Source organism: Alosa pseudoharengus, unplaced genomic scaffold (assembly GCF_046254945.1).
Source record: "Alosa pseudoharengus isolate Yale_2024_CS ecotype anadromous, Long Island Sound unplaced genomic scaffold, YU_APseudo_1.1 YU_APseudo_1.1_scf_19, whole genome shotgun sequence".
In the NCBI taxonomy this organism is placed as follows: domain Eukaryota; kingdom Metazoa; phylum Chordata; class Actinopteri; order Clupeiformes; family Clupeidae; genus Alosa; species Alosa pseudoharengus.
In genome coordinates, this window is record NW_027468657.1 from 37137366 (window position 1) to 37199396 (window position 62031).

At 39.7% G+C, this 62031-nt stretch overlaps 2 protein-coding genes across 2 annotated transcripts; both read right to left on the bottom strand.

Moving 5' to 3' along the window:
• Window positions 1-3591: 3591 nt before the first annotated feature.
• Window positions 3592-4698, bottom strand: ora2 (olfactory receptor class A related 2). Its single transcript, XM_076293061.1, has one exon. The coding sequence runs from the start codon at window positions 4555-4557 to the stop codon at window positions 3592-3594; it is 966 nt and encodes a 321-aa protein (XP_076149176.1). The 5' UTR covers window positions 4558-4698.
• A 12100-nt stretch (window positions 4699-16798) lies between these two features.
• Window positions 16799-50602, bottom strand: psma5 (proteasome 20S subunit alpha 5). Its single transcript, XM_076292649.1, has 10 exons — window positions 50531-50602; window positions 40876-40919; window positions 40509-40575; window positions 36758-36884; window positions 35604-35671; window positions 32605-32712; window positions 29619-29677; window positions 29396-29498; window positions 27256-27342; window positions 16799-17258 (listed from the first exon to the last, which is right to left on the bottom strand). Exons 2-10 carry the CDS (start codon window positions 40902-40904, stop codon window positions 17181-17183), a joined length of 726 nt encoding a protein of 241 aa, XP_076148764.1. The 5' UTR covers window positions 40905-40919; window positions 50531-50602; the 3' UTR covers window positions 16799-17180.
• Window positions 50603-62031: the final 11429 nt, after the last annotated feature.

Consider the following 62031-nt stretch of genomic DNA (forward strand, 5'->3'; position numbering starts at 1 on the left):
GGTGGAGGCGTCATGGTGTGTGCTGTTTTTCATTTCATGGTACTGGCAGACTTCAGACAGTTAAACAATGATAAATGGAGTCATTTTTTTCCCGGGAGAATCTTGGCGTTCACCAGGATGATGAGGATGAGATGTGGGTAGACCTTCTAGCAGGTCAACAATCCAAAGCATACAGCAAAGAAAACTCACAAGAGGGACCCTTGGAATCTTCAAGATTTAAAGACTATCTGTTTAGATGAATGGGCCAAAATCACACCTGAATACTGTGACTGATAAGTTTAGTCATACAGGAAATATATTAACGTATAAAGGCTTTTCCACAAAGTATTTAGGAAATTTCAGTAGGCACGTTCAATCTTTTTTTCTGTCATTCCAATTTATTACTAGCCTGGGTGCCATTCCGAACTTAGTCCCGCTCACAACATTTGAGGTCGGGAAGTTTGGTCTGGCATTGCTCCATTGTGGAGCAAGTATGCTCGCCCTAGATCTGGCGGACCAATCAAATCGGGCTTTATGATGATGGACAGGTGAGCAACAGCGCCTGGTCTATCACGTCATCTGAGCACGCTTAGATTAGGCTTATGTTTGAAACAAAAGCTGTGTCTAGAAGGATACATGGCTTTTAAGACCCCATATGGAAAATGCATATTATTTAATGAGGTTTTATCACTAAAAACGATTATTTCTAAAAACTTTGGCCAAAGTTGAGATGTGGGAAAACTCGTGGTTTCACTTTCATCAAGGAAAAACAGCACTGTTGCATTGCGACATGTTCCCTCGTTCGTTTGAAATCTCTGATTGACCACCTGTTCGAAGGATTTGCGACAGCCTATCCAGTAGGGTTGGGCGATGTCGCCTAAATTGGCATTTGACGATGTGTACAGTAAAACATCGTGATGGACGATGATATCGTCGGGGGCGGGGGGGGTTTCGTGTAGTAAACAGCCTATAGGTATGTCTGTACAGAAATACATTTAAAAATAAAAAAAAATGCTATTATATAGGCTATACGGCCTGATGAAAGTGGACAGCTAAGAGAGACATACTGACCAGGCTACCGAAGTTGTGTGGAAGATCTAATCCAAGAAAATTGTTGTGAAAGACGGATAGACAATCAATCTGAACACTTGCGTGTGCACCAACCAGCGGAATATTACACATTGACAGACTTCGCTGGACCCAGCAAAAAAGCTACTTAAGACTACTATCGTGGTCACTCATTTAAAATATTAGTACTATGCAGCATCCCACGTTATCAGGCTACCGTCTATGCTGACTATAAGGGCGGCGGGAAGTGAAAGTAAAGGGCTGCAATCGCGCAGTCCAGGCTATAGGAGGGCGAAGTAAAAACACTTTTACAAATAACGAATCCCGATTACCACTCCGCTGCTGTCTGGGACTTTTGCTAAATGCATGAAATACAAGCCTTACAGTGAAAGACGGATAGGCTACCTTCTGATCCTATAATTAACGAAAGAAATGGTTTATTTTAACACAGAGAAGAAGGACGCATTTGGCGCTCGCTGTAGCCTCGCAAAAATATTTGAGCTCTAGAATGTCCTAGTCGTAGCCTAACAATAATAAATCTATATTTTCTGCTAAAACATTAGGCTACATATTACGTCCAATGTAGGCTATAGGCCTGCGAGACATGTAGGCTACTAAAGGACAATTGGCTACACATTCCCGTCACAGTCAGGAATTATTTGAATAAGAGGGTAAGTCTTTTATTTTACAAGACGGTAGACTAATACGTGATAACTGTTTAGCTGACAGCCTTTAAAGTAGGCTCAATTTCATTTTCAGGGAAAGGTTTTTTTTATGTTTTAGCCTGTTACAGCAAGAATTAGTGACTGGCATGTGGGGGCGTGGCATCACGATGGTTGCTTTCCATCGTGATGCCTGTCAACCATCACGATGGACGATGATCGGCACAACCCTACTATCCAGCTGTTTAACATGTTTGTAGCATATCAGTGTTCAACAGAATTATTTTTAAAAACGGAGGGGATATAGGCTATCAGTTTTTTTTATAATAGCCTACTCTACTACGTATCTCTTAGATTTCGCTAATGAGTGTTGTAGGCTAGGAGTTATTGACGGCACTAACTTAAAAGACCAGAAAACAATGTTAAGGCATTTGTGGAGAAGCTATTTTGCTATTTTGTTGCTCTGGTTGGTTAGGTCTATCCATAGGCATAGGCACTGTATCGGTTGAAACACGTATCGGTTGAAACACGCCCCATAATTACGTCCCAATGGAGCAGTATCAGACTCATATTCTGACTAATTTATTACACAAAACTTTTTTTTCAGATACTGATTTCATGAGCTATAAGTCGTAATCATCAAGATTAAAACAAAAAATGGCTTGACATATTTGACTTTATGTGTAAAGAATTTAGAATATATGAAAGATTCACTTTGAAATAACTTACAGTATGGGAATTTTTTTTTTTTTTTTTTTGAGATGCACCTGTACAGAATATTTAGGCAATATTTATTTTAGCACAGTGGACTGTCAACAAGGCATCCAAACTAATGGCAAACGACTCCCTTTAGCAGCTGGGGTGCCAATAAATGTACAGGACACTCTGTTTCTATTGTCTAGTGATGATATATGTAACATATTCTTGTTCATGTTTAAGATAAGATAAGATAATCATTTATTTTCATTGTTACAGTGTCCAAGACAGTAAAGGAAAAGAGACTTACAGACACCCCCCACCCCCTCCCCGCCCATACATCTTCAGTAAGTCATGCAACAAATACACATTCCTTGGGCATGCTTCCCTGCACCATACCTGATCGAGCCCATGTGGGGAAAGCACAACCACTGTGTACAGCCATTAATCACAGTAACAGACAGTCTTATCATCTTAGTACGCAATCATGCTAAATACATAAAATAAATAAATACAACAACAAGGATAACCTATTCTAGTGGGAACCCAGAGTTCTTAAGAATAGTTACATTGTCCTTGTGTAATGTATAAAAACTGTATAAAAAAGTACTCAGTAAAACATTTCTAGTGCCTTGTGCTCTATTGGGGTGGTGCTTATCGTACAATCTAACTGCAGCAGGTAGGAAGGACCAGTGTTGTCTCTCCTTTATACACATAGGGTGTAGCAGCCTGTCACTGAAACAGCTGTTCAGTGTTGTCAGAGTGACATGCATTGGGTGACGCTCATGAGCATAGATGTCAGTTTAGCTACCATCCTGCTCTCTCCCATTATCTCTATTGGGTCCAGCTTACATCCCTGAACAGCACTATTGTATATATTGTGCCTCACAGTTCAACATACTGTAACAAAATCAAATTCCACCAGCCTTGTTCGTGTGACTAATAAACAATCTATTTTTTCACAAGCTGACATCAAAACAAGACCGCTTTTCACATTTTCACAATTTTTTTATTTACATTAAATAAAATGACTAGTCACATAAACCTGAGTTTAATAAGTACAAGCATTTTAATGTCTTAAAATGATCTGTGTCTATCATATACAGTATGTAAATGTCAGTACAAAAAAATGACATGATCAATTTTCTAATTTAATCCTGCACTGATATTGAAGTGACGGATGATGTTATACAGAGGAAAGAGCTGTCTCTGTGTTTAGCAGAAGCTTCTCTTCATGCTCACATTTCAGAAGTTTCTTGACTTTCTTGTTAGAGACAATGATGACAAAGGGGCTAACGGCAGCATACAGTGATGAGAAGAAAACACGCAAGTCTGACACCAATGATGAACTCATAGTTTCCTTTACTGTGAGTGTGTACACCCACAAACCATTGTCCACACCATAGAATATCACATACAATGTCACCAAAGTTACCACTGTAATAGCTGCCCTTCGCTCTGAGGAAAGGCTTCCTCCCCTGCTGCATGTGCTCTTATGGACACTTTTGACTTGATGAGTATGATGGTAGAGGAAAACCAAAATAATTAAACTGGCTGTGGTCATGAGTGCCATGGGCAACACATCTCTGCTCACCTGGACTGCTCCGTTGGCATCACGTGAGAGCTTTGAAGGAAAGCGCACAAAGCAGAACTGCACATTAATGCCATGCTGCACAAGGCTTGAGTTGTTTCTTGAACTTAAAGAAAAAAGGACAGCTGCTGAGCTCATGGATGTGTTGATGAGCCACAGCACTAAAAAGATGCAACCCAGGTTCCTGGCAGCGAGGGCACGGACAGCAGCCCAGTGTGACCCTGGAGCAGCAGTGCTCAGGCACTGATAAGCACTGAGCACAAATGTCAGCCAAATGGAGAGTGAGCGAGATGTACGATAGAGAAATATTACCGCCTTACACCCAGTGTCGCTAAAGACGTAAGATAGCTGGAAGGTGGCAAGGCTTTCCAGAAGGCAACGTACCCCCACCACTATCAGGTTGGCAGAAGCTAGGTGCAACACGATGGCATCAGCTGGCAAGAGATGGCGCTCCTGGTAAGCCAGCCGTACAAATGCCCAGATAACTATGCTGTTACCAGGGACACCCAACAGTGTTAGAGATAGGTAGAGCAACCCACGGGTGAGTATCTCAGACTCCATTTCTGGTCATCCAGATCATTACTGTTCTTATGCAAAGCCAGGTTCCATACACAGTAGCTAGCTATTCAGGTTCCATAAAGCAATGTTAGTATGAATAAGAGCAGAGGTCTTTTTTCATAATATAGCTTACTGAAGTGCAGAGAATCTAACTTTTCTTTACATATAGCATTGCACTATATCTAAATGTATTGCAAATTATGTAGCATATCAGAGACATCTATTAATTCCTTATGGCAATGTCTTGAACTAAATGATGGCACAGCATTAAAATCACTTTGTATCTCCTTTGTATCTCCTATCTCTCCTTTTATACCCTTACAGAGAGGTACAGTGTAATGAAGTGGCATTAATTTCTTGTTTACATTTGACAGTGATAGCTGTAAACTATCTGACTGAATGCTTCATTAATTCATACACGACCAAATAGTCTCATTAGTCTCAATAACAAGACATGAGAGATGGTAAATAATCTGGGGTGTGTTTCACAGTTAGTGTCTCTTAGTGTTCTAAGATGACTCATAACTTAGACGTAGTGTTAATAAAAACTCTCTATGATAACACTTTAGTTAAAATTAGTATACTAATTAACCATTGTAAACACCTTAATGTTTTTGTTTTAGATAAGCAAGCATAGGCCATATTATATAGAGAGTGTTACCTTTACCTTCACTAGCTATCCACTGCGGTAGCCTACGTTAGGTCATCAGTGGTGGCTGACATATTCCCAAAGCAAATATACAATAAAATAAGGTATGTTATTAAAAATACAGTGTTATTTTATTCCATTCAAGAAAGTAATTGCAGAGAAAGTCAAACCTAAATGCGGCTTTAGCATACAACGTTACACTGAATGTTACCAACGTGTGAAGTGCTGTGAATCTGTGACGCTTCCGATATCATTAAACAGTGATATTGATTGGTTGTCAACGGTAAAAACGTCATTCTTTTCGACAATATTTTGATTTAGTAGCAACTAACTATGGTGTACCTTAAGTAGCAATGGTGCTACAGAAAAAGAATGCAGTGTTAGTTTAAAAATAGTTTGTTTCAACGTAAGGTTTAAGACACACTTTACACCTAAACTTACGACCGACCTAATGTTGTACTGGTGCAACCGGCTGCAGAGAGGTAGCTCACCCCTCCCTTCAGTATTCCCAGAGAAACTCCACACCGTGTTTTGTGCTTTTGTTTGGGGGACAGGCTGCCCCCAATTTGTTTGTTTTCCAGTTTTCAGAGCCTGGGCTGTCTACAGAGACAGTTTTTAAGGTGTACTCACTGGATGGACAGCTAGCAGATTGTGAGGAGATGTTTGCATTATTACATGGCTCTTCAAAATGCTGTAGAATGCTCTAGGGGTGTAACGGTTCATGTATTCGTATTGAACCGAAACGGTACGGGCGTCACGGTTCGGTGCATGAATTTACACGGAGAATACACGGTATAAAAATACATAAAACTCGTGTGCGGATTAATTAATGTCATGCGCAATTACTGTTAAGTAGCGAGAGTTACGGGAGTTCTTTAGCGACACCTAACGCTAATCTGTAGGTCGTCAGTCGAGTCCGTCAGTCATTAGCAGCACTAAGGTTAGACCCACAAGAGTTAGAGGATCCGCTGGTCTCTTTAAGATCGCAAGTTTGAGAACTTCAGTTACAGTAACGTTAGTACAGGCGAAAGAGTGGTGGATAAGATGAAACTGTGTGTCGGCGTTGTTCAGCAGTTGTTGGGTATGTGAGTGGAAAAAATGCTACACATATTCGAAGCCATCACCCAGATGATGTAGGCTACCAATCACTGAAACGAGGGGAAAAAAAACTTCCCCTGCGCTTCAGCAGCCTTTGGATACACATACAAATAGGGCCAAAACCTATGGCTTAAATTAAATGATTTCGTAATGACAGAAAGCTATGTAAATCGCGTGGTAATTACCTTTATGTTGGGGTAACTTGTAACTTCTCACATGAGGAGCTGGTAGTGTTAAGTGCATAGACAGTAAAATAAAGTGACAACGCTAACCAGGCTAATAAACAAACCATGCTACGGTGAGTTAACGTCAAAGGGCAAAGTCACGTGACTTCTAGTTGTAGTCTGTTTATGAAATGAAAGGAGCAATTCGTTTTTAAAAAAAAGGCAAAATAGTGTGATATTTTCACAGTTAGTAGGCTAGATTATTACTTTACACACAATGAAAAATATTGAGGCAAATTGTAGACCCTTCCATATACAACTAAACACAGATGTTGAAGGTCTTGCTTAAGTGGATTTTTAAAAATCATTTTTCTATGTAATTTGCACTTTCAGAAATAAGAGATACTGTAGGCCTATTTTCAGTTTTATAGCTGATTGTCTTATTTTGTTTACAAGTTACAGATGGAGTCTGGGTACTTATTGTACTGTTTAGCCTACATCTTACACACTTCAGGCTGTTGCAGATAGCTCAGGGAAGAGACTGTATGACACTAGATGGTACAGCCTGAGACATGCACAATAAAAAAAAAATGCTTTCTGCATTTTTGTTTTGCTTTTCCCTCCATTGTACCGAACTCGTACCGAACCGTGATGTCCGAACCGAGGTATGAACCGAACCGTGACTTCTGTGTACCGTTACACCCCTAGAATGCTCCATTCACTTGAATGGGCCTTCCCAATGTTCAGAGGTCTGATAATTTTGTATAACAGACCGTTGCTATGTATAACAGACTGCTGTCAAGAAAAGTGGGTTTTGTGATTCTTATATTCTTTGTGAAGTCTTTCATATCACTCAGCAAGTAGTCCGGTCACTTCTTGCAATGGAACTTGAGCTTAATCTCTCAAAAACTGAGTTTTTGGTGTTTCCAGCTAAAACAGCTATTCCCCAACAGATTAACATCCAGCTTGACTCAACTTCACTGACCCCAACTAGATTGGCACGTAATTGCCGTTGTAATTGATGGTCGACTTAACTTCTCTGAGCATGTAGCTTCTATTGCAAAATCATGTCGGTTTATGCTTTACAACATTAGGAAGATCAGACATTATCTGACACAAGATTCCACACAACTTCTTGTTCAAACCATGGTCATCTCCAAGCTGGACTATTGTAATTCACTATTAGCTGGCTTACCCGCTTGTGTAATAAGATCATTACAGCTGTTTCAGAATGCTGGAGCACGTCTGGTCTTCAATCAGCCAAAGAGGACACATGTAACTCCTCTCCTAGTTACTCTCCATTGGCTCCCTATAATAGGCAGAATTAAATTTAAATCTCTCACTTTGGCCTATAGGACACTGACTGGATCTGCTCCTAGTTACTTTAATTCAATAATCAAGGCGTACATCCCCAACCACCCACTGCGGTCTTCTGATGAGCGTCTGTTATGTCGACCAGTCATAAACACTAGGTCTAATTCAAGACTCTTTTCCTCAGTGGTTCCATGTTGGTAGAATGAGTTGCCCAGTGCTTTCCGTTCCTGTGGTAGTTTTGGGTCATTTAAGAGGGGTCTAAAGACATTCCTGTTCAACATGCACTTTTATCTTATGCGTTATGGTTTGTGTAATATGTTTTTTTATTTCCATTAGGCTGTTGATTAATTTGGCATTATTTTTTATTATTGATATTCTCCTTAATATAGTCTTACCATGTAATTGTTTTTTTATTATTGATTGAATGGACATTATTGTTTATTATTGCTTTTTCCCTCATTTTCATTGCTTATTTTATTAGGCTATTGATTTAATTGATATTGTTGTTTATTATTGCTATTCTCCTTATTATAGTTTGACCAACATTCTAATCCGTTCCCTGTTAAATTTTAAATATTATGTTGTTTTTGTATTTGTGTGTCGCTTTGGACGAAGGCGTCTGCAAAATCCCATAACCATAACCATAACTTCATTCAAAAGTGAAAGCAGACGGTTGATCAGCTGTGTTCTAAAGAATGTTTGATTCAACTTGCAAGAATGGTGTCACTTGCGCTCAAGCCTCTTTGGTGCTCACAGTCCAGGACCATAGGATCAGAGAGACAGGCTGGGCTACTTCTAGGAGACTAAACCCAGGGATTACAGGGCACACTGAATACTTTTAAACTTTTTTATTGTGGTGGAAACAAACGACTGACGTTTCAACGCACTGCGTCAAACCATACTGGTAACATTGCACAGATAATAAAGACCATAATGATTCTCCTCTCCTTCTCCCAAGACATTGGTTAATAGTAAGGGGTGGGTATTAACAGCAATTAACCAGTACGAGCACTCGTAGAAAGAAAAGTAAGCATCAAGTACATCTTTGGTCAGTGTGAATTAGAAATACAAGAGTCGAAATAAATCAAAATAAAAGATGACATTGTTGGACTGTGAGCACCGAAAAGGCCTGAGCACAAGTGACACCCATCTTACAGGTATAGTTGTGTATCATCTGCATAAGAATGGAAATTAATGCCATGGTTCCTAATTTCAGAGCCTAGGGGAAGCAAATAAAGAGAAAATAACAGGGGCCCCACTACTGAGCCTTGAGGCACTCCATATTTTACCACAGTCTGGGTAGATGGTTTATTATGGACCTGTACAAATTGTCAACGGTTAGAAAGGTATGATCTGATGTTATCTGATGTTATCAGTCTGGTTTCAGAGCTCACCACAGTACTGAATCAGCCTTAGTTAAAGTTTTTAATGACCTCCTCATCGCTGCCGATAATGGACATATATCAATATTGGTCCTCCTGGACCTCAGTGCTGCCTTTGACACCATAGACCACAACATACTACTCCACAGGCTTGAACATTTGATAGGCATTAAAGACTCAGCACTCGCTTGGTTTAGATCATACCTTTCCAACCGCAGACAATTTGTACAGGTTCACAATGAACCATCTACCCAGACTATGGTAAAATATGGGGTGCCTCAAGGCTCAGTACTAGGGCCCCTGTTATTTTCTCTCTATATGCTTCCTCTAGGCTCAGAAATTAGGAAACATGGCATTAAATTTCATTGTTATGCAGACAATACACAACTATACCTTTCCATAAAACCTGACGAATTGACTTCGTTAGCCAAACTTGACACATGTATACGAGACATAACGACATGGATGACAAACAATTTCCTGCTTTTGAACTCCGATAAAACAGAAGTCATGGTTTTAGGTCCTAAAAAGATGAGGGATATCCTATCCTCATCACAGGCTACATTTACTGATCTCCGACTATCCTCATCCACATGTGTTAAAAATCTAGGAGTTACAATTGACCAAGACCTATCACTAAGTAATCACATAAAACAGATTACCAAAGTTTCATTCTATCATTTAAGGAACATTTCAAAGATAAGGAAGTCTTTATCCCTACCAGACGCTGAGAAATTAATCCATGCTTTTGTCACCTCAAGGATTGATTATTGCAATGCTCTATACGCTGGCTGCAATAACACCTGTCTAAAGAGCTTACAGCTTATACAAAATGCAGCTGCTCGCACTCACTAGAACTAAAAAATATGAACATATTTCCCCTATCCTGGCATCTCTACACTGGCTGCCTGTTAGAAGTCGCATTGACTTCAAAATATTACTTCTAACATACAAAGCCATTAATGGCCAGGCACCAGAATATATTAAAGATCTCCTAGTTCCATATAACCCACCCAGACCGCTACGATCACAGAATACTGGCCTTTTTGTAATTCCAAGAATCTCAAAAACTACAGTAGGAGGCAGAGGTTTCAGCTATCGAGCACCCCTCCTCTGGAATAATCTTCCTACCTCAATTCGACTAGCAGACACCCTCCCTATTTTTAAGTCTAGACTTAAAACATACCTCTTTACTGCCTCCCATAGTTAGGTATGGTGCGTGGAAATTCACCCACCTCAGGGTTTTTTGGAATGGACCACCCTGCTGAGTCCTCGTGTGACTGGCACCCCAGTCGCACGTGCGATGGTGGTCACTGACCATACCTGCGCTGGTGTCGACTACCCCTCACCATGCCTTAGTTATGCTGCTATAGCATAGTGCTGTCATGGACTTTTCATGTGTCACGCCGTACAACCCCCCCCTCTCCTCTCCCCCCTTCTCTCTCTCTCTCTCTCAACTCTCCCTCTCTTGCCTATTCCCACCATGGTATACTGTAACAATATATAGTACTACTGATTACTTATTGACATTAACCATTTTGATTTTCAGTAATACTAACCCACTCTACATCTCTCTTTCTTCCCCCTTACTGTACCTCACTTGTGAGGTATATCATCACCAGTCATCAACCATCCGTGTGTTGGCCCTCCTCTCACCCATCTCACCTGAAGTCCCATCCTCGACTGCCCTATTACTGCCCCCTATCTGGACTCCTGGCCCGTACAGCCTAGCGACCCACCACCAGCCTATGACAACTCTGCCCGGATTACTGGCCAATCCACCAACCCACCACATGCCCCTCGAAAACTCCCTTCCCCTGGACAATCCCAACGCTGGACTATTGAACTTTCTGTCACTAAATCAGGAATAACGAATTACCATAACGGATACGTAATCATCCCACCTCTTGTAACTTTCAGCTCAAGTGCTTAACACCATGTCTTATTCTCTACACCCGACTATCATATGCATTTGTCATGTATACAGACCTTACTGTCATGTACTGACCCTAGGCAGATGGGTCAGGCCCTTGAGTCGTGGATCTGCTCGAGGTTTCTTCCTATATATATCTCCAATTCTAGGGAGTTTTTCCTCGCCCCTGTTACCCATGGGCCTCTCTCTTGCTTTCCTTTTCTTCCTTTCTTTCCTTCTTTCTCTGATTGCCTACATTCTGTAAAGCGCCATGATACATGTGTTATGTTTTGGCGCTCTATAAGCACAATAAATTGAATTGAATTGAATCTAAACCAAGTGAGTGCTGAGTCTTTGATGCCTATCAAATTTTCAAACCTATGAAGTAGTATGTCATGGTCTATGGTGTCAAAGGCAGCGCTGAGGTCCAGGAGGACCAGTATTGATTATTATCAGCAGCAATGAGGAGGTCATAAAAAACTTTAACTAAGGCTGATTCAGTACTGTGGTGAGCTCTGAAGCCAGACTGACATAATTCCTGGATTTTGTTCATATGTAAGAAGGCACCAATTTGTTTGGACACTATTTTTTCTAGTATTTTTGACATGAAAGGGAGATTAGATATAGGCCTATAGTTGGCCAGGTTGTTAGGGTCAAGGCTAGGTTTTTTGAGTGATGGCTTAATAACAGGGTCATTCTACGAAAACGTGCCATTTTATGTCCCTCAAACAAAAGTGTCTTGCAAAGCTGAATTAACAATGTTTTATACATAATTATTTTATATTTTAGGAAATACAATAATGGTAAAAATAAATTATTTACTTTTTAAGAATTCATCCTTTTTTTTAAAAGGATTTTAAGCACTTTTCGTATTAGGTTAGGGTCAGGTTAGGGTTAGGGTAAGTCAAATTATCATAAAAATAAATATACGTATAAAAAGCCTCAAGTGCAAAAAGCCTCAAATCAACATTTTACATGTGTCCCCATGTTGTCGTCAACCCTGTTACTTTTGGATAAAACCCCCCTTGGAGAAAATTAACTGTGCCAAAAGTTACATCATTTTCAGGAAGTGATATCACCTGCATTCCAGGAAGTTGATGGTGAAAAGACCAGAAAAGTGTCTGACAGAAGGGGACAAGCTAGTTTTGTCAACCCTGTTACCACAAAATCATGCATTAAAAAGTAATTTGATTGAAAATGTAAATGTAAATATTCAACAGCATGTTAACCTCTCTTGAATGCACACCATGTGGTGTCATGGTGTCCACCACATGGCTAGTAATGGCTGCCAATAACAATATTTAATCAACCCTGTTACTGTCAACCCTGTTACTGTCAATCCTAAAAACGAATAATTCATGTGTTCAACACCAGAATTATTTATGTAACACATAATTATTTGTATAATATTCATGAATAGTTACAAGAGCATTCATATTATTTTATAATAATATATGAATTTGTTGGTAATAGGGTTGAAATAGCACACATACCTCCATTGACTATTTGTTAAGTAAATAAATAAATAAATAAATAAATAAAAAAGATAGCCTGAGATGGCACCACATGTTTTTTTTGAGAGGTAAGAATCTACTTCATCCAAATAGGTGCTTCAAGATTTTAAAAACAGTACTTTGAAAATTAGATATTTTGAATGCAAAATGGCACGTTTTCGTAGGTTTTTTTAGGGATGGCTTAATAACAGATGTCTTAAACGACTGTGGTACATGCCATGATAGCATTGAATTATTTATAATCAATGGAGCAAAGCATTATCCAGGAAGGGGAGAGCAGTCTTAAGAAGGTGAGTAGGAATAGGTTCTAGTAGACTAGTTGTAGATTTTGATGAGGAAATTGTGGAGGTGAGGTCTAATATGTCGATAGGTGTAAATGAATTAAATGTTGTTCGAGGTCTGATCTGTGATTCTATTATGTTTTCGCTATCGTTCAGCAATGGAGTATGTGTATTTGGTTTAACTGATTGGTTATTGATCTTAACTCTAATTGTTTCAATTTTGTCATTGAAAAAGTTCATGAAATCATTACTGTTTAGGCTTATAGGAATAGATTGGGTTACTTCGTTATGGCTCTTCGTCAGGCGGTAGATTGTGTTAAAGAAGCCCTATGCAACAATTTTAGCAAAAATGACCTTAATTATGCAGGTTGAGAGTCCTTCTGATGGTTCTACAACACTTTTTGGGTCGTTTGGTTGGTGCCTCGTCTTCCCCTAGTGCTTCTCCGCGGAAAAAACGAATATGCAACTTTCTGGTCTCGTCCCGAACAAATCCGGATGACTCAGCGGAAGTATCCAATCGCGTCTCAAAAATATAGTCAGATTGTAGTTTCTAAGAAGACTGCAAAACGGACTCCGACTTGGCTTTGTTGCTGTTGAAATTGTAAGTAGTCTACCCTTGGGTGACCTTCATTTTTGTAATGTGGTTTGATAGTCTCTTGAACAATGTGTTTGCTCGACCGTTTTATTGTGAGCCCTGTATGTGTTTAGCTTGGTTTCTTGATGGCTAGCTCGCTAGCTAGTGGGGGTTTAGCGTAGCAGTCACTTTCTACCGAAGCTGCAGGGGGAGCTATGTCATGAAAAATGCGAGCCCAAATCAGGCGAAAACCCAGAAACAGCAAAGGAATAACCAGACCTGCATAGGGCTTCTTTAAAGAGAAATTTTGTATTATTTTTATTTTCTTCAACTAGCGAGGAATAGTAGGCTGACTTAGCCTTGTTGAGTGCTTTTTTGTAAGTGATCTCTCCATGCTTGGCAAAAGACTTCCATTTTAGTGGTGCGCCATTTTTGTTCTAGTTTACGTGCTTTTTGTTTGAGGGTTTTAGTCTGTGTGGTATACCATGGAGCACGTCTTACTTGTTTTCTTATTTTCTTTTTGAGCAGTGCTACAGAGTCTAGGGTTGAGCGTAATGCATTATCAGTTAACAGATCGACCTCGGCTGGGTTAAGGAAAGGGCCTTCTGATACCTCCCGAGTCAGGAATGTGGCAAGGAATTTTTTCTAAAAAGTCTGCATTAGTTTTTTCAGATAGGCCACGGCTGTAGTATTCAGCTGAATTAGGTACTGCATAGTGTAGTGTCATCTTAAAAGTAATTAGATGATGGTCAGTTAAGGTGGGGTGTTGTGGGGTGGATTGTTAACTGCTCTATGCTTATGCCGTATGACAAGACTAGATGGTTATCTCGGTGTGTGGGTGAATTAACATTTTGGCAAAAACAGACATGGTCAATTAGGGATTGAAATGCAATTGTGAGACAATCGTTCACACTATCTATATATGAATATTAAATATTGGGGGGGGGAGGGGGGGGGGGGTTGACCAACTACAACCTGGGCAAAGGTAGGACCGCCACTGACTGTAGCGATATCCTATTGCGTGCCAAGGGAATTTGAAAGACAACCGCTTATACCGCCCTTCGGATTGAGCCCTGCCAATGGTGTGTTCCCAGACCCAACATCTTGATATGGGTCTGGCTTGCTAGGCTATGTTTTTATAGCAATGTGTGTGCAGTCGATCACTCTGTTTACATAGGCTATAGCTACAAATTGTGCTTTGATGTTTGTCTGGTCACTGGCATCATATGGGAGGTACTGTATACCTGGCTGACATGCAAATTATCCCATTAAAAACAGCAGGCATGGCACGGCTGAAAGATGACCGGCACATTCCTGACCGTTCCGCCAGTTCCCTCTGAAAGGATCCTGTTTCCAGAAAACCAAGTGTTGTCAGCACTTGTAAGGGCAATGCGTGGCTCCTCGCCGTGTCTGTCTCCAAAACCGGACCCAACTCAGCAGAGTTCCAAGAGTCATCATCATGGACCAGAAAATCACAGTGATCTCCTGTTCCCTTCGAATTCGGCCTTTGGCTAGATCCTCTAATAAGGCCAAACCTGCCATTGTCAACCTATTAATCATTGTACCATTTTGTGCACGCTTTTATGCACTCAGCTAACTGCATGATGATAGCAGAGAGGGTTAAAGCGGAGCTAGTCAAGGATCTTTGATGATGGGTTATTCCCATGAGCTCAAAGTGGCAATAATATGTAAATGAATTTTGCATGTAGTGCGAAGGACCGTAAAAACAATTCCTAATGCAATTTCAATGCATTGCCTCTAAGTGTCGCCAACTGACAGAACTCCCTATAAATGTACGTACGCCAGAAATTAAATTGTTGTGGGGGAGTGCACACTCACGTTGATTTCACTCTTGATACATCCGACCATGAACATCAAAAATAGTGTACCCACAACTTTTGTGCATACACAAGCTTTGTACATTAGGTCCCAGGAACTTAGAAAGAAGTGCTTTCGATGTATACAACTGGTAAAATTTAGCACATACATCAGATGTGTGCATTTGACACACATCACCAGGTGGGAGTGCATTTATTGGGATGACAAAATGCAATGGGTCACAGAACCAAAGGTGGTTGTGCAGTGCTCATCATCGCCACTTGTGGATTTCTTTGTTCTTTAACAAAGTTATTACCATAAACCCAGTCTATTACTGGTAAAAGGAAAACATTTAAAAAATCTTGTTAAATGCAGAGCACATTTATTCAAGTTTGGATTAATTTCCATTTCCACTTGCTATGGAGAGACACTTGAGGATTAATCGTACACAATATTTATATTGTTCCAGTCTCCATTGAAGACATGACTCCGTTGTAAACATGTTTGTCATTTATTTTCCTTGCCTCCAGAGATGTGAAATCAATCCACAGAGGACATTAGAACTCATTAATTGCTAATGAGGCAAAAATAAATGAAAAACATGTTTAAAACCCACATGTTACATTAGGAGGGCTTTCAGGAACCTGGGACATTTTGACACACTGAGCTGAGCTGTAATATCAGATGTAACATACATACATTATATTGACTACATTTTCTAACATTATGTTGTATGTTGGCTTTGGACTTGGTAGACCAATGCAGTATGAACTGCACAAATGATGAGAGCAAACCTATGTCATGATCTTCATGCAGTCACATAATAGCACCTAGGTTTGCCATTTTTGGTCTATTCTCTACATTTGGAAATCTGAAACAGCTGATAAGCCAGTCATCATCAAGGACCAGAAAATCAGTGATCTCCTGTTCCCTTCGAATTCGGCCTTTGGCTAGGTCCTCTAATAAGGCCAGAACTGCCATTGTCAACCTATTAATCATTGTACCATTTTGTGCACGTTTTTATGCACTCAGCTAACTGCATGATAGGTTATTCCCATGAGCTCAAAGTGTCAATAATATGTAAATGAATTTAAATTGATTGATTTTAAATAGTAATGGCTTTTGCATGTAGTGCGAAGGATCGTAAAAACAATTCCTAATGCAATTTCAATGCATTACCTCTAAGTGTCGCCAACTGACAAAGCTCCCTATAAATGTACGTACACCAGAAATTAAATTGCTGTGGGGGAGTGCACACTCACGTTGATTTCACTCTTGATAAATCCGACCATGATCATCAAAGATAGCGTACCCATGACTTTTGTGCGTACACAAGCTTTGTTTTTTGTGTTTGTCTTTGCTTAGAAAGAAAGAAATTATGCATGTGGATTTTAAAAAAGCATGCTATTGTAGCTGACTGTTATAAATTGTGAAGTATTATTTTCCCCAGAAAGAAAAAATATTCATGGCTTATGGCCAGAAGTGTATAATTCAGTTTTCTTGTCTATGATCTAAATAAAAACATTTGTGACAAAATATGTAAGAAAGGTTGGTCTGAAATACATTTATTAGGACAGGATATCAAAATGCAGAAAAGCCCTTAGATGACCAAACAATACAGACCATCTTGGCACTTGGTCTAAAACGGCCACCCATGTTGCTTAGGAATACGAATACCATTTTTTGTGTTATACAGAATTCATACAACTGATTTATGGTCAGAGAATTATCTATATGGTGAGATGCAACTACACACATCTAAGAAAAGCATATGATTAACATCAATATCACTCATCAGTTTATTTGTACCAAGATATCCTCTTAAGCTTTACTGAACTTCCACAAAAAAGAGATTATTAGAGATGTTGGACAGCCAGATGTGAGTGCTTTGTGATCATCCAGTTGCATCAATTAAATCTCTCAAATGTCCTTGATGACATCTTCCAGCTCCTCTTTAGAGTACATGTGAAAAGTCTTTCCTGGCTCCACTGTAGCAAGCTAAGGTGTGGGGAAAGAAAAAAGTACAATTTAGGTATTAAAACTATGCACCCATTAACAAAAGCTTTGCTAAGCCCCATAGCACATTAAACGGTACTTTATCTTAAAATTCATGTTGCCAAGAGTTAATAATAATAATAATAATAATAATGATAATAATAATGATGATTTAAACTAAGCTTTGCCAGAGGTACTTCTCTGTTCGCTGTCAATAAATAGTCAATAAGAAATCAGACCTGATGCCAGTTATAGACAGACTTCATTTTTGTCCATCAAGCTGCACTTGCTGGTACAATACATTTTCAGTGAGACTGAGTTTATCATCACACCAGTTAGCGAGCAAGCTACTAGTTACCTAAGAGGGATGATCACTGATTGCAGTAGGAAGTTGTCAACAAAAGCAAGTTACTGATTTCAAAATTGTATAGTGTGAACTAAGGATGAGCCGATTCGATAGGCAGGATCGGTATAGGACAGATATTGACCAAAATCACTGGATCGGATATTGGAAAATAAACACATGTACTCAGATTAGATCCATTCAGCTAGGTTTTCGTAACTATAGAAGGAGACACCATAGAGAGAAATGTTGTCATACAGAAAACATGAGCAGTATATTTCACCTGAATAGTACATGAGTGTAGGGATGTCGCGGAAAACTGGTTTTACTATTAACCATGGTATGAAACGTCACGGCTAATAAATCGTGAAGGCTCTCCTACACCAGCTTTCCATTGTTGACACTCAAAAACATACAGCCGGTACCATAGACAGATTAGTGCAACTTGCACGGAACCAAAAGTGACACCAGTAGTGCACTCAACAGAAAGTGCTGCTTGTCTTGGAGGTAGAACAAGAATGAGACACAATTTTATTATCGATACTTTTAAGAATGACAGTGTTGTTTGACAGTAAGATGCGTGTTTGCAACAAGGCGTGTGATTCTAGTGCCTCGCCTCCCCTAGCCGGCGTCTTTTCTCCTCACACATACACAAAAGTGCAGCTTTCAAGCTGCAGCTGTCATGCCAAAAACAGCGATACAGTGGGCAGTGCTTCGACTTGGCCAGCTTCACTCGCGGTCCGCGCATGGGATCACGCGACTTTAATTTGTATTTTTCCAGTGACGCTGCAACAACCCAAACAACCGGTAGATGGCTCAAGTGAGCAGGGTGTCTCATAAAAAGAAATGGAGCCTGGAAAACCCTACACAGACTTCACTACAGACTTTAGCAGACTGGTTTAGAAATAATTTAATAGCCAGAAATATGCCTGCCCTGCCCTAATAAAGAAATATTTGGTTAACTGCGAGTGAATCCCGTTTGCAGCCGTAGAAGAAACGCAGGACAAATTAAACATTCTGGTTTTATCCGAGTGCAACGATGATAGACAGACATCAAAAAAATTTTTTTAGAGCATATTAACCTCCGTTGCTCAGCCAAATGCCTTCCTGTTACGTCCTGTTATCACGGTTACAGGCGATAAACGATTTTTGATGGTCACAAGTTTACTTCATTAGCGTTTATTTTTTTGATTATTAAAGAGTGTTTTTCATTGAAATGCTTGACTTCGTGCTTATTTAGAAGAGCATTTAGTGCTCTCCCCAATCCCAGACGTTCACATTGCATGTTTGTTTGTAATGGATGCAACCGCGAGATACGCTTGTAGGCGCCGATACCGTGGGTGCTCCGTCTCTCGGGCACCCACTGAAAACATCGAGCACCCACGTGTGCCAGCTTACAGTCCCGGCTAAATTTACATTAATTTAAAATCAAACATCGCAGTTTATGTTAAATTCAGCATCTCTCAATGTGATTGGATATGCTGTCAATTCCCTACTCCATATACTAACCACCAATGACAGCGTCTCTCGTATGAAAATTCCTGACACTTCCCACCTGAAGAATTAACGCAAGGCTTTGTCGGGTCTTCAGCCTCGAATGTTTAAAATGTATATAGCCCTGAATATCATTTTAAAAGTAGTTTGACAAAGCTTATTGTTTTGTGACACAGCTAAACACTGGTACCTCATAGAACGTCTATAACATAGCCTAGGTGGTCGCAACTCACAAAAGTAAAGCAGATAGAAAGAACTCACGCAAATCTAGCCTACAACACGCAGACGGCTTCATGCGCAGGGAAGAGAGCGCGCGCGTGCGCACTGTGCTTTACGATTGTTGGCTTCTCATGGTATCTTGCTAATTCACTGAACTGCATTAGGTGACACAAATGGTATTGCCTGTATCTTATAACTCCTTGTCTGAGCGACTACCAGGCCTATGGTTTTTAAAAGTTCCCTGACAAAGACATTCGAAAATTAAGAATGTTTATTGACTTGGAAAAATACACTATTTTTGCAAACTCCCTTCATTCAACCCTTTAAGACATCGCGGTCTGGTGCGCTATGTAGATCGTTTCTCTTACCATTTAATTTCTCAGAATGTAGGTCTACTAGGCCTACAATAACGTCATCACCAAATACATCTTTTATTTTTAGTTGATCAACCACAAAGAGTAGCAGCCCAAGGTAACCAGTTGTTGTAGATGAGGCAACCCCTTGTTTCAGATAGCCTGGACAACATGTTACCTGGGTGTTGCCTACGTTATTAATTAATGGTAGCCTACAATAGTTAATTGATTCGCGTAACATATTAGTTGGCTCAAAGAGTAGGGAATCAGGATGGAGAGAGTCACGCGTGTGTTGCTTTTGCGGGATCGAATCCAGTTTAATGCTAGTTTTCAAAACATATATTTTTGGGGGCCAAGCAGCGAAGGCACCCATTGTGTTTCTTAGTTTTCTTATTATTATAAATCCTCTCCCATTGAAGTCTATGGCAGCCCATAGAACCGTCTGGTGAAAAGTTGTGAAATTTGGCACACTAATTAGGCAGTGCCCCATGATTAATTTCACCAAGTTTCAAGTCCGCACCCCGAGCGCTCTAGCGCCACCAACAGGCCAAAGTTGGACGTGCGTTCACACACGTAACTTTTGACCCGTTGACCCGATTGTCAAATATGAGGTATCGTTGGAATCCTTGGACCAAGCCGAGTTCAACGCACCCTATGATGTCATTTTCCGCCATGATGGATTGTCCGCCATTTTGGATTTCATCAAAATCACTTAAAACGTATCAGAGGTCACAAATTTTGTCCGAGCGACACCAAACTTCACAGATATCATCTACAGACCATGCCTCATTAATGCATTGCTTTTTTTGTCTTCGGAACTATAACCATTCGCGCGTAACAGCCAATCGAATTTGCTGCGACGCCGCCAAACAGGAAGTGAGCTCATATCTCAGCAACCCATTAATCTATCATAACCAAACTTAGTATATGTACTCAGGACCCAATCAGGGGGACGCTCAAGAAATCTGGTGACCTTTGACCTTTAGGGGGCGCTGTAATTAAGAAACATGCCTTTTGGCCTGTAGCTGCAGTTGTGCATAGAATTAAAATGCACTAGTGGTGTCTGGTAATACTGTTGGAGGTCCTTAGGCCGACCCAAGTCAACTTGTGATGTCATCGTAATTGATTCGGCCGCCATATTGGATTTAATCAAAAACACGTACACGTTTTCGCAGGTCACAAATTTCAGCGGATCCTCACCAAAATTGGCAGAGACCATCTTCAGACCATGCCTTATCAGTGCATTGCTTTTTGGAACAATTGACAGTAGTATGTGGCTGTAACAGCCAATCGAAACTTGTGGCGAAGCCGCCAAACAGGAAGTGAGCTCATATCTCAGCAACCCTTGCATGTATCAAAGCCAAACTTGGTGCATGGACTCATTACCCAATCAGGGGGACGCTCAATAAATCTGGTGACCTTTGACCTCTAGGGGGCGCTGTAATTAAGAAACATGCCTTTTGGCCTGTAGCTGCTGTTGTGTTTGGAATTAAAATGTACTAGTGGTGTCTGGTAATACTGTTGTAGGTCCTTAGGCCGAACCAGGCCAACTTGTGATGTCATCGTAATTGATTCAGCTGCCATGTTAGATTTAATCAACAACATCAAAACGTTTTCACAGGTCGCAAATTTCATCTGATCTTCACCAACATTGGCACAGACCATCTTCAGACCATAACCTATCAATATATTGCTCCTGGAACAATTGACAAAAGCATTCGCCCGTAACAGCCAATCGAAATTGGTGGCGAAGCCGCCAAACAGGAAGTGAGCTCATATCTCAGCAACCCTGCCATGTATCATAACCAAACTTACTACATATATTCATGACCCCATTAGGAGGACTCACAAATCTTGGTGACCTTTGACCTGTAGGGGGTGCTGCAATTAGCAATATTGCATTTTGATCTGTAGTTGCTGATGTGTTTGATCAATCTTTTATTTTTTGATGTGAAACTGATGACAACATGTTCCATCCAGTTAATTCTAATGCGTGCGTGCAAGGGCAGGGCAAGACGGGGTGGGACGGGCTGGAGTGATTAGGTGGGGGGCGGAGGCGGTAGCAATACTCAGCCCTGTTTCAGCCCTGTTGATCCCGGGTGTCTGCTGAGTTCTATCTTGTCACCGTGGCTACTCAGGCCTATTCTGCTTGGCCCCCTCATTGCTGCTTGCAGCTATATTTTTACATGTCTTTTGTCCGAGTGGCTGTAATGTAGCCGAGCGCTCATGGCGTATGAAAAGACTTCAAACCGCCTAAAACAACTTGTTTGTGAATGTCTGACAACTGCTGCAGCGCATGCACGCGCAAGGAAACCAGTAGGTGGAGAAACCAGAATGCACACAACACCGGAGAGCACGATTCATTGGCGCTTGCATGTTCGACCGTATGTCTACGAGCGCACCTGCCTACCATCAGGCTACTCAGCTACTAGAGAAAGAATTTCCCCTGGTGGTATGTTCACTCCAAGTTGGCCTACCATAACTTACCAACTCTGCACTGTAGACCCTAAACTGGCTATTTATATTTTTCTGTGAAATAAGCAAATGTATTTGTTCAACTTTATGAAGACACATTTGACAAAGGACAGATGTATGTTGCTAGTGACAAAATATTAACTTTCAGTGTTTTACGATGTCTTTGTCATTCCCCATGCATTTATTCTAGGCTACTGTCAGTGACTGCCGCGAGAGAAGCGGGTTCTGTGTTTCGTTCATTTCAGTGACTGACGCGAGAGAAGCGGGGTCTGTGTTGTGTTGCGTTTATTTTCATTGGGCATGCCCTGCCGTAACGTCCACAGCTCTTCAGTTCAGACAAGGCCGAAATTACTGCTTTTGATGAGTGCCGCTTGACAGGGGGGGGATCCCAAGCAGCTTTCAGCCATAGGCTAAGGCTACTTTGAGAACATTTCCTAATTCACATAAAACACTAATATTCAAAATGTTGAAAACTATTTCGGCATAGCCTATAAGCAGTTTAATTAAATGTAATGTTAGTTGTAAACAAACGGGCTACTTGGTGAGGCTTGGCCTCACAGATGCGCTCGTGCCTTAGATGGCAAGAAAAATCTTCACGATATAGGCTAGGCCTATTAACTGACCACCCGATTCACGTTGGCTGGGGGGCAGGGGGGCCATCAGACATTTGTGCCCAGTTATTCCGGCCCTGCCCCCAACAAATCACACCTTCCCACCAGCTGTGACAGCTTAAAAGAAGTCGAGATGACTCCTAACTCACAGACCTATTCACAAACCGGTTTTGCGGCATTTCGCATGTTTTGAAATCCTATGCGGCTACAGGAGCTTGCAATCGTGAGGAAGCAATTTTGCATTGTAGGCATAACTAACATGCAATAACGCCACCAACAACAACCAAAACTAGGCTACTCATGGTCAACATGTAAATTAAATGTAACATTATTGTGAATCAAATTAAAATGTTCTGTTTTGCAAACGTAGGCATAGGCATAGTAACAGATTAGGCTAATTTAATAATGTTACAAAGATACTACATCAATCCATATGTTTCATTAGGCTACTAGGCTATTTGTTTTGCCTTACTCTTGATTCATTTAGGCTAGGCCTTTTTATTCAGTTATTTATCATCTTCCGTCCTTGTGTAGCGCACGCATTCTCAGACCTGTCACCTGCCACTCATCGTAAGGGAGGTGTTTGGAATCATTCCCGCGTTACAATCATCAGCCAATCAAGGTGGTCACTTCAGTCAAGCTCGTGCAAGAGAAATAACGTCATCCATAGCAATGAAGACTCACTCACTCTTAGTCAAAGATTCTAGAGCGCTCAGCTCTATGTCAACAAACATTTACCGATATCATTGGATAGTGGATAGGCCTACTTGTTTATTTTTTTACGTAGCCTACAATGGCCAGTTCAGAGAAAGCCGAAATTACTCATTTTGAAACATTTGTATGGTTATATTGCTTGACTTAAATCCCAGAGAGTAGGCTACCGCACCCCACAGTGATTGGCCTAGCTAGCGGTCTTACGTGTTCAGTGTGGGGTAGGCTATAAACAAGCTGACAATTTAGCGGTGTCACGTCTGCCGGTCACAGACGTGGGGAGCTGAAGCTTGGGATACAGTTACAGTAACAGTATTTTATTTTACTTCTTATGGAATATTTTTTTTTTCACTTTTATAAAGGCTTTGTTTGAATGCTGTTGGAACAAATAGTAGTTGATTATAAAGGCAACTTTCTGTTGCAATATTCTGTGTGTTCTGGACTGCAGGTAACTTGTTAAGCCAGTGGTTCTCAAACTTTTTCTTTCATTCCCCACTTTGATCAAGGGGGCATTGACTGATGATAGTGGAGTTAACGTTTTATCCAGAGGCCTTTGCAAGTCAGCATCTCCGACGTTAGTCTACCCTATTAAAATATAAGTTTTCGATGTCCCAAACGGAGAGCCATACTTTATTGTTTTAACGATCTCTATGCTACTCACCAAAATGTAGGCATGGGAACATGATGAAGTATCCAACTGTCGTGTGTTAAATTATTGTGATTACGAGCCAGTGGTTTTCAAATATTATGCGTGACTCTGACATCTAACGAAATGCAACAGACTCATATCGTCTTTGCGTGTCTGCAGAAGTTAGCCAAATATGAATGTAATTCTGCGGCATAAAGCAGATGTATTTGTTTATTGTACAGAAAAATAAAAATGACATGTCAAGCAGTCAATTGACTACATTTTGTTATTGAATTCGTAGGCTGGGATTACTCTCGGCAACAATTATGTTAAATGGTAGATCCTGCTTTGGGGCGGCAGGCAGAGCGATGTACAGTGGCAGAGCGACGCACAGTGGCGGAAAGTGGTACTAAAGCTTCACGCAGCTTCACGCCTCGTAATGCGCGAATGAAGTGGCCATTTGAAAGCGATGCCCACTGTACATGGCTGCTAGTTTAAATGACGCTGAGCAGCAACAAATAATAATAGGCCAATGTTAAATTGATTTGCTCACTTGCATCTGTCAAGTTTGTATAGCTAACCTACCTAGGCTATGAGATTTAGTTCAATTAGGCTTACTGTTGGGTTTAATGACATTTCAGAAATAAGCTACGCAACCTAGGCCATCCTTAAAAATATTTTCGTTTGCCGTAACCCGACCGACCCTGTCAATTTAGAACCAACCCAAATATTTAATTTTTCCCCCTTTTAGTCCGACCGACTTGCCGGTTGTAAACTCGCGTTAAGACCGACTGATTTTTACTCTAGGCCTAAACAACCAATACAAATGTAATAAAATAATATTTATTTTAGTAGTCCTAAGTATTGTGAATATAAATTACATGCAAACATAGGCTCTCTTAAATAAAACCCTGTGGTGTCATCTCTACACCATTGGTTTACACATGTCACACTATGGCCTCTATACTTCATTTCATTCACACAAACATCTCGACAACGCTTTTACTTGGCACGAAGTTCTGGAAGAACTGTGCCCAGATCTTTTCCCATCCCTTCTCCCCTCTAGTCTAATGGTGACCGTATCGAAGAATTGAAATTGGTTGTGGTTTATTCAGCATTTCTCAAAATATGGGTCTGCAACGTGGAGACTGCTGGTCCGCGGAGTCGTGGAGTGAAATTAGGCCTAATCGATAACGTTAAAGCTCCGCTTCAACCTGTTGGAAGGCTATTTAATTATGTAACGACACTTAATAGAACAACGTTGATTTTTGGAACTTCCATAGAAACAGAGAAGAGACTGTATAATACACTGTATAGCATTGAGTATTGTATAGTCAAATTTGAATATAACGTGGCCAAAAGCTATTGTTGCCTTCTTTCTGTTAAAGATCAACAGATCAGTGATTTACGCCTATCTGCTCCACCTTTTAGCACTGGTCTCTGTAAAGCACTTTGGTTGATGCAAGTCATGTTTAAATGTGCTATATAAATAAATCTGATTGATTGATTGATTGATTACCATATACACAAAAGCTGGTCTTGTGTTTCCTGAATCCTTACATTCAGGCATTCAATGCAAAGGTGCGCCTGAAGGCACGGGTTGAAGACCCAGTAATTACCAGTTAGTAATTACGCACATCATTAAATACTACACAGCAGGGAAAATAAGTATTGAACACGTCAACATTTCTTTCAGTAAGTATACTTCTTGTGTAATAAAGTGGAATGACACAGGAAAAATTAATACTAATGTCTGGTGAAAATTTCATGCAAATAGCCTCATTGGAAGTATACTTAGTAGAATTTTTTTTTGACGTATCCAATACTGATTTTCCCCGCTGTAAATCATTAACAAAATATATAATTTTTATATGAATTCTAAAAATATACGAAATAGAAACATGACATTTAGCCATAATCTTCTGTTTGTGTGTGTGTGTGTGTGTGGAGGGTGGAACAGAATTTAGGATGTTCTTTCAAATTCAATTTCTATCTAGCCTATTCCATGTTTCCATTTTCTACCTCCAAAACAAATGTTAAAAGAACGCACACACTGGAATTACGAGTATACTGGTGTGTTAAATTATCAGGAGAAAGACATTTTTTTCCCAAAAGGGAAATGCGGATATAGTTTACAAAGCAGAGTGATTATTTTATTATTACTATGCAGTGTCTAATGTGTTTCAAAAACAGCAATAAGTAACCTTTAAAGATCAAAAACTATAAGGAATGTGTTTGTGTGATTTTATACATTAGCACTGTTGTGAAAAATATTCACGCGAAATAATCGCAATAATCGTGAAATCGTGATTATTCTTCAGACAATTATCATATCACCAAAATCTCTAATCGTGACATCCAGGGAAGGAATTTCACGGCGGCCTTGCGTTGGCCGTGATGCCCCTTTGAAATTCAGAGGTTTACAGGCCACGGTGGCCTTGGTGCCCCCTTCTTTCAATATTCTGCTTTGCGTCCGACTAATAGTGATTTTTAAATGTCAAAATAATCTTAGCATTCACAGCGCAAATTAATTTAGTCTTTTACGCAGTGGAGAAAGTGACAGGGCGCCCCAAGAAAGTAAGTGCATCCAAATTCACCCATTCTTCTCAGTTGAACTACTCGCGAAGTAGCCTACTCATCACACAGACATTACAAGTATCACATCACATGAAAGAGCGTTTTCTCAGCTTTTAAACGATGTTAGCCGCTAATTGCTGTGGTGAACGGTTCGCGAGAAAAGTAAATTATATAATTCAAAGATAAATTCTACTTAAAGTTCTGCGCCCATCTCCCTACCCATTCATCTCGGTCGAATACTTCACGAACCGTTCGTTCAACACATGACAAACCATATATCAGAATAAACAGAAGACCTTACCGAACACAAAGGTGTAAAGCAGTCCCCACTAGTAGTAGGTATAGTACTCACTTACCAGATAGCACTACTAACCAGATACTGTTAAGTCAATAAGACAATAGTATCTAGTTGACAACATGCGTCTAAAAGACATTTTTCCATTGGGGATCCACAAAGATACCACAGCCTTTTTGGAAATAAATTGACAGATATCTGTCATAGCAACAGAGAATTTTAATTCCTGTGTATGCACTGACTGGAAAATGAAACAGATCTCTAAATGACAGCAGCAGAACAAAGTTATTTTACCTCAATGTTTGTAGCATTCAGTTTCTCCTCCATAACTTGTTTCAGGATAGTAAGAGAAGACTTGATGGCATCTTTTAATGTCATGGACTGAAAAAACAAATATAATAATAATAATAATAATAATAATAATAATAATAATACAAATACTTAGTATGTCAATACATAATAATGTCAATACATAATAGGGCAGAGGGTGAAACGACTCTCCACTGACTGTCAACTCATTCGAATGTTACTCAACAACCGTAGGATGGCATCAAGTGACCGACAAAGAGAGTGGCAAATGGCAGCTGGGGTGAAATGCACGGCGAGAACGGTTCAAAACAGGCTCCTAGGGGCAGGGCTCAAGTCGTGTAAAGCTGGACAAAAGCCCTTCATCAATGAGATCTATCTATTGCATCTATTTGCAAGGCATTCTGCTCTGACAATGTTACCCCAACTCCGAGGATTGTTTTTTTCCAGCAGGATAATGTCCCATGCCAAATTATGCATAAGGAGATACGTGTTTGATGGTGTAGTATTTGTTAGCGCGTCAGACTTCCAATCGTATGTGCCATGAGTGCGCAAGTTCAGTTCCTGCAAGGTAGGTTTAAGTGTAATTCTTTGTGTAGACTTAAGTTGACCATTGTCGTTTCAACAGTGGAAACCAGGTTTAGTTATGTTTTTTTTATTAGTTATGAACACAAATAAAGGGAACATTTTTGTAGAAGTCACACTTTTTTTCATAGTTTGTCTGGTCTTATATATCAAAATTTATATAATTTAAATTTTTTTTAAATGTTAGTCAGTATGAATTGACATGAACCCTACATGAAACTACAGCCGTAGGGCGCTCTAGGCTTGTGGGATGAGTTTGGGAGGTTGGTGAACTTGCGACAGGTCAAAAATGTTTTCGTACTTAAAGGGATATTCCACCATTTGTGGAATTACACTAATGCCGTTCTCAGAGTCTGGCGATACCACTTTTAGCTCCAGCCTAGCATAGATCATTGAATCGTGTGATATCATTGTGGTGCTGCGCCCATAGGACGTTGCAACGTTCCTTGATAATTACGCCGGACTGAGAGTATAGTTCCATGTCAAATTAGCCTAGAAAATTAGCCTGGCGGGCCATCCTATATCATTGACATGTATAGTCTGGCATCGAATCATTCACCTCGCTTAATCCAAGGGGCGGGCAGAGAATTGTCTTTCAAACTGCCTAGGCATGCAATAGGCCAGCGCTACGACCATATCCGTATCCGGTCGGCAAAACGGCAAATACATCCTTCTTCGAAAGGAATGACTTAAGTGCATTGTGTTGATCTACTTTCAAAGAAAAGCACAAGTCCAACTCCTCCAAAGTTGACGCCAACGCCGATTCAAACAACCGCTCTTTGTTTGCCACAGCCACCTTCCTTGTTGTTCACCGTCGCAGGATGTTGTTATCCTGTTAAGCCCGCCTTAAGACTCTCTAACGAAATAGAGCGCTGTGATTGGCCGTCATCCACGGTGTTAAGCCAATAGAAATTCCTATGGTTCGATACTAGACGTACAAGCTGAGCAAATTAATTTGCCGCCGCTAGGGTGCGTCTAGATTTCTAGGCTACTAGAAAATGGCCACGTTTAATTTTTACACTTTCTTATTACACTTTCTAACTTGAGAAGAGTCAAGTTTTAAATGGAAAAATTACCGGAAATGTTAGTGCACGAGAAGCGAGACGCTAATGGTATAATCCAATTCAATGATCTATGCTAGGCTGGAGCTAAAAGTGGTATCGCCAGACTCAGAGAACGGCTGGATGAACTGGAGAAAGGTAAAAATCAATTGTTTGAAGAAGAAGAAGAAGATCACAACGGTTCCCGCAGCTTAGGACACCACAGACTCAGGGGTCTATTTGCACAAAGCTTTACTGCAATTAAGATTTTATTGCAGTACAATTCTACAGTTTACTTGGAGAATATTTTCTAGCTGGCACCTGCTTTTCTGAGGGTGTAGAATGTGTGAGTAGGACTGTCTAAAACAGTATTACAACTGTTTATATGTTGTTTAAAATCAGATAGCAAATAAGATGTTAAAATCTGTGTATACTTTGCACAGGAGTATGCTAGTCCAGACACAATTCTATTCAGTGAGTGAATTATGAAATTCTAAGAGTACCTTATGGTAGACTTCCTGCAGCGAGCTCTGGGCCCCCTCAGATGCAGAGCCAATGGCTCTTGCATCACATTGAACGAACGTGCCTGATGGGTCCATGTGGTATCTACAGAACAAGGTTTTATTAGCACAACATGCTCTTCAGGGCAAACATACATGAAGTATTTAAAATATAAATAACTATCAGTCCCTCTGGATGCATTAAGAGTTGAAACGATGCACTTACAACTGGGGTCCCTTCTCATCCATGCCTCCAAAAAGGAGTGCCACGCCAAATGGTCGACTCTGAATATAGAATATAGCAATAAGTGGGAAGCAGCATATAAAAATACAAAAAAAAACAAAGCAGGAACAGGTCTTGCTTACTACTGCAGCAACTCATAATTTGAGATCATAATAAAGACATTTCATTCATTGTTCCTCGTTGGTGGAATGATTATCGAGTGTTGTCCATTCGAGAGATAGTTTCGGGATATTCTGGATATTCTGGGAGTGTTTTGGGAAAATTTTTTGATCTTTTTATCTTATGTGTAACTAATTACATATTTTTACAAAGTCATGGTTATTGCCGTTTTGAACACTTGCTACTATGAACACTTGCTATTATGAATTATTAATTATTACTATTAATGACTTGAATGGATTCTTACTAGTATTAGTTTAAAACAATGTGATATGTTAAACTGTTAAATCTAATGCTGATGTAATATTGATTGCTATTGTTGTAATTCCCTTTGCAGTGTTTCCCATACATTGACTTATTTGTTATGGCCCACCACAATATCAACATTGACCACCACACAATGATTTTCCTGGTTGTACTAAGTTGTGCTTAAATCTGGTTAGAATCATAACCGCGCTGCACTAATTTGTTAAAAACTGTTGCATTCGAGTTAATTCTGCATACCACCACAAATAGAATTAAATTATGTGGGAAACACTGCTTTGTATAAAAGCATCTGCTAGGTAAAGGGTAATGGAGAGCGTAGACCACTTCTGACCAGTTGATGACTGACTGACTGGCTGTAATCGGTGTGGTGTGTGCAGCACCGGCAACAGTAACAGACCTCAGTTGGTTTGTTTACAACATGTGAAATCGCCTTTGGAGCCAGGTTGCACTGATATTTGGGTCAAAACTTGCTTTTAAAGGGACACCAGGCAAGCCTGATGCTTTTTCTCTACGAAACTCCCCCTCGCTCGGTCTGAAGCTCTTTTCCTTTTCTTTGCGTCTTCCGTCAAGGGTTTTCGCTGCTTCTTCGCCGGCTCTGCCATTATACACACGTTTGCAACAATCTCTAGCGTTTCGTTAGCCTGCCTCTGTGCTGTAAACTGATCCTGCTTCGGTCGGCGGGTAGGATACACCGAACTTGCAAGTGGGATATTCTTCCTACAGGCAGTAGGGGCGGGCGAGAGAGCCTTCATTCGCCCCATAATGAGTCATTTAACCATATACCGACTTACGAAGATGATTAATTAACACGAAAACGTTGCCTGGTGTCCCTTTAACTCCACTGCCAATGTTTACAAAACAATAACGTATGGTTATATCACGGGAGTATGCCATCTGAAACAGAGTGACTGTCTCCTATGTGCTAATGGGCAGTGGGCTGTCTGTGGTGTGCAGAGTGCACAGACAAAGCGATTCAATGGTCCATTAACATCGTAGCTAGCGCTTTGATGTGTGCTAAGTCTCCGCTCCCTTTCGAGGAGAAATTTCCCTCTGATGGCCCCTCCATGTAGGCTCCGTGCCAGAAAGATTTCCTGGTCCTACAGATATTCACTGCACTTTCACAGGGTTTTAAAGGACCAGTATGTAGGAAATAATGGAAAACAAATTGTAACCATTCCAAAAATGTATCACCATATGTCGTCAGAGAGTAAGGAAACATGATGAATTAAGAATGAATGACGAATGATGAAGTAATGGCTTATTTGACAACAACCCGTAAAAAAAAAAAGTTACAGGGATCTCTAATTTTCCTTTATGTTTTGAACGATTAATTCTAGAAAAGCGTATTAATAATGGGCTGGCGCATCCTCCTATTTGGGTTGCCAGATTAGCAAAGGCCAACTGTTAATAGCTGTGTAGTCATGAACGAGTAGCCTACGAGAGGCAGGCACATTTCCAAATCTAAGATCTTAGAAGGCAGCAAAATTTGTTTTTTCGGTTTCGAACCGCACTTGCTGCCTCGCTCCCCATTTAGATATCTTAAAAGGCAGCAGTTTTTCCCGTTTCGAAAAGACCCAGTGTGTTTGTCAAATTCCACTATGCCAATCCTGCTGGTTCAACCAGAGACTTTCTAATGAGGAGACGGCACTCAAAAAATCCTCCATAGAAATGCATGGGGTTAGTTTTGTCGTCTACACATCACACCCCTTCTGCTGCAAAACGTCGACATGTGAATACATTGAGCCAATAATGTGGTGTGTTGTGAAGACATCGTGCCAATCATGTGTTGTAATCGCCACTGGAGCAAGATTGGTGTCGTGAAGCCTTGCGCACGTGCATTTCTGCCGAAATAGATGCTTAGATGATTAGTGCCCAAAAAGCGTTGCAATATGGCTGCCGAGTGGAGGGACTTGCCTAAAAGGACTTTGGTTCAACCTCATGTAAAATGCTGCTATTAAAAAAACACAGCCAGCTATTACTTTTCACAAATGGGCCATTGCACTATCAATATCTTGTGCAAGAGACGTGATGGCGAAATGTAATCATTGTGTAAAGCCCGCCCAGACAATTTTATTGTGAGAACAGATCTGGTGTGTGCATACAGGTTTCTCAATGGATGGAGTCAAGACCGAAATTTCCGACCTCCAATTTGGGGTAGGGTAAATTTAGGCTGGCTTCCAGGCTAAAGGTTTTCAACATTAAGGTTATTTAATAAAATGAGGATACTGATAGAAAAAGAAAGAGGCAGGCATAGGTCCAGACCAGGAGCATCTACTGGCCTTAGCCCCAAATACTTATTTGAGTGGCTTCTCACTAACAAAACAATCAAAAAGAAAACGGTTTCATTGTAATTGTATTTCTTTAACAAATGGAATGTTGCATATTACCTTAAATGAATGGTGGCAAGACCAATTAGAAAGGATCGATGATGGGAAATAATTAGTTGATATTGCCTGCCAAGTCGGTGCCGGTTAGACCCTAGGTTGTTCTTAGACCAGCCTTTTCTTTTAAATAAAACAAAACACAGAACACTTCAATTTACCATTGCTCCTGGGTCAGCATCTTCTTCCCCAAACTGCAGTGCCAAGTTGGACACAGCCTGTGTCACAGCCTCAACAGTCATGGTTTCATTGTATGTGAACCAGTGGTTCTAAATGAGAATATGAAATAGCTTGGTAAGTGAAAGTTATCTTCATGAAATTCAGAAATCAATTAAATAAATTACCAGCTACTGATACACAATTTAGTTTGGTCACAGAGTAATTGAAAAGTGTAATGAGATGCTCCTTAGGCCTGCACGATTCGGGGGGAAAATATGAATCACGGTTTTTTAGCTTAGAATCGATATCACAATTCTCTGGCGGAATCTTTTTTCTCACAAAGTGTAATGTTTATTGCACACATGAACCAAAAAAAAACAAATTGGTAGTACCAAACACATTGTACAACTATACCACATTGTGCATCACCACAAGCCTGTACATGGAGGCTTCAATGAATAAAGAAAATACTGGCCATTTAAGTACAGTAGGCTGCCAAAAATAGTACATATAACACTAGTGTTGTCACGATACCATAATTATGACTTTGATGCAATACCTGCCATAAATATCTCGATACTCGATACTGAAACGATACCATGGCGAAATCCTAAAATATCTGGAAAAGAAAGGACGCAGACCTCCTCCAAGTGCATCGAGTCACTTGTGTTGAATTTGGTGCACTTTTGTAGTGTGCAGGTCTATTCTGGGTTCTAAACTTCCAACATAATTATTTTTATAGTCAGAAAAATAGTAGTTTGTGTGTGATTAAGTCCTTTATTGCTTGTTATAGTTCATTTACATTGTGTTGTCTTTTGGCAATAAAGTACCTTTAAATAGCCAAAGTAGGCTAGATTAAGGTCAGTGTTCAAATTACTGCATGCAAATAACTGAATGCTGTGCAGAAGGGCCTAATCTTTAGGCCATCTTATGTAGGATACCCTAGGCATTCTTGTGTTCATGGGATTTCTTGGGACAGTTGCAAAGTTTCTATGGGACAGTTGCAAAGGGAAAAAAGTGAAGATAGTCTTCTTTGCTCCCAGTGTTCAAGTACGTTTCACCCACTCAGGTCTTCGTCAGATGGTCCATTACCTGTTGAAATATATCTGTGTGCATTCCTACATTACGTCTATTTGATAGTTAACATTTGCTACCACATAACAATAAGCCGCTAGTAGGACTGCTCTCCTCTGACATAAAAACAGTGGCATCCTTCACTGGTTTTAATGTCTTCCTCCACGTTAGCCAGATCTGTTATTATGACTCAACATGCTTCGGTGGTATTATATGCTGTGGGCTTTAATTAGCGCATTTCGGGTAGCCTATCCTATATCTGGGCAATAATTATTTAACTAATTGTAGTCAATCAACATGCTGCAGCTACAGCTTTAGTCTCTAGAGAAATGGACTGTCAATTTAGCCTGGCTGCGCCCTCCTAAGTACTTCCGCTCAATTTTCATTTTCCTTCAGTACGTCGTCTGGGATTTCGGTATATTCACAGGTTCTCAGGCCAAATTTTACCTGTCCAAACAGCGAACAGAGGGGGTGGCTGAGAACGATGGCGTTGAGGTCGTGTGCTAGTTTGAGCATGACATGAGTCATGACCAAACGTTAGCGATTGGTTATGGCAGATCCAGAGTGGCTCTGGGCAGATCCAATAGTTTTAAACTTCAACAGAGTACTCACCTTCAAGTAAGTTAACGCTTGGATGAAATGTACGAGAGTCTGGTAGGACCAGGCTACTGTCAATTGCCAATTTAAGTATACAGTATCAAAAACAGAATGATTTCTTACCACACTCTTGAACTGCTTGCCTTTAAGAGAATGAATTCATTCAACTGGCAATAACATTCAACTGGCCATTCAGTTCGGTTTGAGACTGAGTGGCTGATTCTCATCAATAGTATCCAATGTTTTTTGCAGTAGCCTAGCCTAGGTTATTTCTCCACTACTGGCTCATTTATCAAACGGGTGCTTTCTCTATGTCCTCTGCAAATTAAGGTAGTTCGGTAGAGAGACATTTGAATAACTTAGCGTTTGCGATTGACAACACGATTGACAACGTTGTGATAAGTAGATTATACTAACTTTGTTCAAAATGTATGCATTTAAGTTAACTTTGCAAAGTTGTGTAGGCTACACCGCACCAGTTGTAGTCGAACAGTCCTTGCTTGCACAAGCGGTGTGGGCTGAAGCCAACCTGATTGAGGGAGAGCAGTGCAGGAAGAGAATGTGTGCTCTACCCTGCACACATCTCTACAATGAAATAATGTATCTAGGCTAATCTATATTTTAAATAAGCAATCACTGCGTGCTGCTATGGAAACAGTAAGTCAATATATTAGACGTATTTTGAGTAACGCAGGAATGGACAGTTATTCAGTAACTAACTAATTACTGAAATTTGTAATGCGTTATGCCTCACTTTGTTACCCAATAAAGTAACTAATTTACAGTAGCGCGTAACTTTGTAACTCATTAGCCCCAACGATGCTGCAGCCTCGAAGGCTTTACGAACTACCGCGCTCGCTCCACCAGTGAAACATGTGAATAAAAGGCGCTTTGTCAGGGTGAATCCCTGAACTTTGTGAGAACCTAAAAGGGAGAGCATTGCAGCGCTTGGGAGCGCTTTAAAACTCACAGAAGAAAGTAGTAGCATTTGTGATGCACGGCTCACAAAAGTTGGCTCGTGAAATTAAATGAGAATCAAAGTCATTTAAAAATGAAATTAAATTGTGCAAGGGGGTGAATCGAGATTGCGATTTTATAACAATTGAGAGGATAAAGCATGACATATGGTCACCCAGTCATGGACACATACATTACCAATGTTGTTATTGAAGAGAAAGCGATAATAACCCCAACAACCCCACTGCATAACTAAGAGGTAATTTCCCAAAACACTTGTGTGGATTATTGTAGACCTAAATCCATACCAACATTTGAAATGATAATCTTAAATAAAGCCAATCTGAAATAAAGCCAGTCTTTTTACACTTACCTGTGTTTCCACTCTTGCTTTGTCTATTAGAGTTTTGGCATCAGCAATCAGACCACTCATTGCACAACCTGAGAGGAAAGGAAATATTTTTAAAGAAAGATAAAGTGAAAAAGTCTTTTTTTTTAATCCAGTGTCAGACTTGCAGCAGTGGATTCGGGATTCAAAGTTTGACTGTCAGTAGGTGACGTTACGAGTTCTCCACCATGCCCAGGTGACAGACACCTGACCTAAAAGATGACACCTAGCTCTCTCGCACTGGTATTGTTGTCATCAACAATAGCCGCTTCCACACTGTCGGGCTTCACTTCACTGTTTTGAATGGACACGTGTCTTGAATCCAAACATTTTTATGATAACCTGAGACTAGCAGTGAATTCAAAATAAAACTGTTATAACAATCGAGTTCCCTGTGAGTTGACCCTGATCGGAATGCAACCTTAGCTAACATGCTTATTGATACTGCCTGGGGATAGGTTTACAATGCTAAGTGCTGTTCCCATAATGTCACTTGGACTGGACCGGTTAGCTAACTTTCGGAAACTAGCATAGTTAGCTAATATGATTGGCAAAGTTACCAGTGTTACCCCCCTCTACTGTGCCTAAACTTGTTGACTAGGGTGTTTTTCAAGAATCAAATTACAAGTTGTAATGCTTACTACATCTACAGTCAAACCTAGCAAGTAGCAACAGTTATGAGACGGGTTAGGAAGTAAGGAAGACTATCCCTAGCTAACTGTATTCTAAATCAAGCAAACGAACGAACAAACAAAATTCCACATATGTGGACAGTTGATGTAAATATAAATCAGGTTTCTAGGACAAGTATACTTGCGTATACAAGGAATTTGGTCTCTGCATTTCCCAGCCGTGAATTAGTGAACACACAGTGAGGTAAAGCACACACTAATCCGGAGCAGTGAGCTGCCTTGCTACAGCGGCGCTCGGGGAGCAGTGAGGGGTTAGGTGCCTTGCTCAAGGGCACTTCAGCCATTCCTACTGTTCAGGGATCGAACCGGCAACCCTTTGGTTACAAGCCCAAAGCCCTAACCAGTAGGCCACGACTGCCCCAATACAAGCTTACATATGTAAGCTACATGGAAATAAAAGTAATATGTAATTTTCATGACTGCCTAAGATGACTGATCATAACTTACCTATGTGAGTATCAATTTCAACAATTTTCTCAATGCTGCTGGGCTCCATCAGAGGAGAGGTTATCCTTTTCTCCACAGCTAGACAAACTCCTTCTGAAGTCTGAATGCCAATTGCAGTGGACCCCAACTAAAAAAAAACAAAAGTACCTTAACATTTTATACATCATCAATATTTTCTATATACTAAACTGAAAAAAAAAATAATGCAATGCATAGGATGGTGTAGCCTGAAAGCCTTAATGTTCTACTTTTGATCTGACCATAATATCAAAAGTCTGGCAAACAAAGCATTATTTGTTTGTTTGCATCACATTACATAAACAAATAATGAAATAACCAGTCATTCTTTCATTTTTTTCATTTTGGATTCTCAATTGAATATCAAATGAACGAATGATACACGGACCTGGAAGCAGCCCAAATTTAAATCCACCCACAACATTTGAGGTCGGGACATTTGGTTTGGACTTGTTCAACTGAGAAGCAACTATGCTCGAAACAGAGAGGTTCGAACCAACTGCACCAATCAAATTGTTTGGGCTGGCTTTGCACGATGATGAACAGAGGAGCAACGGTGCCTCGTCTATCATGTCACCTGAGCGCGCTTTGGTTGATTTTGTTTGCAACAAAAAGCCTGTGGCTAGAAGCTAGATATTTAGATTTCTTTATCGTGTCTGTTGTACAAGATATTGACCAGAAAACAGCATTAAGGCTTCTGTGGAGAAGTAGGATTGTTTGTGTTTTCTTCCAAAAGGATTCACGGTAGGCTGTTTCTTTGCTCTGATCGCTCTAATTGAGTGCAGAGGCATTTTCCCCCGTGTCGGTTGAAACATGCCCCATAATCATGTCCAGATGAAGCAGTATCAGACTAAAATTCTGACTTGAATTGAGTTTGACTATGTCAGGCTAAGGATGGTGCTCTCAATTTCCTACGAATGGGAAGTCACTTTTGGAATGGCCCATAGAGGAGTCTACCTTGTGAAAGATTATCCATTTTTGTGTTAGGCTTAACTGTTAATAGTCCACTGAGCAAAAAACAGCAACACCATTCCATTCATCAACAGCAGACATTAGTGAGATACGAAAGTAGCACAGAGTTACATCAATGTGTGTTGTTTTTAAATTGTTCTGACTGTGAGGATTAAGAACTTTCCTTACAATGAAAGGCTCATCTCGGGTAACATGACAGACTACAAGGCAGCTGAGGGTAAGATGAATTGGCTTGGAGTACCAGAAGCCAAGACTGACCTGACCATAACAGTCTCTTCCAGACACTGAGGCATGCAGAGTAAAAATTGTGGAATTCCCAATACAATGAAATGTACTTTCTAGCCTGGCCTCTGTCTGCCTACATACTTCCGCTAGATTTCTTTTCCCTACAGTACTCCGTCTGGAATAGGTTGATTCGCCCTTGTTTACTTCGGTAGTTGGGCAGCCGACCCAACCAGCGAACAGAGGGCGTCCCTGAGAGCAGGCATGGTCTTTCAATTACTACGTCCCCACCCCCAAAGCAGACTGCTTGGAATACATCAACGTAGGGAGCGAAAAGGGCTTATGAAATCTTTGAGCAAATGTGAAGAAAAGGCGCTAATAAGGTTGGTGTGAGTTATTTTAGCTCTTTCTAGTTTAGCCTAATAACAGGAGTGTCACGAACGAAGTCGCAGTCGAGTATGATGTTATATCGTCAGCTTTGTCATACCTTAATTTTGTCACTTGAAATACGAACGTACCCAAGTCAAACTTTAGTTTAGTAGGCTACATGGTCGCGTCAAAATCGCTATTTTTCAAACACTAAGGAGGCTCGACATACCATTAAACTTTGATCGAAGCATCATCAGTGTCTCAACACATGAACTCGAGCATTGAGAACATTGTTCGTGTACACATAGTTTACTAAAAAGAAAGATTTTGGACAACTCACTTCTTGCAAGATGGCAGCGAGCAGAAAAAACAAGCGAGTTGTTCAAAAACTCTGTGTACACCAACAATGTTCTCAATGCTCGAGTTCATGTGTAGAAACACTGATGATACTTCGATCAAAGTTTCATGAAGCGCTTTCAGACATACGTGTAAGACCGGAGGTACTGCCGATGTTAAACGGTGGGGCCGTATATCTGAACGACATAACCGGTCATATGGAAGTCCGAATTCACCCGGTGTTTATACTACCCCCGACCTAGTATTTCCTCTGGACATTATGTAAATGTGCTGTGTCTGAACGAGGAGTAGAACATGCGGTTAAAATCACACCTAGTGAGAGGGCGTGTTGGTGACGTTTCTTTCGTGCGTCCATGTGGTTAGATCTGACTTAAATGCCAGTGTTATGATGGAGTGGCATAGTGCTGTCCAAGAAATATGCAGACATCAACTGTCCATGAGGGCATACAACATTTTGATAGAACACCTGAAGAGAACGTTAGAGACACGTTAGCCTACAACTGCATGGCAAGGACAAACGAATTCAGAAGACTGAATCATCATAAGCAGAAGGCGCTGAAAAGGCAGTAGCCTAGCGACGTCGTTGACGACAATAACAGGAGTATTTAATAAATTGTTAGCCAACACGGTTTTCTGTTCATTGATAGCCTTCATGACCTGCTGAGCTCGCTGATGTAAATGCTACACATGGGGAGAGGATGCTTTTGGAAAAAAATAAACCATGAAAAAACGAACAACTTCACTGTTATTAATGTTAGTATTTTGTTTGTTGCTTAAAAACGTTGTATGAACTTGAAGGCTTGAGTTAGCCTACTGAATTGGCTGGTAGCCTACCATAAAGTTTGTGCATGCTCTCTCTCTCCAACGCAAACCAGATTTGGGGTTCTATAGCTAATTCTGGTACATAACAGTTGAAAACAGATTAATGTGTTTATTTGAAGCACACATACAAATACTGTAGGCTAGGTCAATTTCAAGTGGGCACTTACGTGACTAGCCTACTTCAAGTATTAGCCTATGCAATAGATTTCTCTTCTTTAGCCTACATAATGCATAGGCTACATTTTGTAAACAAAAAGCATCTGTGACAGGCTGCGTCATGTCTGTGAACTCTACAAGCCCCCACCCCTCACTCGACAACCACACGGAGGTTCTAATGTGCGTGTATGTCGTTCACACATACGTCCGTGTAAGGTCAGTATTAGGTCCGCAGTTTAGCATCATATCTGAATCATCCGAAGGGTAGGACCTCCGTTTGACAAACCTCCTCATATACTCCGGAGGTTATATCTGAAAGCGCTTATGTTGTGTCGAGCCTTCTTAGTGTTTGAAAAATAGCAATGTTGACGCAATTGTATCAAAAAAGTAGTGGCCCTATAGGATTCCTATTCAAAAGGTCATTTCACCCGAAAACGATCATACAAGCTTAAAAAATTTGCGCTTTGGACGTACTTATGCATTTATATGAAAGTTTGACTTGGGTACATTGACAAAACACCACATGATGCATTTTGGCGAGAGTTATGGAGATGAAACGTGTGACTGTTTGCTGATAAGATGCACGCTTGCTTGTTATGGGCGTGATGCAGAGACTGTATGACGAAACGCCGGTTGTAAGTGATTGGTTCAAAGTGGTTCAAAGGAACTCCAATGATTTTAAACCTCAAACTGTGCCCTCCCACCCGGAAATAAACGTTTGCCTATGGATCTAGGCCAGACTCTCTGCGAAGTCAGAGAGTTTGGTTTCCAGGCTATGTACTTTCAAGAGAATTACATAATGGGACTGTTCTATGTGAAAAGATAAGATGCTTACCTTAATGGCCTCAATGGCATACTCCACTTGAAACAACCGTCCCTCTGGAGAGAAAGTGTTCACTCCTCTGAAAAGACACAATAATTGATTATTTTGTGAACTAAATACCAAATATGAAAAACCCTTGTATAGCCTCATTTAGAAGTCATTGGAAATTAGAATATTCCCAATAAAAAAAATGATATAGTTTAAAATGTGCTAGCCTACAAGTGCATATCAAAATTATTTGCAGAATTTATTTCAAAAAGTGAATTTCATATATTCTAGATTCATTAAACATTCCAAATGTGTAACCCAAAGTAGCCTTAAGCATGATGCCTTAAGATGTCACTCATGAAGGAATTCAGTAAAAGATTCCATAACTTACCTATCATACTCGGACCTTGTCAGAAACATGTTTAAGGTTGTTCACTGGGAAAGAGCAAAATATACATTGTGATGAAATGTCCAACAAGCATAATATCCATGAATACATTTGAGAAATGTAAGCCCCGATAGGCCGTATTTTAGAACAGCTAAGGGCTGTAGCCGTTCCAAAATCAGTGTAGCGTACAGACTCGGGCTTATTGCTTTTCTAAAACGGTTACTACATCTGGCAAGATAAATAAAGGCACAGCAACAAGAAATTTAATGATTTATTCATAGATGATCATTCTTCCACTGTCAATCACAGTCTGGTGCAGTCTGGTGCGCACTGATGAGCACAAACTCGACAAGAGGGTGCTCGGTGGTAGTGTGGGAGGGGCATGAGAGTTGTAAACATTCAACATTTTGGCCAAGTCCCCTCAATCTGTCAGACTTGCCAACTGCAGCTTTAATTAGCATCACAAGAATACTAAAGGTTCCGAAGAATTAAAAAAAAAAAAAAAAATCATTAGGACTGCTTTAGCCACAGACCTTCAGCTACTGTATGTTTATGGAACAGTCTAGTGATGCATTACCTCTCTTCCCAGTGTTTCCCACAGAATTGAATTCTATTTGTGGTGGTAGGTTTGCAGAATTATCTTGAATGCAACAGATTTTAACAAATTAATGCAGTGTGGTTATGATTCTAACCAGATTTAAGCAGAATTTAGTACAACCAGGAAAATCATTGTGTGGTGGTCAATGTTGATATTGTGGTGGGCCGCCACAAATAAGTCAATGTATGGGAAACACTGCTTTCTGATAGCTGTTGAAAACTGCATGGAACTGACAGGGATTGTTTTATTGTTTTGTTTTAAAAATTATAATAATAATAATAATAATAATGATAATAACAATAATAATTTAAATACTACTGGGCTGTTGTGACAAGTGAATTTCCCAGCTGTGGGATCAATAAAGTCTTCTTATCTTATCTTATAAATATAGCTGCAAGCAGCAATGTGGGGGCCTAGCAGAGCGCTAGAAGGAATGGCGTTGCCATGGCATGAGCAAGCAGTCACAGCAAGTTTGATGGCAATTGGATAATCTGATAAATAAGATAATTTACTTTGGTGTAATTTGGCCTCTAGGGGCACTGTAACAATGTCCTTGTACGTTCTCACAATCAGCTACCATGTCCCTCTACCAAGTTTGGACTTCATACACCAAAGAGTTGATGAGATGTGAGCTCACTTTCTTTATTACAGCACCCCTAGAGGCCAAATGAGACCACTTTCCTTGCATGTCCTCACAATCAGCTACTAAGTCCCTGTATCAAGTTTGGATATCATACATCAAAACGTTGCTGAGATAAGAGCTAATTTCCGGTCGCCGGTCATGGCCGATCACGTGAAAATCTGCCAATTCCGGTCACCAGCCGATCTATCCGTGCATCTCTAGTGAATAGGCTAATTTTTTTTAAATAATAGACATCACCATGAAACTTCCTCAGTTGATTACTTACACAAGTATGAACAAAAAATGTATTACAAGTTTTTGAAATTCGAATGTTTAATTATGCAAATTAGGCATTCTCATTAAGTATGCGCAATTTTGCATATATTTTCGGTAGATAGATCTGAACATATGATAAAGCCAGGTACAAAATAATTCTCATTTTGTTTACACACAAGATGAAAATAAAATTAGAGGGATTTCAGGATATCTGCTTTGATTACCTAGGAAATCAAAATATACTGTCCATAGCCTTAAAACATCGATTTTTGCCATATTTATTTTTATTAAAATGTCACATAAAATCAGGCCAGGAATAATGTATTAACAAATCCCTCTGTAAATATCTTCAGAATACTGCTAAGTGTATAACTGGAAAGTTTGGTGTACATAGCTACATAGGCTGAGATGTTTCTACTGGAATGAGAAAAACTCAATTTGAGAAAACAGCCTTGGAACACAGCCAATGAGATTCCGTTCTCAGCCTAGACTCGCCTTTGAACTTTCGCGATTGGTTGCGGATAGTGTGTCCATATTTGGATTGCAGAACGTCATGCATGAAAAACAGAGCTTTCCAACAGTACTACACATGATATGTTTCGTATCACGGTGGCGGTATAGCATAAAACGTTAGAAGGCTAACTTTTGGTAAATTTAGGAGAAATATACAGGCATGAGTAGACAAAATGTAATGAAATAAACACCTAAATGTGTAAATCTGACTTTGTTGTTGTAGTAGTGTGAAAGAATACATGCTAAGTTAGCAAATTAGCCCAAAATCTCGAAATTGACCAGTGCTTGAAAAAACAATATTTTCACCTGCCGTGTCTCGCCTTAATCGTTTATAAAATAATAGTTTGGGACAGCTCTAGTCAACAGTCCCACATTCACGCCGCTCAATTATTAGATTAACGTTATCACACAGCGCTGTAAAATGTCTGCGAGAATTTCTTGCATTATGATGGCTAGAGTTGCGGGACCTGAGGGCTAATTACCCTCACAAAGTGACAGGCCCTCAATAACACACACCACCAATGTGCACTCAATTAGACCTACACACCACACTTATGAATTCCAAAATATATGAAATAGAAACATATGACATATGGGACTGTTCGTTATTTATTTAAGGGGCCACCGGAGGGATTTTGAGTGCTTCGGTCAAAAGTTACATGACCCTCCCTTGCCTGCAATTTTTTTTTCAATGACCCTCCTACAGAATTTGCAAAAAAGACATGACCCTCCCCTGCCAATTATCGAAGTCTTCCACCCGCGCTGCTTTGCGCAATGAAGACATACTGTGATAACTTTCTTTAACCAACCTCTGCTTTCTGGTCTTACACATCACACTCCACCAACATGGTGGCCATTTCAGTAGATTTACTCACTAACATTGTTGTGGAAACACAATAAGCATGGAAACTAAATGCACACTTCCTGCATAACATTACTTCAGATACTAAGTTATCCTCTAGTATTCACATGAAATAAAAAAAAAAAAAACATTGAGACCATTCAACAAAGCACACTGGGTAATAACAAATTCAACACATGAACTGATTGCTATGGACTCGTCTCTAGGCTTCCTCTGTCATTGTATATTTTAGCATATAGGTAAAGCTTTCCCTCACGGGATCAAGAGTATACTTATACTTTAGATAGACACCACGAATAATGATTGTCCTCTAAATATTAAAGGGTCGTTCCGTGTCAAATCACCCAGTGGCTGACAGTTGACCCTCTCCAAAAAATCGTTGCAAAACTACAGCCCTTTGAAACTTCAAATTTTAAGCATCGTGGTGAACAATCCTTTTTGTTCAACTTCCAACATTATTGGCTTTTTTGGTATTTCACACACATTAGTGAAACTATGTGAATATAAGTACATTTTCCTGTTGAATTAAAAAAATCCAATCGGATCAGAAGTATCTTGTGTAGTTTCCCCTCTGCAAAGCTCTGAAAATGGCTATAAATTCATTATGTGAAGACATCACCTTTGAGGGCTTCTCATTCAAAACGTATGTGACACAAATTCATCAGCTTTTTTCCCACTTATATGGATTATAAGGTCATGTCCATGCATTAACTTTGGTTGTATTTGATCATATTGTCAGAGCATTTTTTTAAATTGGGCTTGATTTTCAAAAAGCCTTTTTTCATCTTTTCATTTCACCACATGGACAGTTAACAGGATTTTTTAATTTTATCATTCTGTATGTGAGGATCATCTGTCCAAAATGTGGGCTTGTTGCAGAGTTTCTTTATTGAGATAAGATTTTTTTTAAATATTATCTATAAATCCACTAAATTTGTACTGGATCTGCAGTACCACTTTGCACCACATGTGGTGCTCTTTTAATATAATGGAAGTCAATGTAAGAGTAAGAGTCACTTGTTTGCTGCACATATCCAATCTAAACACACAGTTTATGGTTCATCGTTGAATTGCTCCAAATAATAATTGCAACATGAACAACATACTACACATCAATAAATCTTATTTAGAGAAAATAAACGGATCAAGTAAATTATACACACATAAGACTGACTGATCATCATACATGCAGCAAAAGGATTTAGCATAATTGCAATCTTTGCAACGATTGCAATCTTTTGTAGTGAACTATTGCTAACTTCTAAGCTTAAATGACAAATCAAATGTGTTTGTCTCAACATTTTCTAAGATGTCATGGCTTGAAATAGATGATAGCTATTCTGCTCCTGGGCAGATGACGTGACGCCTGTTTTTTTCTGTAATTAGGTGTAAATGTTTACTAAACTGCATTTCTCAACTAAAACAACACATGCCAGTGGGGCATAGAGCATCATTTTATTTCAATATGATTATTTTGGGACGTAAAATGTATTTGGTGTTTTTCATATTTCAAGGTGAATAGCAAAATGTCCTGCGGTGTGACTAACATGGATGACTCATCAAATGTAAATATTATTAAAATAAAGCAGATATGGCCGGAGCAGCTAATAAATGCCTTGGCATTATTTTGTAGTTATCTACTTAATTAACTTAAGTTTTCAAAATGCTAAAAAGTACTAAAATAATATTTACAGTTCATTTAGTTTTGAAACACAAATGCTGTCCTGCAGTGTGACATAGGATATTAGATTTTTGTACTGCCAGTTACATGGACAGCCATAGGGGTCCTTTAGTCAAGCCACCAACCAGGAAGTCCCTCAGATGTTTGGATGTGCTAAGAAGTTTAAAAGGTGAGTGTTAATCTCTTATTCATTTGATAAATTTCATCATTCCTGTCAGACCATGAACGTGTCCATTTTTGATAGTCCTGTGGTGTGACTGATCTAGTTCGAGAAAAAAGAAAAATATTTTTTAAAAAGAATTATATTCAGGTTTAAAACAATGAATGTATTCAGTTACTGTAATGCCCAAGGTCAGTCTTGTATACTAATGACTCAAAATGGCTGCAAAGGTGGAAAGTCCTGTGGTGTGACAGTCCGTCCTGTAGTGTGACATAATTAAGTCAGATGTCTAGCTAGATTCTCGTCTGTTATGTTTGCAATATTATACATAAATATAAATATATCTCTGTCTCTATATACATATTAAACAAATATTGTAAATATTATTTATAATATACCTATATTATACATATATTATACATAAATATATATCTGTCTTCGTTATACATAATATACTTATATATTTATGTTTAATATATGTATAATATATCTGTTCATTTGTTTGTCGTATGTTTATGTTAACAGTCACTGATCATTGTTTTTAAAGTGATTATTGTCAGTTTTTAGGCATGAGCAAAGAAAGGACAAGAGGGTACCGGGAAAGGTTAGCACAGGATGAATCCAGGCATGAGGAGGGAGAGAAGGAGAAAATAGTTTAAAATAAGTTTATAATAGGGAAATTGAGTTGGTGAAACATTCTCTAAGACATACAATTGTATAGAAAACATGTAACAGCTGTCTCTGTTCCATCAACAGATATCAAGAAAAGAAAGCTAAAGGAGAAATTCAACCATGAAATGTAACCAGCCTCCCAAAACATAAGAGAGCAAAGCCTTGTGGGGAATGGAATAAGACAAAGGAACAGGAAGAATAAGAAGGATCTGGCAGCCATTTTGGATATTACTCCCCCATCACCCGAAGAACTTGCTCATGGTTCTCTTTCCCCAATTCCAAGTCCCCTCCAAAAGGGTTGTCAACCCAAGTTGACAGCAAAAAAGTGAACAAGACCAAGTGTATAAGTATAAGTATATATACCATTTTGATCCCGTGAGGGAAATTTGGTCTCTGCATTTATCCCAATCTGTGAATTAGTGAAACACACTCAGTACACAGTGAGGTGAAACACACACTAATCCCTGCGCAGTGAGCTACCTGCAACAACAGCGGCGCTCGGGGAGCAGTGAGGGGTTAGGTGCCTTGCTCAAGAGCACTTCAGCCGTGCCTACTGGTCGGGGTTCGAACCAGCGCTAACCAGTAGGCCACGGCTGCCCCCAAAGTGTTTGAAGTGGGAAAGTTCATCATAGTAAAATATGACGAGAGGCGATATGTGGGCCAAGTGTTGAATAGGAGGAAATACAGGCGAACTATATGGATCAACCAAAGTCCTTTTAGGAAAGTCCCTCCATATTGCAACAATTTTTGGGCTCTTGTCGGGCATCTATTTCGGCAGAAATGCGCATGCACAAGGCTTCACGACACCAACCCTGCTCCAGCGGCGAGATCACAACACATGATTGGCTCAATGTATTCACATCACAACACACCACATGATTGGGTTCACATGTCGACGTTTTGCCGCGGAAGGGATGGGATATGTGTAGTAACGGCGTTACAAACTAGCCCCATGCATTTCTATGGAGGATTTTTTGAGTGCTGTGTCTCCTCATTAGAAAGTCTCTGGTTCAACGTGGAAACAAGAATGCCTTCCAGTGGCCTGACAAAGAAGATACCATTTACTACTCGGGGAGTGACATGAAATTCCCACTTCGGAAGCCGGTTACAAAAACGATCGGTTACAGTCTCCTAAACTGCCAGCATCGTGTACACGCACGGCGTAACCGATAACAAAAACTCTCCGGTTTAAAAAAAAAAAGGCGTGGTGTAGACGGCCCCATAATTGGTAAGATTTCAGAGCCTGAGCCCGATGGTCGAGTTCCGAAGTTAACGAACATAGACTGGCTCATGTTCCATGCATAAGTTTGCCATTTCTCCTATGAAATAATTTCTACATCTTTTTTTTTTTTTTAAATATTGGCTCTAACAGCATGTCATATTTATGGTCTGATATTTTGTTTGTGAAATTTCTCTTGTTCACTGGAATCTTTGTTCAAAGAGCTGAATTGATGATTTTAACATGCTTTTAATTATTTTAGCATGATGGAATGACTTTTTCTACTGAGAAACAAGATATTTGTTTAGTCTTTCAAGTTAAAAATATAAATGAAAGGTCTTTATGACTGGGTCTGATTTGACGCCTCCAAAATGTTAATTATTGAGTAGGCCTATGTCTTGTTCACTATGTTTTAGTTCAAATTCATACACTAAGTAAGTAATAAAATTGTACTGATATGTTGCATTTTCATTAATGTTCAAGAGATGCAAATTAATTTGTATGTTACAAAAGTATTCAATAAATTTCACCATAAATGTTCATACAGTGTCTCATTTCGTCCTGTGGTGTGACGGGATGTCCTGTGGTGTGACATCACTTCAAACACAATTAAATGACTTTTACTTTGTTAACTAGCTTAAATAATGATATGCATTTGAAAACATTGCATAATATAACTATATAAAAACATAATAAACATTTTCAAATATTTTTTCTCATTTTACACAATATTTCCACTGGAGTGAGTGGTAAAAGATGGCACAAGCAAAGAATATAATCGAAAAACAGCCGTGAAAAAAAATATATGCAGAATTTTAATGATCATTCTTTAAGAATACTTGCTAAACTTAAAACATACCTCATTTGTATTTGAAATGAATAATATTTCAATATTTGATTTTTATAGTAATGTCATGTCACACCGCAGGACATATTTTGCCTGGAGCTGTGAGAAAAGCTTAATTAATTACATAATAAGAAAAAAAAATCTGCTAACCTCTAACAGTTTCAAAAACAACAGTATTTGAACTTTACAAATTCACACAATTATCAAGCAATTTATAACTTTTTAAAAAAAAATGCTGTTTCACCCTTATTTGTCATCTACCCTCCTATGTAGTTATAGAAAACATGATGTGAAATCACGTATTCTGTCAGAAATGTCATTATGGCAGTTCAGCAGTGAAGTTAGTTACTAGGTGTAATCTGTCTTTATTTGGATGCCAGTCAGGCAATCAGATTTAGGGTAGCTAAACCCATATGTAAATATGACCTTATAAATAATTAGTTACTCAGAAATCTTCAATAGTTTAGGCTACCTTTTCTTGTGTGTGTATGTGCACGCAGGCATCTGTAGTTTTGTGATTTTATTTTTTTTAAATACTAAAGGTATTACATTTGTATGATTTTGCTGTTGTTTCAGATGGAGGATGACTAGACCTACACAGACTTTCTGCAAGCCTGAAAAGGAAGAGGTAGCCGATTGCTGATGAGCTTGCGCTCACAATGCTGAAGACCATGAGGGGATGGAGGAAGAAGGTATAGATTTATGTGGCGTGCGTGCGTAGGGTGGTGCAGACTTCCACTAAAATACTGTGTGAAAAAGACACATGTTGTTTTTTACTCACATTATTGTCTCAGGCATGTGGTTTTACCAACCGGAAGGGGTGGGAGCTTGTGCTTAGTAGGCAGTCATATGCAAACAGTGCAGGGGCATGGCATACAACGGCATCGAGCGTGATTCAGCCAATCACAATTAAGGACCGGAACGATCAGTTTTAGAAGCAACGGCATACACCTCCGAGTGTTCTTTTGGTGTTCTGCGATGTGAAATGCTACCTAGAATGCTACCGCTAGGTGCCAGACGTAGCCTGGAAAATCCAGACCCTGGTAATCTAGAAAGATTAAGTGTCTGGCCACGAACAATGTATTGGCCCAACTCGAGGAGCGGCACCAAGCATGCATTTGAAAATCTCACTGCACGCAATTGGATAACACTAGACCAACGTTTACTCTGAATGATTCTGGACTTCGAGCAAGTGGATAACACTACGACCAATGTTTACTGACCTCCAACGTTGCAGCGCTGTCGTCATCAGTTTAGCTCGCCTCTAGCCCGCATATACGCCGATTTGATTGGTTCCCCGGGATGCAAGGGGTAAAAGTAACGTGCATCATTGCTCATTGCCAGTGTCTCGCAGAGACAATTCCATTGTTCTCTCGCGAGAACTCTGGTATGCCAGACATGAACACATATTCAAATAATTTTTCCATTTATTAGTAAAACTTGTTAAATGTGTTTTAAACCTCTCAAAACAGTCCACTTCTATACTGCGAAACGCGGTAGCACCACCGGCAATATGGCGGACCACACGCCGGCCGAAAATACCCGGATGTTTGCGTGACCCTATTGCTTGACGCCGGTATGACACCGGGGTTGCACCCCCCGCAAAAATGAAAGAAAAACTTTACGATATTAACACGCAAATAATTGTTGCATAGTGTTAAGTATTATAGACCTGACACGGTTGCACACCAGATAACAGAAAATACGTATCCTGAACATTAAATTACCTAACTGCATCCAATTATGAATACTGATTCGCACAACCGGAGTGTGCGAAAACACGATTCAATCTGTCAAACCCAACTCACTCAACAATTGAGCTAACCGCAACGTTAGCCTAACTTATCATGCATCCGGCCAATACGTTGTGTTACGCTTACTTGCTATGGGCATCGTTATGACCGAAAACAAACTGACGGTTTGATATTATAAAACTGGCTTAACGCATCATATCATTCTCCACATACCATATTCTTCTAAATTTGCTAATCAAGTTTAGTTGGTTAACGTTTAGTTAGCGTGCTGCCTTGGCTCATAGAGAGCCGTCTCAAAATTGGTTACATTCACTAACTTCACGTTACTAGTCGACTGCTGGCATATCATAAAATCAACTAGTTAATTATGCGAACGCAGATACTGCCTACGGTGGATATAAATACCACAAAAAGTCTTGCAGGTAATCAGATAAGTTTCAAACGTAGCACCTACCTCTCCGTGTATAACAATGAGTTTGCTAGTTTCGACCATAGATTGAAGAGGATGCGTAACTGAATTATGCGTCCGACACAGGAAATCCCCTACATATTTTAAGTTCCGCCATGTAACTGTAACCCTTCCTGTGTAGATTTCACAGAGGGAGGAATTTACAGGGTCTTTCAATTTGATTGAATAATAAACAAATAAATTGGATAATATATCTGGTTTTAAGGTGTAAGAAAATGTAGACTTTATTAATAAAAGAGAGAGAGAGATGTATAGGGTAATATTAAAATATAATTTATCCAGGTAGATAAGGAAAATAATGAATAGATTAATAAGAATAAATAAAATAACATATAAATATGGCCATTAAAATAAATAAACAAATTATATAAAACAAAATATATACAGCTTATATAAACAACATGTGAGTATAACTAAATTAAATCAGTGTATGTGAAATGGAATTATTCGTCCAGCTGACCAGCTGGAATTGCAACAGTAGCGATCTGCCACTGAGTAGATCTGTCTTTCAAAGTTCTGTTCTGGGCGTTCCTGTGTGTAGTTCGGTTACTCCTGGATTTTGGAGCCTTCTAGGACAGGTGGTTGAGAGGTAGATGCTCGAGTTGCAGCCACAGACACAAACCATTTGGCGATATCCAGGACAGGCGGTTGAGAGGTAGAAGCTCGAGCCGCAGACACAAGCCGTTGGCGATATCTGGCCCTCCAGTACAGGCAGTTGAGAGATAGACGCAGACACAAGCCGTTGGATTCCCCACAGGCTCAGATGAAAAACAGGACGGTCGTTGGGCACTAGGCTTAACTTTAGCAATCTAGCTACCCAGACACAACTCCTGGCGAGAAGATTGGAGAATAATATAATATATCTTAAAGAAGCCCTATGCAACAATTTAAGCAAAAATTAAATATAGAATATATATTTAAATATTTAAATATAGCCGCAAGCGGCAATGGCGGGCCCGAGCACCTGCGGGCCGCAACCCGTGACATGTCGGAATCCAACAAAGTACCGACGTGGTGCATTTGTGAAATGTACATATTTAAAGCGTGTGCTATTTGTTTTTGTATTTTATTTTCTGCCACATGTACTTGCCTGGCCAGGTGGGGGCGCAATGCAAGGCAGGCCTATTGGGTGTCATCGTAATCATAATATATATTAACCTGAGAAATTTCAGACCATTCATTTTAAGCAAAGAACATTTCTGATACACTTTTTGGTTGGCCAGATGGTGGCGCTATGTTAGGCATGGAAATTACATATGTGAATATCATCACAATAATGATATCCAAATGTTTTGTAAACTTTCAGATCAATCACTTAAGGCATTGTCCATTTCTGGCACATTTCCTGCTTGACCAGATGTTGGCGCTATGCCAGGCAGGCCCATTGGGTGTCTGGATATCATCATAATCATAATATCTATTAACATGAGAAGTTTCAGACCATTTATTCAAAGCATAGAGCATTTCTGGCACATTTCCTGCTTGGCCACATGGTGGCGCTATGCTAGGCCTGTGAATTACGAATGTGAATATCATCACAATAATGATATCTGATATTTTATAAAGTTTCAGATCAATCACTTAAGGCATTGTCCATTTCTGGCACATTTCCTACTTGGCCAGGTGGTGGCGCTATGCCAGGCAGGCCCATTGGGTGTCTGGATATCATCATAATCATGATATCTATTAACCTGAGAAGTTTCAGACCATTTATTCAAAGCATAGAGCATTTTTGGCACATTTCCTGCTAGGCCAGATGGTGGCGCTATGCTAGGCCTGTGAATTACGAATTTGAATATCATCACAATAATGATATCTGATATTTTATAAAGTTTCAGATCAATCACTTAAGGCATTGTCCATTTCTGGCACATTTCCTGCTTGGCCAGGTGGTGGCGCTATGCCAGGCAGGCCCATTGGGTGTCTAGATATCATCATAATCATGATATCTATTAACCTGAGAAGTTTCAGACCATTCATTCAATGCACTGTGATTTATGACACATTTCCTGTTTATGTGGTGAGATATTAAAATCATATCAAATATATAACTTATCAAAAATCCCTTCACAATTTAACATCAGCAACATCTTGGCATAATGTTTGTCAAATTTCACATGAATCTGACAAACCGTCTAGGAGAAGTATGTTCAAATTGATCATGTGCCATCAGTATAATTGTCATTCTTTCTGTTGCCAGTTGGTGGCACTATGCCAAACATGCATTATGGGCATGTGAATATTATCATTAACATGGTATTCAATGACCTGTGAAATTTAAAACATTTCAAGCCATGCATGGTGAATTATGACACATTTATTGTTTATGTGGAAGGGTATTAAAATTAATAATTTCGCCATTTCGTCAAATTACAACATATCTAAAAAAGCTTCACAATTTAGAATCAGAAACATCTTGGCTTCATGTATACCAACTTTGACATGAATCGGATCAACCGTCTAGGAGGAGTATGTTAAAATTGATCATGTCCACAACGCACAAAATCTCAATTACCTCACTTCCTGTGGGTGTGGCTAATGGCATGTTAATAAAAAAGTTGTTTGTTTTTGGGAGTTACATACATCCACCACATTTGGTGTGTGTATCTAAAACTATATGCCAACCACAAGTCACTGTGACGTAAGGGGGCGCTATGGAGTTCCTGGGCAACACCTGGTGCCAAGCTTTTATCCCTGTCTATTCACTGTACCACTTGATGTGAAGTTAATATAATAATAATAATAATAATAATAATAATAATCCTTACAAAAACAATAGGGCCTTGCGCCCTTCGGTGCTCGGGCCCTAATAATAATAATAATAATTCTTACAAAAACAATAGGGCCTTGCGCCCTTCGGTGCTCGGGCCCTAATGATAGTACCTGATAGTACATGTTGTTACACAGGTTGTACCACTGTACCTAATTAGGTAGGTACACTGTAACAGCGACACATTAAAATAAAGTGTTACCAACTTCAACAGCTGCGCAGTAGTTTATATACCACAAGTGACGTGAGTATAACGAACAGACTGTATCTCTCGTGCCAGCTAGGAAAGAGAGGAAAGGATATGAAAAAAAGGAAACAGTAAAAGTAATATAATATATATATACATATTTTTTTATTTTTTTATTATTATTATCATTTTAACCTATGGACATATACATATATAATTATAATAAATAGGCAAAGGACTTAAATATTTGGGTGGGTTACATAGCTCTGCGTGTATTTGTCATTTTTAGCGCAGTGCCCGTTCAAACATGCTATTCCTGTAGAAAACCTGTAGCCCATGCTCGCAGGTAGGCCTGCTTTAAAAATAGAATGGTACAGTGTTTCTCACAGAATTGAATTCTATTTGTGGTGGTAGGTTTGCAGAATTAACTTGAATGCAACAGTTTTGAACAAATTAACACAGCGTGGTTATGATGCACATTTAAGCACAATTTAGCCAGTCGACTTTTATGCCAACAATTGCAGGATTGGTAATGTTTTCTTTAAACATGCATGTAGGTTTGTTGAGAGACAAGGAGAGGCTGCACAAAGGTGTATGTGGCATGATGGGGCTAGTAGGGGGTATAAACCCATGGACATTGCGATTAAGCCACCCTGGGGATTTCACCCAGGGAAATATGAGTACCAGATTCAGCCAGAAAGCACTCAGGTTCATTGACTGGTGGCAAGAGATGTGGTTTCATTCATTAAAATTAATTTATTAATAAAAGATAAAAACAAACAATCAACACAATTCCCATTCACACTTGACATACAATAAGGGATGGAGGAGGATGGGGTCCACTGGAGCTGAGGCCTACCTATGGAGAGGTATAGAGAGGTCACACCACAGCACACGTGTCCACACGCACACAAAATGGTTAACACACAGCACCCGTGTTGTAAAGCGGCACGCCGCACAAGACACACCACCCGAAGACAGCAGCCCCTCCACCGTAGGCACTCAGCTCCTGGAAGGGACAAGGAAAAGTACAGGGAGGATTAACAACACCACAGTCAAACTTAACAAATAACAAATGACAGTAACCAATCGCTGAGACCTGAACACTGGCTCTCAGCAGCTATCAAAATGGCCTCCCGCCAGTGAAACACAAACCAACAAAACTAAATACACAGAATAACAAAAAGTTCATAAAGTAACAAATAAAGGGCACTGGTTATCCACAGCCCTGAGAAGGGCCTCCTGCCAGTGACAAATCAGGACAGAAATCGACAAAACATGACAGAAATCGACAAAACACGACTAACAGGGGATGGGTAAACAGCTGAACAGAAATAAATCACTCGACTCTCATTCATCCGACACACAGACCAAAACAATAGCGCTCCTGGTCACAGACCTTTTGCTAGTACAGGTTAGCCAGCTAGGAGTACAGCTGGCTAGCTTTTATAGTCACTTTATATGCGCCGTTAAAGCAACTCAAACAATACAAGCAGTAGGCTAGCGCTACAGGCGAAAAAATAAAAGAGTAGCAGCAGCAAAAAAAAGGAACTTGTGTTGGTGAGACGTGAGGGCAGTTGCAGGCCCAATACAGTCAAACTTCGGTAGGCAAAGCAGCAGCGTTCACACAGAAGCTGTAGTTGTTGCCCATCCAGCTATTAGCTGCAAACATCAACTACAGTCTCTGTAATATATTAAAATAGAAAGTTATAGCTAAAATTGATGAAGAAAGTTGGACTGAACACTCGAAGGGCTACCCAGTAAACAAAATAAAGTCCTGGCGACGTCCCCTAAAGGTCCCCTGGCGAACGTCACCTCCTCGACATTGTGTAGGGTTCCCTTTACATCCCGCGGACCTCTGTTCGGGAGGTCTAAAAGACGTCCACGAGACTTTGAGAGGACGTCCTGTAATGGTCACCACGACGTTATTCGCGCAACGTTTATATTTCCGCGATGGTAAAAAAAAGAAAAAAATATGAAGCGCGACTTGGTATGGTATTACATCCTGTAAGTCTCAATGTTGCTAGGAGAGAGGTAGACGGAACATGAACACGCATTAATGACTTGTACTACAACTACACAATCAACTTCACTCACCTCATATTTTCACGCATGTATGAAATCACGTCCTCCGAATGCATTACACTGATGATGAGTAGACATGGACATTTATACCGGGCTAGGATGTGCTGCTTTCTCATCTACGGTGTCATTTTCCAAATAAACTAGTACAACGTTTTAATGAGCATATCCCGTAGCATATTGTTCAAAACATCAGAGTAGGCCTAGGCTAGCCTAAGATAAATTGTTCAAACCATATTGTTTCAAAATATTAAAAACTAACTAGAAAAGCATTTCCTGAAGGAAATACAGTGCATGAAAATGCAAAAATACGATGTAAAATATCATACAGAGTAAAAACAAACTATATTGGTTGCTAAGTAGATGAGGTTTAATATAGTTGGAATGACTGAACAGTTAAATAGGTGGATAGTTTAAATGGTTCAATTATTTAGGTAGATAGTTGACGATAACTGACAGTTGGAATGGCTCTAATGTTTGCTAGCAGTTAACCAAGTTACTATGCTAACTAACATGTTAACAATGTTAAAATGCTAACTATGCTAACCATGGGACTTAGCTAACTTAGCTAATCATTTTTAGCAGTTTTGCTAAAAATGCTAACTAGCATGCTAACATGCTAGCATGCTAACTATGTTACTTAGTTAGCTTAGCTAATCATTTTTAGCAGTTTTGCTAAAAATGTTAACTAGCATGCTAACATGCTAGCATGCTAACTATGCTAACCATATTACTTAGCTAACTTAGTTAATCATTTTTAGCAGTTTTGTTAAAAATGCTAACTAGCATGCTAACATGCTAGCATGCTAACCATATTACTTAGCTAACTTAGCTAATCATTTTTAATAGTTTTGCTAAAAATGCTTACTAGCATGCTAACTATGCTAACCATACTAACTAGCTACAGTAGGTAGGAGTCATAGTTGATGACAAGTAACAGTTACAATGGCTGAACAGTTAAAAAGTTCAGTAGTTTAAAGGGTTAAATTGTTTAACAGTGAAATATTGTAGTGAGGACTTTTATTTTGAAACAGTTTTTGGGGGAGGAAGCAGTTGAACAGGATGTGTAGTCTTAATAGGGCCAGTTTGTATGCTTAAAGCCTGAGACTGCAGGTGGCCTGAACACCTGCCATAGGATTCTAATTGCTTAACGGCCGTATTGTGATGTCATAATCATAATGTTAAGTCAATGGGGAAATTTTGATTAGTTTTTAATTAATAGTTTAAAAAGTATAAAAGTTACAAAGCTGAAAAATACATAGCACACATGTCCTAAGTAAGACCTACGCAACATAGTTTGAATGAAGTTTCTACGTTAAACGGTTGAAGCTGCATTAAGTACCTCTGTGAAGCTGGCCCCCCATGTTACTCAAAAATGATTAAAAACACTGCTATTCGTTTGTGCTACGTTTGTGCCGTAAAAATTATCGTTTGTGCTGTTAAGGGTTTTAAGTAATTAAACTTTACATTTTTCTGGCAAGTGACGTCACTCAGCCCCCCATACTTGTCCAAATTTCCCCAAAATAGTCTCAATCGTTTGTGCTACGTTTGTGCTCATTTGTGCCGTTAAAAGTAACATTTGTGCTACTATGTTTTTTAAGATATTCCACGTTATTTGTTACACGTGTGACGTCACTCAGCCCCCCATCAATGTCGAAATCTTTCCAAAATGGTCTCAATCGTTTGTGCTAGGTTTGTGCTGATTTGTGCCGTTAAAATAAACATTTGTGCTACTATGTTTTCTAAGTTATTATGGTTTATTTTTTACTCGCGTGAGGTCACCAGCCCCCCATCAATGTCCAAAACTCACCAAAATGGTCTCAATCGTTTGTGCTATGTTTGTGCTGATTTGTGTCGTTAAAAATAACATTTGTGCAGCTATGTTTTTTAAGTTAACACGCTTTGTTACATGTGTGACGTCATTCAGCCCATCATCAGTGTCCAAATCTCCTCAAAATCGCCGCTGATTTGTGCCATTTAAATAAACGTTTGTAGGGTAGGCTACTATGTAAATTGTCCAGCGGCCTTGTCCAGCAATTGTAGCCTAGCTCATCACCCAGCCCCTCCATCAATGTCCAAACCTAGGCCTATAGCCTACCCAATCGTTTGTGCTGATTGCGCCGACATTTCTCCTATGTTTATTACACGTGATGCCCAGCCCATCAATGTGTTTTCTGTAACTATATTTTTACATTAGCCTACCAAGTTCTATCTGCTATGCGCATGACATCAGTCTCACACACACTGGCCAAATCGTCCCAAACTGTAGCCTACCAAATGTTTCTCCTGATCTGAGCAGAAAACACAAGTGCAAGGAAGCTGTTTCTTAGGTTTATAGCTAAAGAGAAGCCTAATAATTTAGTCAACTTTATAAAGTGCTAAAAAGGCTACAAATGTACCTTTAGTTTTAGTATAGCCTACTGTCGTATGACTTTAATGTTTAAACATTATTTTGACAAACATACCAATTTAGCCTACCTTCTTGTCCATCTAAAATAACTCCTAGCTTTGCTGCCTCCTTCCTTTGCTGTTTGCAAAGTTTCATATATCCACGGTGGCCTTGGAGACTTGGGTCAGCAACAAAGCCTAAGTGCTGCTTGTGTGCACAATCCACTGTAATTCTGATTCATACAGTTATTGAAGAATACATTTGTTTATCTTAGAGAATATAGGCTACAGTGCAGTGATGAGTTATGGTAGGCTAACTTGGAGTGAATATACACACACATGGGAAATTATCTCTCGTAAGTCTCTCGTAGCCTACTCCGTAGCTGCGTGATAGTAGGCCTACGCACACTGCTGTGCACACCTGCAGACGCTACTGGCCGGAGAATGAAGTGGTGTTTCTCCACAGCTGAGTAATGGCCTGCAGGTTTATTCTGGTAGTGGTTGCAGTAATTCTGACGTTATGCACAAGCAGCTGGTGTAGGCTACTATAGAACCTTTGGCAGCACAAACAGCCACGTAAATAGTAGCACGTCTTTTCTTTTCTCGGTTAAGGTCAGCACGATATAGCTTTGTAAACAACACAAATGTTTCTTTTTTCCTTTTGTTTCTTTTTTTAACAGCGCAATCAGCACAAACGATTAGGACTACGATTGGGCATTGATAAGGCGGGGGGGGGGGGTGCTGCTGGGTGATGTCTAGCATAGGCCTACGCTACAACTGCTGAGCAACTTCTGCATAGTACACACACGTTTCTTTAAATGGCACAAATCAACACGCACGTAGCCAAAGCCATCACAACTATTTTGAGGAGATTTGGACACTGATAAGGGGCTGGATGACGTCACACCTGTAACAAAGCGTGATAACTTTAAAAACATAGCTACACAAATGTTATTTTTAACGGCACAAATCAGCACAAACATAGCACAAACGATTGAGACAATTTTGGTGAGTTTTGGACATTGACGAGGGGCTGGTGACGTCACGCGAGTAATAAATAAACCATAATAACATAGTAGCACAAATGTTTATTTTAACGGCACAAATCAGCACAAACCTAGCACAAACGATTGAGACCATTTTGGAAAGATTTCGACATTGATGGGGGGCTGAGTGACGTCACACGTGTAACAAATAACGTGGAATATCTTAAAAAACATAGTAGCACAAATGTTACTTTTAACGGCACAAACGAGCACAAACGTAGCACAAACGATTGAGACTATTTTGGGGAAATTTGGACAAGTATGGGGGGCTGAGTGACGTCACTGGTCAGAAAAATGTAAAGTTTAATTACTTAAAACCCTTAACAGCACAAACGATAATTTTTACGGCACAAACCGGCACAAACGTAGCACAAACGAATAGCAGTGTTTTTAATCATTTTTGAGTAACATGGGGGGCCAGCTTCACGGAGGTGCATTAAGTGCGTTAGAAGAAGAAAAATAACTAGAAATGCAATTCCAAGGAATTACCAGTGCATGAAAATGCTAAAGTTGTGATGTAAAATATCATGTATAGTTAAAACAGATAATACAGAGATGGTTACTACGGTGATGCTAGGATAGACATGGTGGTTGCATAGCTTAATAAAAGTTGATAGTTTAAAAGTAGACTGTTTAAAAGCTGAATGTAGATAGTTTTAAAGTTGTTGATAGACAGTAGATAGTTTAAAAGTTGTTGATAGACAGCTAGTTTAATAGATAGTTTAATGATAGTTTAAAAGTAGACCGTTTAAAAGTTGAAGGTAAATAGTTTAAAAGTTGTTGACAGACAGAAAGTTGAATGAATGTTGATATTCAAATAGTTTAATGGCTGTGTATAGGTAGATATTTGACGATAACTGAAAGTTGGAATGGCTTTAATGTTTGCTAGCAGTTATGCTAAGATTTTTAACTATGCTAACCATGCTACTTAGCTAATGTTTTAATGTAGTGCTAGCATGCTAACCATGTTACTTAGCTAACTTAACTAACATTTTCTAGCAGTTTTACTAAACATGCTAACTATGCTAACAATGTTAGCATGCTAACTATGTTAACCATGTTACTTAGCTAACTTAGCTAATAATTTTAGCAGTTATGCTAACTATGCTAACTAGCATGTTAACTATGCTAACCATGTTGCTTAGTTAACCTAGCTAATCATTTTTAGCAGTTTTGCTAAAAATGTTAACTAGCATGCTAACATGTTAGCATGCTAACTACGCTAACCATGTTACTTAGCTAACTTAGCTAATAATTTTTAGCAGTTTTGCTAAAAATGCTAACTAGCATGCTAACATGCTAGCATAAGGAATCATTGAAGAAGTGACCAGTGAGAATTCAGCCAATGCAGTAGGTCCAATTTACTATATGCCCCATCACGCTGTAGTGAAGGAAGAAAGAGCTACAACCAAAGTGCGTGTGGTATTTGATGCGTCTTCACATGAGAATAACAGTCCGTCTCTAAACCAATGTCTTTTCGCAGGCCCAAATCTGAGGCTACATTTATACATGGCTGGCTATTTTCATAAACGGACATTTCACCCTCTCCGTTTTCAAAAATAACATCATGCACACCTGTCAGTTTTCAGAGAAGTTTCCCCGTGTATATATGCCGTCAAGAGCATGCCAAACCTGTCGGTGGCAGTGTAAGGAGAAGCTCAATCCCACGTTAGCCAATCAGAATCCCGAAATTAGCAACAACAGAAACAAATCACTTCCTATTTCTCTTTTGAATTATATTTGCCAATGCAAACAGGCCTAAAGCGTTTGCACAAACGTAAAAATGTGTACCACCCTAATAGCATCCATAATCAGTAGCCAAACAAACTGTAAACATAGGGCACTCACATGGCGTTAAGCATTTTCTGGCGCGTAATGTGACGTTTGAGAACCTAAAACCCCGTTTCTCCCAGTTGACACGACAACACATAACCGGCGTTATCATAAATCTCCACTTTGGCCGGAGTTTTTAGAAATAATAGTTTTCCCTTCGTGTAAACGGGGCCTGAATCCAGAACTTTTAAGCATACTTTTAAGATTCCGTGAACATAAAGTGGCACTAATGGCAGACATTACCAAGGCATTCTTACAAATTTCATTGAATGAGCAAGATCGAGATGCTTTGAGATTTTTATGGACTAAGGACAAGCCAAGTAACAGTGACAAAGTCAATCTCATAACCTTAAGAATAGAGTCCCATTCGGAGAAACATCAAGCCCTTTCCTGTTGGGAGCAACGATCAGACATCACCTAGAAATGTATGAAACCATTTATCCAGAAGTGGTCTAAATCAGTGTTTCTCAAAGTGTGGTCCGGGGACCACTGGTGGTCCGCAAGCTATCCCAAGTGGTCCGCGAGCAGACGTGGTAAAAAACAATATAGATGAGTTGTTTGCAATATTGAACCAACTTCCAAACAGTTCTGCAACACTGCCTATGTAAGCTATGGCAATTTAAATCATATGAATCCTCTAAAACAATAAGCAAGGTGCAAAGACAATTAGCAAGGTGGTTCAGTGAGTAGGCCTATTGTGTCTATTAGCTAGGTGGTCCATGAGTTTTTTTTTACTGGTTAAGTGGTCCTTGGTCTGAAAAAGTTTGAGAAACACTGGTCTAAATTATGGGAGACTGTCTTTATGTTGATGATTTGATTACTGGAGCTGCAGATGTAAAATCAGCAGAAATCCTAGCGCTTAAAGCAAGAGAAATTATGTCGACCGCCGGAATGATGCTTTGCAAATGGAAAACTAACGCTAAAGAATTGCAAGAAAAATGGCTACACACAGAGTTCATAGAAAAATCAGAAATCAAAGGACAATCGACATTGAAAGTGCTTGGAATTGTATGGAGAACAGACAATGATGAATTTACATTTGAAGTGGATGACTTAGTATAGTTTTTGGCAAAGAAAGTCAATTCTAAGCGTGGAGTGTTACAATCAGCTGCTAGACTGTTTGACCCAATCGGATTTTTATCCCCATTCACCATCAGGATAAAATGCCTTTTTCAAGAGT

What these genes read in the sequence shown, in the direction of transcription:
- ora2 (XM_076293061.1), bottom strand. Translation starts at nt 4,557, where the DNA reads ATGGAGTCTGAGATACTCACCCGTGGGTTGCTCTACCTATCTCTAACA.
- psma5 (XM_076292649.1), bottom strand. Translation starts at nt 40,904, where the DNA reads ATGTTTCTGACAAGGTCCGAGTATGATAG. An exon ending in ACAAGGTCCGAGTATGATAG is followed by an intron (nt 40,576 to 40,875) that starts GTAAGTTATGGA and finishes GTGTCTTTTCAG; the next exon opens with AGGAGTGAACACTTTCTCTC. An exon ending in TGAATGCTACAAACATTGAG is followed by an intron (nt 17,259 to 27,255) that starts GTAAAATAACTT and finishes CCCACACCTTAG; the next exon opens with CTTGCTACAGTGGAGCCAGG.